This window comes from Muntiacus reevesi, chromosome 3, assembly GCF_963930625.1.
Source record: "Muntiacus reevesi chromosome 3, mMunRee1.1, whole genome shotgun sequence".
Classification (NCBI taxonomy): Eukaryota; Metazoa; Chordata; class Mammalia; order Artiodactyla; family Cervidae; genus Muntiacus; species Muntiacus reevesi.
In genome coordinates this window covers 266993407-267054354 of record NC_089251.1, presented here as the reverse complement: position 1 = coordinate 267054354, position 60948 = coordinate 266993407, and the positions used below count along the sequence as shown (strand labels likewise).

The following is a 60948-nucleotide window of genomic DNA, read 5'->3' as shown; positions in this document are numbered from 1 at the left end:
CCACCTGTTGCTTGGAAGATTCTCATTCCAGATTATGTGGGGTGTGGCAGGGAGATGACATTTTACTTCATGTCCTATTTTAAAATTTTTAAAAACTTATTTTTGGCCGTGCTGGGTTTTCGTTGCTGGCCTCTAGTTTCAGCGATTAGGGTCCACTCTTCTTTGTGGTGTGCGGGTTTCTCGTTCTGGTGGCTTCGCATGTTGACGAGGACCGGCTCTAGGCGCTCGGGTCTCAGGAGCTGCTGCCCTCTGGCTCTAGAGCGCAGGCTCTGCGGTTGTGGTGCATGGGCTTCATTGCCCTGCAGCATATATATTCTTCTCAGACGAGTGATCAAACCCGTGTCCCTTGCATTGGCAGGTGGATTCTTTACCACTGGACCACCAGGCAAGTCCCATGTCTTATCTAGATATTCTTTTTGAACCACAAGAACTTATCACTTTCAGTTTTTCAATATAAAGCAGTACTAGTAATTGGGAAGTAGGGCTAATCAGGTCATAGTTTGGTTTGCTTGATATGAGTACCACACAATGAATGGAGCCAAGGAGTCAGGTAACTGATGGAAACAGTTCCAGTGCGGTTGCCTGAAGCACACCTTTCAGTATTGGCCACATATTCAGTATTGGGAAATGTGTGATTTAGCTTTCTCTCTACTGAACTTTTCTTGTCAGCAAGCTTGGACAGAAAGCCAATTTTACTAAAGCAGAAAATTTACTAACAGGTGTACCTGCTCCAGTTCCCAGAACATCTATCTACCTACAACTGGACTCAAATACTACTTTTTCTTGTTAATTTGTTAAAGTAGTTTTTAAGTTGTTTCACTGATTCATTAAAGAAAATTTCAAAAGTACAGAAAAGTAAGAAGAAGAAATAAGTCATCCAGAGTCCTTTCACACAAAGACGATATGCCAGTGTATTTTTCAGTTCAGTTCAGTCATTCAGTCGTGTCTGACTCTCTGTGACCCCATGAACCGCAGCATGCCAGGCCTCCCTGTCCATTGCCAACTCCCGGAGTTCACCCAAACACATGTCCATTGAGTCGATGATGCCATCCAACTATCTCATCCTCCGTCGTCCCCTTCTCCTCGTGCCCTCAACCTTTCCCAGCATCAGGGTCTTTTCCAATGAGTCAGTTCTTCCCATCAGGTGGCCAAAGTATTGGAGTTTCAGTTTCAACATCACTCCTTCCAATGAACACCCAGGACTGATCTCCTTTAGGATGGAGTGGTTGGATCTCCTTGCAGTCCAAGGGACTCTCAAGAGTCTTCTCCAATACCACAGTTCAAAAGCATCACTTCTTCTGTGCTCAGCTTTCTTTATAGTCCAACTCTCACATCCATACATGACCACCGGAAAAACCATAGCCTTGAGTAGACGGACTTGTGTTGGCAAAGTAATGTCTCTGCTTTTTAAAATGCTGTCTAGGTTGGTCATAACTTTTCTTCCAAGGAGTAAGCATCTTTTAATTTCATTGTTGCAATCACCATTTGCAGTGATTTTGGAGCCCAGAAAAATAAAGTCAACCACTGTTTCCACATCTATCTGCCATGAAGTCATGGAACCGGATGCCATGATCTCAGTTTTCTGAATGTTGAGCTTTTTTTTTTTTTTTTTTGAATGTTGAGCTTTAAGCCAACTTTTTCACTCTCCTCTTTCACTTTCATGAAGAGGCTTTTTAGTTCCTCTTCACTTTCTGCCATAAGGGTGGTGTCATCTGCATATCTGAGGTTATTGATATTTCTCCCAGCAGTCTTGATTCCAGCTTGTGCTTCTTCCAGCCCAGCGTTTCTCATGATGTACTCTGCATATAAGTGAAATAAGCAGGGTAACAACATACAGCCTTGACGTACTCCTTTTCCTATTTGGAACCAGTCTGTTGTTCCATGTCCAGTTCTAACTGTTGCTTCCTTACCTGCATACAGGTTTCTCAAGAGGTGGGTCAGGTGGTCTGGTATTCCCATCTCTTTCAGAATTTTCCACAGTTTATTGTGATCCACACAGTCAAAGGCTTTGGCATAGTCAATAAAGCAGAAATAGATGCTTTTCTGGAACTCTCTTGCTTTTTTGACGATCCAGTGGATGTTGGCAATTTGATTTCTGGTTCCTCTGCCTTTTCTAAACCAGCTTGAACATCTGGAAGTTCACGGTTCACGTATTGCTGAAGCCTGGCTTGGACAATTTTGAGCATTACTTTACTAGAGTGTGAGATGAGTGCAATTGTGCAGTAGTTTGAGCATCCTTTGGCATTGGCTTTCTTTGGGATTGGAATGAAAACTGACCTTTTCCAGTCCTGTGGCCACTGCTGAGTTTTCCATAAATGCTGACATACTGAGTACAGCACTTTCACAGAGTCATCTTGCAGTGTATTTTTGAACCCTCCTAATCCAAGCTCTGAAAGATATCTAACACTGAAGGTAGTCAGAGTTAGACCTGTAGCTCTACTGAGAGAGTCAGCATCCCCCAAGCTACTGAAAGAGTATGTCTGTCACTCAGTTTCCCCTAATGTTAGCATCTTACATAACCGTGCTACTATTGTCAGAACTAAAAATGGCTAATAATTACTATTAACTAAAATAAGAATTTGGAATTCATGAATTCTTTCACTGACATCTTTTTTTTTCTTTTCTGTTACAGGATCCCATCCACGACACTACATTGCATGTGAATTTCTCAGTCTTTCTTTTTCACTACTTGAGTTTTGAGGAATACTGGAGAAGCATTTTGTGGAATATCCCTCAAGTGAGATTTGTCTGATGTTCTTCTCATAGTTAGAGTAGGGTTATGCTTTTTGCGGTAAGACTGTAGGAAAAGTGACCTTGTCATTATGTCATATCAAGGGTAAATACTATCAAAAAGACATTGCTGTTTATGTTAACCTTGGTCATGTGGTTGAGTAGTGTTTGACAGGTTTCTTCACCGTGAATTAATTTTTCTTTTTGCCAACACGTACCCTGGGAGGAAATGACTATGCACAGCTCATGCGCAGGGGTGGGTGAGTGGCGACTAATAAGTCCTCTGGATGGAGTGTGATTCATTAGAATTCTTCTATAAGGAAGAATTAGCTCCCTTCCCAAATAATACATTTATTTATTTACAGCAGAATAGACTCTAGTATACTTACTTTATATTCTAAATTATAACTGTGCCAGGTTTGGGCACTGGGAGCTCTGGCAGGTTGAGTCCTTTGTCCCTTGACAAACCTACACGTATTTTTGAGCATTCCCGACTTCAGGCGCTACGGGATGCTGCAGACTCAGTCTTTTTTTCCCTGCCCTAGTTCTAGAGTCATCGGTATCTCTCAAGAGCCCTGCCCAGCTCCTTTTCCGGGAAAGTGGTATTTACAAGCAATATCAGGGGAGTCTACTGTTCCTTTTCAGATGAAACTGAAGCCTGACCCTGCCGCCCAGCCCGCCCCCACTAGTCAGGCTCTTTCGAGCCCCGCCGCACCTCCGGCCTGCCTCGCGTGCCATGCGCATGCGCGCCGGGGAGGCGTGACGTCTGACGGCGGCCAGGACGCCAGCGAGACGCCGCCGGAGCCGCGGAACCCGGCGGTGTCCTTTCGCTTCGGACCTGTTTCTGTGCGCGGTGGTGGCCGGAGGCTTTGCAGGTGAATATTCCTGTCCGATTTCTCCGACCCAGACCCCCTCAGGCCGGGCCCACCCACCCCGCGCCCATCCGAGGAGACCCCAGGCCCGCGCCCTCCGTTCCCCACCCCGGCGGCGGTCCCTCCGGAGCCTCCTTTGGAGAGGCCCATCAGCGCCCCCCAGCCCCGCCCGAGCCCTTCCCCTCCCCCTCCTTTCTCCTTCGTCCCCCCCCCCCCCCCCTTCTCTGCTTCCCTTCTTCCCCCGGTCCCTCCCAAGCTTGTCCGAGAGCCGCCGCCCTCGCCTCCGCCAAGCGGATCCCCCTTGCAGACCGTCGCGCTCCGCCCCTGCGATCCCTCGGAGCCTCTTCAGTAGCCGTCCGCCCGTGTCTTCTCCAGAGGAAACCCCCCTCCTTTCGTCCCTTTTTTTCCTCCTTCTGGAGCCTCCCTTGGAGCTGCCCGCCCGCGCCCCATCCGGACTGACCCCCCAGCGGCTCCTTCCCTCCCTCTCTGGAACCTCCCCTGGAGCCGCCCGGCCAGCTGGAGAGCTCCCGCTGCTGCCCCGCTTCCTGCAGGTGCTCCCGCCGACCCGCTGCCCCTCTGCAGTCTGGGCGCAGAACTCCGCCCCTGCTGTCCGCCGGCCCTGGGGATTTGGACTCTTTGGTTCTCCTCCCACCCGGAGGTCTCATCCTCCTTAGGATTCTGGAATGGCATTGAAGCTTTGCGCTCGCGTGTGGGGCCCTTCTCCGCTTGGTTTCTTTCACCTACTCTCGGTTTTGCAGTGTCTTAAGTTTTAAGTGCTCCTAGTTGTAGTATGTCTTTTTTTGACATTTGATTGTCTCGCCTGCTAAGTACATTAGGAATCTCAGGGATCAGGGGTTTTCATTTCGCGTCGGAGTAGTGTTTTTTGTTCTTTTAACTCAAAAGTAGAGTGACTTAAAAAAAATATAAATTAAAAAAAAAAAAAGTAGAGTGACTTACACAGGAAAGTGTTTATAAATGACCGAATAGTAAAATTCCAAATTTCCAGGGTGAGCGGGGCAAAGGAATGAGGTGAGACGGTCACAGGATCAAAAAATCTAGGGGGACATGATTAATTCTGAACCATGTTGGAATTGACTGTTGACTGTGACTCCTGAGAAGCTTTCGTTTTTTTAAATGTCTTTTCTGAGTAGGACCGGGTAGTGCCACTGCCAGAGGGAGCAGCGCTTTTGTCTAAAGGAAAGGAAGTTCCTGGGTCTTGACGGACTTGGAGGAGACCAGTTCCAGTGCAGGAAGTGACTTGTCTCAGTCACGAAGGGATGGGGAATTAGGGCCCGGAGCTAATTACCTGTTAACTACCTGTTTGTTTACGACCCTTAATGTTTGTCTGACAAATAATGACCAAAGTACAATAGATGTGTTTATGTCCATGTGCAGCAAGACTGCTCCTTCAGCTGGTCCTCTTGTGCTCAGCTTGTCCCCTGGGCCCAGGAAGTTCTTAACCCTGGACTGGGTTGGACTGGTCTGATGGTTATTGATAGAAGGTGGTTGTTGGGGAGAGAGCTGGGCGGGTGCTTGTCTGGTCTTCCCTTGTGATTAGTGTTTACTCTTGTGTGGTAGTGATGAGTTAACTAATGCCCCGGCCCTTCCCCCCACTCCCCCCCAAATCTCTGAGAGCAGGAATCAAACATATGTTGCAGGATTATCCTGGCACTTGAGAGTGTCTGGCATATTATAGGTGGTCAGTAAATGCTTACTGAAGGAGGTTGCATAAAAGAACTCAGAACCTAATGCCGGTTTCTTTACTAGCATGTTTTTAATGGCGTTAGCACTGGATTTCTGAAATGTGTAGGTCAGTGGTGTAGAAAGAACAGATACCCTTCTTGAGGTAGTCATATTACTTCTTGGGAAAATAGAGGTTTTTCTTGATTCACTCTAGAAGGTTTGCTATACTTATCAGGTTGCTATCCTACATTAATATTTGGGTTCTTTCTCCTGTCCTCTTTTTTCTTTCTTACTGGATGTCTAAAGAAATTAAAGAATTACTTTATTAGTGTCAGTAACTACCAAAAACAGCTGAGTAAAATAAACTATTAAAAACGTTACCAAAGGACTTCCCTGGTGGTCCAGTGGCTAAGAACTCTACACTCCCAATGCAAGGGGTTGGGATTCAATCCCTGGTCAAGGAACTAGATTAGATCCACATGCTGCAACTAAAAACCCTGCATGCGGCAATAAAAATGAAGATGGAAGATCCTGCATGCCACAGCTAAGATCGGCGCAGCCAAATAAATATTCTTTAAAAAGTTAACAAAAAGTGGGCTAGTTGAATCAGTCATATTTTATTGGCTGTAAATTTGCTTCTGAATTTGATCCTGAGTACAGAGTGTTGAATTTTTTTGCCTCTTTGTTTTATTAGTCTGTCTGTCCTTTGATGAGTGCTTGTATTGGGTTTGTTATTAAAAATTGTTTGCTATGTGAAATGGCCAACACCAAATATGAACTGACCTCTGAATGATAATAGATTACCCAATCCTTGTCCCCTGTGTTGGAGTTCTTGAAGAACAAAGTTTTCCTCCCTTTTGATAAGGAAGTAATTTTACAACTGAAATACTAGTTCCTCTGAAAGTGAAAGTGTTAATCACTCAGTTGTCTCCAACTCTATGGGATCCCATGGATTGTCTCCTCTGTCCATGGGATTTTCCAGACAAGAATACTGGAGTGGGTTACCATTCCCTTCTCCAGGGGATCTTCCCCACCCAGGGTCTCCTGCCTTGCAGGCAGACTCTTTACCGTCTGAGCTACCAGGGAAGCCCCTAGTAAGTAACCCTAACCCCTCCAGTATTCTTTCCTGGAGAATCCACGGACAGGGGAGCCTGGCATGCTACAGTCCGTGAGGTCACAAAGAGTCGGACATGACTGAGCGATTAAGTGCTTGTGTGTGCACACACACACACAAACACACACGGAGAGTGAAATTCAGCAAGGTACATCAGAAAGCTGTTACTGTTTCTTCAGAGACTAATTTAGTTAGGTGTTGTGGGAAGGGTTTTTTGGTTTATGTTTTTTTCCCCCTTCCTTCTACTATGTGTTCAGATTTTGACAGCCAGGGGCATCTTAGTAAGTCTTCTAAGCCATTTGAGAAGCAGCCTGATGTGCTTCTGTCTTCTAGAAAGTTTTGGGCAAGTTTTAGGTGGATGGTGAGGAAATAATAGCAAAAATAGTAGTAATAATTGCTGTGGGAGCAGCTACCATTTGTTGGTTTTAGTAACTGTCACGCACTATGCAAGCACAAACTATTTTACCCAATTTTCCAAACATCTTATCCAAGTAGGTATAAGTATTCTCACTTTATAGATGAAGAAACTAAGGCTTGGAAAAGCTAAGTAACTTGCCCAAGGTGATTTATAAGTGATTGAGCCAGGATTTAAACGCTGTTCTTTTGACTTCAAAGCCTGTAGTCTGAAGCATTAGGTTCTATGAATTTTTAAAAGCATATTATCAGAATCATACTTTATGATTTTTGATTCCTAAAGATATACTTAATTTCTTCCTTGATTTTGAAAACAAAGAACTATTAAAAGGAAGGTTCAGGTAAATGTTGTTCATTTAAGGATTTAAAAAAAATATATTTAAGAATAATTAAAATTATTGCCTACATGTTCACATTTATCAAAATAATGCATATACATAAATTGAAAATCCAAATAGCACTTTAAACCTAAGAGTCAAAAACCCACTCCCTTTCCATTAACTTGAGACAACTGTTTCACCTTTTTTTAGCTGCCTTTTTTATATTTGAGATACAATAACATTGCTATTGATTTAGATGTAATCTTTGACTTCCTGCCATGGAAGATTTTGCCTCCTGTAAATGCACTTACTGAGTTTACCAGAGTCTCTTAAGATAATGTCAAGTTCTGTCCGTTTCCACTGTCCTTCAGTCTGGACTGGTTTCTTTTCTAGGCCTGTGGAACAGTTATCTTCCTGTGACCTTCCTTCACCTTCATCCTGGGCATTTTCTTTCCCTTTGCTCATTATTGGCTCCCTCGTTCCTCTCTCATTATGGTGGAATACATTCTTCACTAGGTTCTGGAAAGAGTTGAGTACGTGGAAGGTAAATCTTAAAGTCTTTGAGCATGTGTGTAAATGTCCTTATTTTATCTATTTGATTAATAATTTGGTATGGAATTCTGGCTTGAAAATAATTTTCTCTCAGTATTTTGAAGATACTGATCCATTGCCTTCCAGCTTCCAGTATTGTTGATTAAAATGCCCTTATGCTTTGCTTATCCTTTATGTGACTCCACTCCCCGCCACCCCCCGCCCCCGCCCCCCGCCCGCCCCGGAAGTTTTAAATTCTATTTTTTGTCTGTAGAGTCTGCAATTTCTTTCTTTCTTTTTTTTTTTTTTTGAGTCTGCAATTTCAATTTAAGCCTTACTGAGGATCTTTTAAAATTCTCTTGCTGGACACTCATTGAAGCTTTTGTGTCTAGAAATGCATTGTCATCTTCTGGAAAATGTTTGTATAGTATTTTTTCTTTACTTTTTTCCGGTGGTTTATTTATGAAACTCTCCTGTAAGCAGAATGCTGTATATCCAGGATTATCCTTTATTTATTTGTTTATTTCATTTCTTGGCCTTCCCCCCCCCCCCCCTTTCAGAGAGAGTTCTTCCATCATGATCTTTTATGCTCTTCTATTTTAGATTTGATTAATCATTTTAAACTGAGAGCTCTAAATGTTCCTATTTTAGAACATTTTGTTTCTTGGCTACAATATTGTGTATCATTTCTCTGATAACAATATTAGGTTGGTGCAAATGTAGTTGAGGTTTCAGACCATGAATTTTAAATCATTATAACTAGGCTTAAATACATCTTTTTTAATCAAAGTAGAAACCATTACAATCAGCACATTTTTGTCAATGAGAAATAAATTTGTTTATTCCTGTGGCATAAAAATCCATGCTTCAGGATTTGATGAACTCTTGGAAAGCATTTTCTGCCTCCTCCTGGTCGTGGAAGTGTTTTCCCTACAAAAAAACTGTCGAGATGCATGAAGAATGGTAGTTGGTTGGCATGAGGTCGGGTGAATATGACGCAAGGGGCAAAACTTTGTAGCCCAATTCATTCAACTTTTGAAGTGTTGATTGTGCAACATGCAGTTGGGTATTGTCGTGGAGAAAATTGGGCTCTTTCTGTTGACCACTGTGGGCTGCAGGTATAGCAGTTTTCAGTGTATCTCACTGATTTGCTGAGTATACTTCTCAGATGTCATGATTTCGCCAGAATTCAGAAAGTTATAGTGGATCATACTGGCAGCAGATTACCAAACAGCAACCATGACCTTTTTCTGGTGTAAGTTTGGCTTTGGGAAGTGCTTTGAAGCTGCTCCTCGGTCCACCAACTGAGCTGGTCTTCACCAGTTGTATAAAATCCACTTTTTGTCACATGTCACAATCAAGTTGCAAAATTGTTTGTTGTTGCTGTGTACAGTAAGAGAAGACGAACACTTCAGATCAACCATTTTTTTGATTCGAGGTCAGCTTATGAGGCACCCACTTATGGAACTTTTTTACCTTTCCATTTTGCTTCAAATGCCTAATGACTATAGAGTGGTCGATGTTGAGTTTTCTGGCTACTTATTCTGTAGTTTTAAGAGGATCAGCTCCAGTAATGGCTTGCAGTTGGTTATCAGCGTCTCTGGAATCCTAATCTTCAAGACTCTTATCTCTTTTGCAGAATTTCTTGAACCACCATTGCACTGTACATTCATTAGCAGTTCCTGGGCCAGGTGGGTTGTTGATGTTTCGAGTTGTCGCCACTGCTTTATGACCTGTTTTGAACTCGAGTAAGAAAATAGCTCGAATTTGCTTTTTGTCTAAATAATATCATTTCCATGGTCTAAAATAAATATAAAATAAACAGCAAGTAATGTCATTAGCCAAAAAACATAAATTGAGAAAGGCACATTAAGATAACATAACCATTTTTATCTAAGAATGTATTCCAGTATCAAATGGCAAAGTTCAACAGTGAAAAACTGCAGTTACTCTTTCACCAACCTAATAACTTTTTTTTAAAAGTTTTCTTTTGCTCCCTGCAATTTTTTCTAATTCCTGTGAAAGTTTCAGTTTTGTTTTTTTTTTAATCCTATATTTTTTAGTCTCTTATCTCGAGGCTTCCTCAGATGCTGGAACATACATGCTGTATTCAGACTCTCAGTCAAATCCTACTCTCTGTAGCCATATCGATGGTGGCCCACCAGGCACCTCTGTTCAAAAGATCCTCTTGGCAAGAATACTGGAGTGGGGTGCCGCTCCAGGGGATATTCCTACTCCAGGCCATCTTTCCGACCCAGGGATCAAACTCTTACATCTCCTGCGTTGATTGGCAGGCAGATTCTTTACCACTAGCGCTACCTTCGAAGCCTGAACATGCATGCTGTTTCTATTCAAGATGTTAAAAAAACTGACTGAAAGTTTATAGGTTTGTTTAAAGTTTACTACTTGGTGAGCTTTCTTCTAGGGTTTTAGGCAGAGGTCAGTTGTTTTATAGAAAACAAAAAGATCCGTATTAATGAGCCTTGGGCTGTGCCCTTTGCCCACACCTAAAGAGTCTGGGAGTTAAGTAAAGGAAGAGAACACGAAGTTCAAGATGTTCAGTTACTCTGTTACTCCACTAAGTGTGGCCTCTCACTCCCACTCTGAGCTATCCCTGACGTCACCAAGACTAGATAAACCCTCTGTGTTTCAGCCTTTCCAGAAAGGAAATCCTCAGGATTGGGGAGGATAGTAGCCTGGATGTGTTAGAGGGCCTAGTGACTCTTGTTAAAGATGTTCAGTAAATTCTGACCATCTCCCCCACCTTTAGAATTATCTCATGCTTCTAAATCCTTAATCTTCACAGTGTTCTGTGACTAGGGTTGGCTTGCTATGTTTTGATTGTTAGCACATGAAAAGCAGAGAAAGCTAAAATTTATATTTATTAGTTGTTACTTGTTCATTTGCTTTAGACCTTTCACAATGTTCTTAGCAGCTCATCTGCTTTTGTTTCTGCTGCCGTTCTTTTTGCCTTTGTGGATTTATGCAACTAAAGTTCATCTCATGAGAAAGCAGATTAGGTGTTTTAAGTTGTCATTAATGTTGATATGCAGTCACCAGGAGGGGTGATCTTCACATTATTAATAGGTCGTTTGTCATGGATTCTCATTTTAATGTCACTGTTGTGTTTTCTCTCTTTGAAAGTAACTCTCATGTGAATTGAAGTGTTTAGTGACAAGAAATTTGGATTTTCTAGAAATATGTAATATTTCTAAGTACTGTAGATGGAAAAATGGGAAGATGGATGTTTAAAGTCTGCCTTTTTTTCTTTTTCCCTTCTGAGCACTGAGTTATCACCTATCCTAGGTAACCTCAGGGCAGGACAGGCTAGCAGGATCCAGGACTAGGAATTGGTCTAGGCTGATGATAAACCTGTTTGGGGCAGTGACATGTGAATGCCCTACAAGACTGAGGGCAAGTAGGCTGAGTGATAGGCAGTATTCCCTCTTCCTCTGCTTTGTGATCAGGGTTCAGGGTATACTGGAGGGGCTTGGCAGGGGACAGACCTGATAAAAAGATGTAGCTGTGGTCGAGCATCGGTAAGGCGGATCATTCAGGAGCAGATGAGGCAGCTGTTCCTGTTTATGCCCTTGTTACCCTTGGTGTCTCTTATTTGTGCGGCCCGGTGTTGGGGTCTGTGTTGTGTTACGTCTCACTTACGGGTTGGTAGCCAGAGTTTGAGGATGCTCCTGGTGATGAGGCAGTATGCTCCAGGTAGTGGTGTGATATCCAGCATGGTACCTGACAGAGGTGGCTAGCCTCTTTAATGGAGATAAAGAGCTCGTTTTTTAAGTTTTTGGTTGGTTTGTAGCCTGTTCCTACAGTCTTCTCTGCTGCCTATGTTTCAGTACATTTGAGTCCTTAACTCAGAACTCTAGACTTTTTGTCTTAAAAAAGAAATTCTAACATCTTAGACTTTGTTATTTGTAGATAACAAATATCTCTTACTGTTGATGCTGTAACTTTGAGTGATTTAGTAAGGGGAAGGAATTACAAAAATCAGATTGTTTGACGTGTTTTTTTTTTAGCCACCATCCCCTTCACTGTGAAATTGAAGTCACAGTGTATGTTTTCTCAAGCACATTCTATAGTGATGAGGCTGTATGGTTTGAATCATTTTTATACTTAGGATGCCTTTTAGCCTCAGTTGGTTCTAATGAACTGTAATTATTGTGTTCACATTGGCACTTGTGTTGTCACAGTTTGGCCATTAAATACCCTTTAGCTGGTTGACTTTTTTCCTTGAGAGCACCTTTGTTTTTTTGACAATAAGTCATCTTAGGCATATCTTGAGGTATCTTGTCCCTAAATTGTAAGCAGCTCATTTTCAAGGAATACGGGTTCCTTTTAGAGGAGACCAGTATTAGAGATAAATATCTGGGCATGTAAGATTGTTCCATGTAATGACTAAGGGGAGACAGGATGATACCAGATAAGAAGATATCTGAGTCTGCAGAACAATTACCCTTTTTCAAAAAGTCATGAGTTTCTGTTGCTAATTTCAGTTCAAGTTTCTTTCTACCTTGTAATAATCTACTTTTCCCTTTCTTCATTAGTTTTGAACTATTTAGCCATGCAAGAGATACATTTATAATGTTGTCCTATCTATGTAGTTTTTTTTTTTTCTGTTTTATTCCTGTTTTAAATCTTGCCTCAAGTGGCCTGAAATTGATTTTCAAGTTGGGTTTTCAGTTTTCTCTTGTTGATATCCCCTTGAGTCACATCTACCTGAAAAGTGAAAGAAACCCAGCCTCACTCCCAAGCAAATGCCAGAGAAAACATAGGCACGATATCTGGCAACTCAAATGTTGATGCATGCAGTTAGTAAATAACTGGGAAGTTCTCGGTCCTTAAGGAGCCCTCTTCTTAAGTTTTCATCTTCCTGGATGCTAGTGGATCCAGGATGTTAATGTTCAGTTCTGAATTAATCTGGATGTTAATTATCAGTTCAGTTCAGTCACTCAGTCATGTCCAACTCTTTGCGATCCCGTGGACTGCAGCACGCCAGGCTTCCCTGTCCATCACCAACTCCTGGCATTTGCTCAAACTTGGGGTGTTAATCTTACAGGCACATAAAGTTGGCCTTGGATTCTTGAAGACCTGTGAATAAATGAAGCTGCTGTTAATTTCAGTGTTAGGCTGAGCTGCTATTTTGACTATTATGAATATCAACAAATATAGCCAAATGAATATCAATCATTAGAGATTTTAGAAAATTTACCGCAGAAGTTTGGGAAACTCCTTCCTGTTGTTCCACATTTTTACACTGTTCACTTGGTTCCACATCCACCAGCAAAGTTGTATGGCAGCATTTCAGTCAGGTTTTATGTTTGTATTGTAAACTAGGTGGCTCCCGATACCTACAGGTAATTTTTGGCCTAATCCCAACTGTTTTCTTTTTTCACGTGAAAAGGAAAATAAATGAGTTTCTATTAAGGATTGTAGAAAGTTTTAGTATAAATATCCAGGATTTGGCATGAGTGAATACCCTGCAGTTTTATGTTTTGGGGTAATAATATCACTGCAGAGATGTGATGCTATCTATGACATCCATCCCCTGTCTTTTTAACAACCAGGTTTGATCTTTTTCTTCCATTAGAGTATCAACTAACACGAAAGCAAGGCTTTTTGCTTGGCCACTGCTTTATCCTTAGTGTCTGCTGCAAGGCTGGGCACACATGACATGTTTAAAGAATATTTGTTGAATGAAACTATAATAGTGTTATTTCTCTGCCTCAACTCCTTTTGGAAGTAAATGATTGTTTTAGGGATGTTACAGGCCACCTGCCCTCAATTCTTTTGGCACCAGGGACTGTTTTCATGGAGTAAGGGCCAGCGGGCTATGGGTAGCAGGCTCTGCTTGTCCGCCACCCGCCTCCTGCTGTGTGGCCCCATGCCTAACAAGTCACAGACTACACCAGTCTGCTTCCTGGGGATTGGGGACCCTTATTACAGGCTGCAAACTGCAGAAAACTAGTTCAACTCAGTTTAAGTAATGACGAAACCCATCATTTTGTTTGATGGAAAGCCTTTCATTACCGGGAATTTTCCTGGTTGGGGGAGTCAGTGGCTCAGCAGTTAGCATTGCCTTCTCAACAGTCAGCTGCCTCAGGCATGTACCCTTACCATCAGCAGCAGTAAGCAGCACACACTCCCTCTGGGAAAAAGAAGAGACTGACTTTGTGCATCTGGTTCATCTGGGACTGGATGTTTGAGTGCCTAAATGTGAAAGAGGCAAACATCCTCTCTTTCCTGGTGAGGACGAACAGCGTGAATTGGCAAAAACTTCAGGGAGACGAAGAACATTCATTTTGAAGATGCTGAAATACAGGATGACTTGCAAGCCGTACTTAGACGTGGGAAACATGAAATGAGGGAGAACTCATTTGTTCTTTTGAGGTGGCTACTTGGGCTTCTGCTCTGTTTTGCCAACCTTCCAAAACGTTTGTGTCTTAAGAGAATACCTTAAAGATGCTAAAGTAGAAAACAAAAGTAGCTCATAATTTCAGCCTCCAAATAATATCTGTTGATTTGTTCAGTCCCTGGCCTGGGAAGATTCCACATGCCATGGGGCAACTTAAGCCTGTGTGCCACAACTACTGAGGTCATGCTCTGGAGCCCACAAACTGCAGCTACTGAGCCCGTGTGCCCGAAGTCCTGGAGCCCGCACACCCTAGAACCTGTGCTCCACGATAGGAGAACAGTCCCTGCTCACCACAATTAGAGAAGACCCGCAGGCAGCAGTGGACCCAGTGCAGCCCAGAAATAAATAAATAAATAAAATGATGCAATATTTGCAAATTGCAGAGAGTTGTAATAGGCCTGAGTATCGCCCCCTTTGCTGACGCTCAGCTTCGCCTTACTCCTCTCCTCAGAGGCGCACATCATTGGCAGTTTGCTGACACCTTCCAGAAAGCAGTTGTGCTGGTGGCTATCAGCTCTTTATGCTCATGAGCACAAACTGTTCTCCTTCAGTCCTTTCACATCTGTATGATGATCTGCCGTGTGTGGAGGGGCCTCAGGTTGGGGATAGTGTTATGCATGTGTGGATGAAATTGTGTGTGTATCAAGGAGGCATATTCCTAGTAATGGTGAGGTTGTTCATACATTCAGAGTGTATGAATATTTAAAATTTGGATGGATATCGTCAAATTCTCCTCCCAAAAGATTACAATAGTTTTCATTCCTGCCATTATGCTTTCTCCTTTTTGGGTATCATAGTTTTTTTCATTTGTGGCCCTGTAATAGGTAATGTTGTTAACTCGTGATTTGAATTTTGCTATTTGAATTGAGAGAGAAATGGAGAGCTTATGAGTTTTTGCCCATTCGTGTTTCTTTTTCTCTGAACTGCCAGATGAGTGCTGTTTCTGTTATAAGTCGGCTTTGTAAGTGAAGGAAATTAACTCTCTGCTGCCATGTATATGGTTGTAAAATGTATTTTTCTTTGTCTTTTATTGGTCTTCTTAACTTTTGCACTCAGATTTTTATTTTTATGGAGTTAAAGCTATTAGACTTTTTTTTTTTTTTTGGTGAGTTCTGCTCTTTGAGTTTTTTGTTCTGCTCTGACCTGGCCACTCCACCTGCTGACACCCGTGCACGGCCAACTGTAACTGGGCTATGTAAAGTCATTAGGGCACGCCTGGAGAAGGCAGTGGCAACCCACTCCGGTACTCTTGCCTAGAGATTCCCAGGGACAGAGGAGCCTGTCTGAAGCGATTTAGCAACAGCAGCAGGGCACACCCAGGGTAGAGCTTAGGCAGCTGGACCCCTGAACCCCACGATTCCAGGTACATTAGGAGAAGTCATAAGTTCTTGACAGAGCTGAATCTTTGTGTTCTGGGGCTGCTTTATGTCTATTAGACCTAAGTGGAGTTAGACTTAGTAAGGTGGGCAGGATTGTTGTTTTTCAGTTGCCAAGTTTGTCTGACTTTTTGCGACCCAATGGACTTCAGCATTCCAGGCCTCCCTGTCCCTCACCATCTTCCGGAATTTGCCCAAGTTCATGTCCATTGAATCGGTGATGTCATCCCACCATATCAGGCTCTGTCACCCTCTTCTCCGTCTGCCTTCAATCTTTCCCAGCTTCAGGTCTTTTCCAATGAGTTGGCTGTTTGCATCAGGTGGCCAAAGTATTGGCGTTTCAGCATCAGCCTTACTTTTAAAAAGGTGGGCAGGGTGCTGAGGCTAAAAACTAGATTGTTTGTGTCAGGGGTTATATTGGCCCCGTTAATGAGGTATTAGGTAAATTCCAGATGGCCAGTGAGATAAAATGACTTTGGTCCTTTACCCAGCTGAAAGGAGTAAGGACAGAGAGCCCAAAGGACTGTGATTTTGTGATATGATAAGAAACATATGAACTTCTAAAACGTTGGAATTTTCTGAGAGATTATAGGCATTAGGAGGGTTTTTTTTTTTTTAATTCATAATAAACTCCTTTCAACCATACTTGAGTTTATACTAATGAGATGACTCTTGGTGTGGGGGTGGGGTGGGGATGTGGGGGGCACCTAGGTCACTTCAGGATGGGGTTGGTTGCCAGAGGAACCAAGTTTGTGATGAGAAGGTTAGAGCTTTCAACCGCATTCCTGGATCTCTAGAGATGGCAGAGAGACTGCCATTTAATCACCAGTGTCCAGTGATGTAATCATGGATACCTAACGGAATCTCCTTCAGTTCAGTTCAGTTCAATTCAGTCGCTCAGTCATGTCCGACTCTTTGCAACCCCATGAATCGCAGCATACCAGGCGTCCCTGTCCATCACCAACTCCCGGAGTTTACCCAAACTCATGTTAATCGAGTCGGTGATGCCATCCAGCCATCTCATCCTCTGTCGTCCCCTTCTCCTCCTGCCCCTGATCCCTCCAAGCATCAGGGTCTTCTCCAGTGAGTCAGCTCTTCACATGAGGTGGTCAAAGTATTGGAGTTTCAGCTTCAATGTCAGTCCTTCCAATGAAAACCCAACACTGATCTCCTTTAGGATGGATTGGTTGGATCTCTTTGCAGTCCAAGGGACTCTCAAGAGTCTTCTCCAATACCACAGTTCAAAAGCATCAATTTTTTGGCACTCAGCTTTCTTCACAGTCCAACTCTCACATTCATACATGACCATTGGAAAAACCATAGCCTTGACTAGACGGACCTTTGTTGGCAAAGTAATGTCTCTGCTTTTTAATATGCTATCTAGCTTGGTCATAGCTTTCCTTCCAAGGAGTAAGTGTCTTTTAATTTCATGGCTGCAGTCACCATCTGCAGTGATTTTGTAGATAAAGTCTGACACTGCTTCCACTGTTTCCCCATCTATTTCCCATGAAGTGATGGGACCAGATGCCATGATCTCAGTTTTCTGAATGTTGAACTTTAAGCCAATTTTTTCACTCTCCTCTTTCACTTTCATCAAGAAGCTTTTCAGTTCCTCTTCACTTTCTGCTATAAGGGTGGTGTCATCTGCATATCTGATGTTCCTGATATTTCTCCCAGCAATCTTGATTCCAGCTTGTGTTTCTTCCAGACCAGCGTTTCTCATGATGTACTCTGTATATAAGTGAAATAAGCAGGGTGACAACATACAGCCTTGACGTACTCCTTTTCCTATTTGGAACCAGTCTGTTGTTTCATGTCCAGTTCTAACTATTGCTTTCTGACCTGCGTATACGTTTCTCAAGAGGCAGGTCAGGTGGTCTGGTGTTCCCATCTCTTTCAGAATTTTCCAGTTTATTGTGATCCACACAAAGACTTTGGCATAGTCAATAAAGCATCTCCTTGGGAACCCATAAATGAGAGAGTTCCACTGGTCACATGGAGATCCTGTGACGTGGTGCCTGGAGAGGCAATGGAAGCTCTGCTTGCACACTTTGTGCTTTTCATCTCATCCATTTGACTGTTCCTGAGTTGAATCCTTTTATAATAAACAGAATATTGTAAAGTGCTTTCCTGAGTTCTGTGAGCCATAGCAGATTATTGAATCTCAGGAGGGAGTCAATATATATTTATATGAATTTATATGTATAAATAAATCAATTTATATGTATAAATCTCCCAATTTGTACATCAGAAATACAGTAGGCCTAGGACTTTTCTTTAAAGTGGGAGCACTCTTGTGGAACTGAACCTTTAACTGGTGAGGTCTGATGCTAACTCCATATAGTTAGTGTTGGAATCCACCTGAATCAGTAGACATCAAGTTGGTGTCCTGAGAACTGGAGAATTGGTTACTGGTATGGAAAAACCACACACATTTGGTGTCAAAAGTGAGTAAAAACAGCTCATATGGGTCATTCTCTTTTCTGAATATGATTTTGAACCTGCCTGTTTTTTTTTCTGTAGGTGAGAAAATGGCATTTGTGAAGAGTGGATGGTTGCTGCGACAGAGTAAGTATAGGACATGAGCCCTTTGTGGTTTAGAGTTGCCTTAGGACTCATCTTTTATTTCTGTGGCTGATACTGCTGACATTTACAAATAAATAACAAAGTCTTTTATTTTAAATCTTTTAAATGCTGCTGCTCTGGATTTCCTCTTGCAGATTTTTAGATTTCTGTGAACTGTTTTTCTGCACACATGAAGCTTCTTTGTTGCTGCCTTGACAGAAACCAGGGGATAGTAGTCCCTGCTGATTTTTCTTACTAGCATTCTGTATTATTAATGGCTGACCTGAGGTTCTTAAGTCTATCCAAGCTGAGCTGGTATATTACTATGGAGGTACTGCTTACTGTAGGAAATAGCTGTTTCATCTAGGAATTGAATAGTGATGAGATTCTGAAATACTGGAGTCTTCAATTATAGATTAAGATTTGACCTGAGGGAGTGCATTTACCTAAAACCAAATCTTTTTTATCTCCAAAAGGACTCTGGGGAAGAGACTCAGTTCTTTTCCTATGAGATTGAGTTCATTTTCTTAGACTCATCTCTTTGGGCCTGACAGTCTAGTTTAGGATTCTGCAGTCAGGGCTTTGATGGCAGGTGTGATGCTTGGCTGGCACTCCCCGGCCTAGTGATTACACCTGTCTTGTATTTGGGTGACTCTCTTCAGTAGTTTTTGCACAGCTCAGGTGCTGCCAGTCAAATAGATACTGGATGCCAGTTATTTATCAATTTGGGCAAGTGCTGTGGTTGCCCCTCTCAGCAAGGTGGGTGCTTGATAGTGGTCAAAGAAATGTGGAAGGCAGCTGTGATGAATATTTTTTTGATACCTGCAGTGGACATGGGAGATATGGAGAGGCACATGCAATGGAATTTGTGCACATTGGCCAAGAATTGGGATCTATAGAAACAAAAGATTAGGTATAGATAGGTATAGATATGGTGCAGGGATGACCTTTAGTTTTCCTTTTTGGCTGACAGGAAATTAGAGTTTTATAAAGTTAAATGCCTAGTCCAAGATGACAGATGAAGGGATGCATTCTCGCAAACTGATAGACTGTGATGGATGCATGCTGGATGGGAGCCAGGCCCTGGGAGTGGGTGTGTCCAGCATCTGAGCCTGCCTCTGCATAGCCTCAGGCAGGGAGACTGTCCTGCACTGCGGGCTGTAAGGGAAGGTGAATGTTAGAGAAAAGTATACATGAAGGCCTTTCAAGAAAAAGAGAAAGATATTTTCCAGAAGAGGAAGGTATTACTGTTATTTCTAAGTAGAGAGTTTATAGTCCAACATTTTCTAATCAATCTAGCAGTTAGATACTGCTCAGAAGGTTTAGATATACCACATGGAGAGTTAAATGCTAGACATGTTTCATTAGCTCAAAATTTATTCAGCTTTTTTTTTCTTCTTTTATGTTTTGAAACTTAAGTTGGCAGCGTTCTCAGTAGTAGTGAAATTCTCATCTTAGAGTATGCTGCCTGCAGCCCCAGTGCAGCACGAGTGTTTGTGCAGTCCGGGTCTGCTTTCACTTCCATTTTCACAGACTGCCCTGGGCAGGCATATGCAGGTATACTTTTGGAGCAAGAGGAAAGTTTCTTTCGTTTCTGTTACCTGTGAGTCAGAGGACAAAGTCCTTGCTTTTCCACTCAAAGCCAACATTTCCACTTTTTTTCAGGTACTATTTTGAAGCGCTGGAAGAAGAATTGGTTTGACCTGTGGTCAGATGGTCACCTGATCTATTATGATGACCAGACTCGGCAGAGTGTAGAAGATAAGGTCCACATGCCAGTGGACTGCATCAACATCCGCATGGGACATGAATGTCGGGGTAGGTGGTTTGCAGTGTCCAACTTCTGTCACCTACCTGTCCCCATTCTTGGTGGGAGTGATTACTCTTCCTTAGCCATTTTGCTTTCATTTGCATATCAGAGAAGGGTTTCATGTAGGCAGAGGTAACCAGATGAAACCAGACACCTGGATTATAACCCATATGGGCCGGCAGATTAATTTTCTCCTCTGAATAGACCCATCAGTCCACATTTCTGTTCTCTCTCATGAAGAAAGTAGTGGAGAACTAAGGAATCAGAGTGCTGAGAACCCCAAGAAGGATGGAGCTACTCTAGGTAGTTAGATTTTGTGACTCAGAAACTGGCTTATTGATAACAGCTCCAGTTTTTTAGAATCTGATGTCTTTCCCAGAGTTACCTCTTATATAAATTTTGAAGGAATAGTTTTTTAATAAGCACAGACTTTTCTGTTTCTAGTTAATGGCATATGTGGACTTCCCTGTTTGTTTTATTACCTCTGGAGTACAGAGTTTACTGTAGTAACCATTGGTGTTATAGCATCCTGCCCATATAAGTTCTTGAAACACAAGTTTCTATGGACTGCTTGTTGAAATTCTTACTTGAACCAGGCTCAGATATCATAGGTCTTATATTTCTTGGTGTACATAGATATATTTTATTTCTTTTTATGAGTTTGTTTGTTTTTAAAAAATATTTATTTATTTTGGTTGTGTCGAGTCTTAGCTGCCACACGTGGATCTTTGTTGCCGGGTGTTTTGTTGCAGTTTGCAGACTTCTCTCTAGTTGTGGTGCATGAGCTGTAGAGTGTGTGGGCTTAGCAGTTGTGGCGTACAGTCTCTCTGGTGCCACAAGGGCTTTTGCTCCGGCTTAGTTGCCCTGTGGCATGTGGGATCTTAGTTCCCTAACCAGGAATCAAACCCCCATTCCCTGCATTGGAAGACAGATTCTTAACCACTGGACCACCAGAGAAGTCCCAGAGATACTTTGGACATCTGATTTTCACTTCTAAAGCAGCGATGTAGTTTGATGCTTCCTGTGAATAAAGGAAGTAAGTATTCTAGTAACTGATGGTTTGCAACACTTTTCATTGTGCTTATTCTTCTAATGTCTGGGCTGTTCTGTGTATTACCATATGTGGATGCCCTCTTGGAGAGGCTTTCTTGTTTCTCCTGTAGGAAGTTTAGTTAGTACGGAGTAATGATTCATGTGTTTGGTTCTGTAGGGCAGAACAAAGATGTTTTATAATTACAATGTTCTGAAGTACTGGTCCTTTGCTTATCTGAGCTATTAAGAAGAAATCCTTGGGAAAAAAAGTGGTGTTAATATTTCTCTATATTTTTTATAGATATTCAGCCACCAGATGGGAAGTCAAAAGACTGTATGCTGCAGATTGTTTGCCGAGATGGAAAAACCATCAGTCTTTGTGCAGAAAGCACAGATGATTGTTTGTAAGTTTTTTCTGATGTGTTTAACTTAAAAAGTACTTTCTGTTTTAATTTCCAGTTGCAGGAAAGGAAAAGAATGGCAGTTAAGTTTTCCTTTAGGCAGCAGAATAAGTGACTTAGAGGTGTGTGAGATAAATGTTAACAGTGTCTTAGTCCATGTCTGATGCCTAGCTTCTGCCTCTGCGGTGTCCTGATATAGTGAGTATGGCAGAAAGTATTAGATATAGTCACTTTGCGTTCTTTTCTCATTACTAGATGTGAATTGGATGATGGGCATGGCCAGGTGGGTTCTTTTTTTTTTTTTTAAGTGGGTTCTTAAATCTTGTGATTTTTTTGGCTGTGCTGCCTGGCTTGTGGGATATTAGTTCCCTAACCAGTAATCAGACCTGGGCCCACAGCAGTGAGAATGCAGAATCCTAACCTGTGGACTAGCAAGGGATTACCGTTAAATCTTGTTATTGTAATGTAAATGTCTTTTTAAATAGCACTGACATCTGTATTATATAGCCTTTTCTGTCTTTTAATGGTTCTTACTCCCATTTGCTCTCTCTGAAGAAAGAGTATAGAAATACAAGAAGGAAAGCCCAACTTTATTAGTTCTCATCCCTTAACATCTCATAACATCCCATTAATGTAGGACGAGAATCTTGAAAACTCTGATTTTTTTTTTTTCTGTCCACAATTTACCACTACCATAGGTTAACTCTGGACATTTTGAGAAGTCATTAACAGAGATTATAATAATATTCCTGTATATTAAAATGTTCATATGTATATGACATTTTTATAAAATCCAGGTGGCCAGTTTGTTAGAGTGCCTGACCCTGCATTTTACATATATGCTTACCCTCAATATAGGCATGCTAAACTCTAGGGTTTATTTTAAATGCCAGATGTAGTTTCTTTTTTACATTCTTATTTAGTGAATGATAAATGTCATTTTCTGGAAGAGGTGTAGCTTTCATAAAGACGAATGGAGAAATGAACACATCTAGCCAGTTTGCTACCTTTTTATAAATTGGATCTATATATATTTTTACTAGTTAATCATTTAAGCTTATGTATATTGAACACTTACTTTGGTCTGGGCTCTGTGCTGACTGCCTTATATATGTTGTTTAATCCTCACTTTATAAAGTGGATTGTTGTTCAGTCGCTCAGTTGTGTCCGACTCTTTGTGACTCCATGGACTGCAGCACACCAGGCTTCCCTGTCCTTCACTGTCACCCAGAGTTTGCTCAGACTCATGTCCATGGAGTCGATGATGCCATCCAGCCATCTCATCCTCTGTCGTCCCCTTTTACTCCTGCCTTGTCTTTCCCAGCTTCAGAGTCTGTTCCAGGAGTCGCCTCTTTGCATCAAGTGGCCAAAGTATTAGAGCTTCAGCATCAGTGCTTCCAATGAATATTCCATGAATATTGATTTCCTTTAGGATTAACTGGTTTGATCTCCATGCTATCCAAGACACTCTCAAGAGTCTTCTCCAGCACCACAGTTTGAAGCAACAGTTCTTTGGGCTCAGCTTTCTTTATGGTCCAACTCTCGTGTCTGTACATGACTACTGGAAAAGCCATAGCTTTGACTAGATGGAACTTTGTTGACGAAGTGAGGTCTCTGCTTTTTAGTACACTGTCTAGATTTGTCATAGCTTTCCTTCCAGAGACCAGGCATCTTTTAATTTCATGGCTGCAGTCACTGCAGTGATTTTGGAGCATGTGGGATCTTTGTGGAGCAGGAATTGAACCCATATCCCCTGCATTGGCAGACATATTCTCAACCTCTGGACCACCAGGGAAGCCCCCTCCCAGCAATCTTGATTCCAGTTTTGGATTCACCCACAGCAGCATTTTGCATGATGTACTCTGCGTATGAGTTAAACAAGCATGGGTGACAACATACAGCCTTGATGTACTCCTTTCCCAATTTTAAACCAGTTCATTGTTCCATGTCCAGTTCTAACCATTGCTTCTTGGTCTGCCTGCAGGTTTCTCAGGAGACAAATAAGGTGGTCTAGTAGTCCCCTCTCTTTAAAAATTTTCCACAGTTTGCTGTGATTGACACAAAGGTTTTAGTGTAGTCAATGAAGCAGAAGTAGATGTTTTTCTGAAATACCTTTGCTTTTTATGATCCAGTGGCTATTGGCAGTTTGATCACTGATTCCTCTGCTTTTTCTAAATCCAGCTTGTACATCTGGAAGGTCTTAGTTCATGTACTGTTGAAGCCTAGCGTGAAAGATTTAGAGCATTATCTTGCTAGCATATGAAATGACTGCAATTGTATGGCTACCTTAGAATGGCTGTTACCAAAAAGACAAAACATAAGTTGTTGGGTGAGAATGTGGAGAAAAGGGAGTCCTGTGCACTTTTGGTGGGAATGTAAATTTGTGAAGCCACTATGGAAAACAGTATGGAGGTTCCTCAAAAAAACCAAAATATAACTAACATATGATTCTAAAATGCCACTTTTCAACATATATTTGAAGGGGATTAAATGGTTGCATTGATGAGATAGCTGCACCCTTGTGTTTCTTGCCTTATTCATAGTAGCCAACACATGGAAGCAACTTAAGTGTCTGAAGAATGAATGAATTGGTAAATAAAATGATACATATACAAACACACACAGACTTGCACATGTGTGGGCAACGAACTATTAATCAACTATAAAAAAAAAGAAACCCTGCTTTCACAAGTATATAAATGGATCCTGAGGGCCTTATGCTAAGTGAAGTAAGTTAGACAGAAAGAAAAATGACTGTATTTCTCACTTATATGAAGAAACTAAAAAAGCCAGACATGACTGAACAACTAACACTTTCATTTTCATAGAAGTGGAGAGTGGAATGGTGTTTACCTGTGGTTGAGGGAAATGGTGAGATGTTGGACAGAGGGTATAAGCTTCCAGCTGTAAGATGAGTAAGTTCTCGGCATCTCTTGTGTAGCAGTGATTATAATTAATAGTTCTGTCTCATATACTTGAAAGTTAAGATAGTAGATCTTAAATGTTATCACCAAAGAAGTAAAAAATTAATCAGGTGTGTAGGGGTAGAGGTACCTTACTGTAGCAATCAATTTATGTTATATGTGATTCAGGTCATCATATTGTACACCTTAAACTTAATTTGTTATATATCAGTTTCTTAAATACCAGCATTATTTTTAAGAGCAAACTACTGCTGACCTTCTAAATCTCACATGTGGAACTTTATGTAGCCATTTAAAAAAATCAAATATTAATAGATCTGTGTGTATATCATGACCTGATAAAGTATAGGTTTAGTATAGTTAATTAAGCATGGTGCATTTTACATTTATTAAAAAGTGAAGGACTTCCCTGGTGGTCCAGTGGTTAAGACTCAGTGCCTCCACTATATGGAGCGTGGGTTCGATCCCTGGTCAGGGAACTAAGATCCCACATGACCGTGACTCAGCAAAAATTAAAAAGAAAAAAAAGGAAAAACTTTCATATAGGTTATAGTTTAAATATTACATATGTATCAATACTGTAGATTTTTTTTCTTTACATATTATATATTCCTAGTGCATGTCTTAAGTGAGGTGACTGAGTGAGTCTTGAGGCAAGGCTAAGTTCAGTCGCTCAGTTGTGTCTGACTCTTTGTGACCCCATGGACTGCAGCGCGCCAGGCTTCCCTGTCCATTACCAACCCTTGGAGCCTACTCAAACTTACGTCCATTGAGTCAGTGATGCCATCTAACCATCTCATCCTCTGTTGTCCCCTTTTCCTCCCGCCTTCAATCTTTCCCAGCAACAGGGTTTTTTCAGATGAGTCAGTTCTTTGCATCAGGTGGCCAAAATATTGGAGTTTCAGCTTCAGCATCGGTCCTTTCAATGAATATTCAGGACTGATTTCCTTTAGGATTGACTGGTTGGATCTCCTTGCAGTCCAAGGGACTCTCAAGAGTCTTCTCCAACACCACAGTTCAAAAGCTTTGGTGCTCAACTTTCTTTATAGTACAACTCCTACATCCATACATGACTACTGGAAAAATCATAGCTTTGACAGGACAGACCTTTGTTGGCAAAGTAACATCTCTGTTTTTTAATATGCTGTCTAGGTTGGTCATAACTTTTCTTCGAAGGAGCAAGTGTCTTTTAATTTCATGGTTGCAGTCATCATCTGCAGTGATTTTGGACCCCCCAAAAATAAAGTCTGTCACTGTTTCCATTGTTTTCCCATCTATTTGCCATGAATTGATGGGATCAGATGCCATGATTTTCGTTTTCTGAATGTTAAGTTTTAAGCCAACTTTTTCACTCTCCTCTTTCGCTTTCATCAAGAGACCCTTTAGTTCTTCTTCACTTTCTGCCATAAGGGTGGTGTCATCTGCGTATCTGAGGTTATTTATATTTCTCCTGGCAATCTTGATTCCAGCTTGTGCTTCATCCAGTGCAGCCTTTCACATGATGTACTCTGCATATAAGTTAAATAAGCAGGGTGACAGTAAACAGCCTTGAAGTATTCCTTTCCTGATTTGGAACCAGTCTGTTGTTCCATGTCTAGTTCTTACTGTTGCTTCTTGACCTGCATACAGATTTCTCACGAGGCAGGTCAGGTGACTGAGAACCCCACGAACAGCTAAAAGTCTATTATTAAAACAAGGTTTTTGAAAAATTCCGATGCCACTACAGGTTTGAGAACCATTGAGGTAGATGTTGGGTTGCTGCAAATAAACTACCTCTTTCTTTTTCTTTTCTTCAGGGCCTGGAAGTTTACACTCCAGGATTCCAGGACAAACACAGTAAGTTGCTAATGGCAGTCACTTACAATGTTTTCTCATAGTCTTGCTGTAAAAAACAGGAGAATAGGAGGGTAAGAGGAAAATGGGGGAAGAGGGCTTTTTTTTTTTTTGTCACTCAGCCCTGAATGAGCAAGCAGAGATAGACAGGCTGTGTTTCACTGACAGTGAGGAAGCTGGATTTTGGAAAACATTTTGGCAGGAGCCAATGTAACACAGGCGCATTGATCCCAGTGTTATTTTTTAGAAATGTCTGTATCTCACAAAGATTTACAGCACTTTGAATTCTGCTGTAGTTTGCAGAGAAGACACAAAAGGGATTACAGGGCCCTTTTCATGTATAGCATCTCAGCCTGTGAAATAGACATTTTTGAGTCTTTTACTTGTCTCTAGTTTCTTTTGACTTTAGGAGGTAACAGACAGAAAACCCCATTTGTAAAGGCTAGTGGTACCATCTTTGTGTCTGTCAGGGAGTCCCTCTGTGGTCAACATTTTCTTTCATTCTTCAGATAGGATTTTATTTTTTCCTTTATTTCTCTAGGAGGAAAAGAAACAGATAGATGGAGCTTTTTAAATGATTTGTACAGGTGGTAAAAGAAAGTAAAAAGACTTAATATTCAAATGCTATTTTTTACTGCTTTTGTTATCTCAAGACTATTTTTCCTCCTAAGCTTACTCTAAAACTCCCATTACCTTTTCTTTGACGAAAATCCTCTACTCAAATGAAGTTATTTAGTATTGATGATTCATAGGGACAAGAGCCAAGGTGATTCTCTATGTGGATTGTTTTTAAAGGAGCGCATATATTTTTGTTTTCCACTGGGGGGTAATTTAATGAAAGATTTAAAAAGTTTTCAATGTAGAAACCAGATTGTGAGTGCAGGACATATCCCTGCCTGCTACATTTTAGACTGTAGGACTTTCATTTGTGAACAGAAGGCTAGTTGAGAGTGGGTAACATCTGAAAGGGCCTGGGTGGCCCTGGAGGCTCTGTGGCTGTCTTGGGCAGGGAGCACTTTTTTACCCCCTGCTGGTGACTGGGGAGGACCAACCCTCTGTAACTCAGAGGGCGCTGAATGCAGGGTGGCGGCAAGGAGAAGCCCATCTTGCTAGTCAGTGCTTCTCAGAGAGTTGTTATATTTCCTCTTCATAGATCAACTTTTTGGCCTTTAATTTTTCTTTTTTCCCCCCACAATTTCTCTCCTCTCAAGGCTTATGTTGGCTCAGAAGTCATGTATGATGAGACAGCTGTGGCTTCCTCTCCACCTCCTTACACAGCGTATGCTGCACCAACCCCTGAGGTAGGGAGCAGATCTTCACTTTACAGAATCCACCTGAGGGAAACTTGGGGTCTCTGTGCTACCATCCTTTTAAAACTGAAAGAAAGATAAAAAAAAAAAACCTGAAAGAAAACTTTGAGAAATCAGAGAAGTTAGAAATGTACTTGAAATCCTTTTCTTCTTTAGGCTTTTTTCTATCTTTAACAGGTTATCTATTGTTGTCTTTTGCTTTCATAAAACAACTGCTTTATATAATCTTCACGTTCATATTTTCAAGATAGACCCAAAAGTGAATCATGGTATTAATAATATGATTCTGATGATATAAGTTTATATTTCATTTTTTTACTTGAATACTCTTTATAATCAGAAAAAATGCTTTTTTAATTTGAAGAAACAAAACCAGAACCTTAAAATCACATGCCAGATCCCTTTAGTTGTGTTCCCTAATAAGAGGTGGCAGGTGTTCAGTGCTGCATATAGAAGTCTCAGTTGTGGGAGGCACTTTTGCTTTTTTTTTTTTTCATTTTTTCACTTTTAATTTGGAAATAATTGTAGACTTACAAGAAGTTGCAAAGATAATATGGAAAAATCTCATGTACTTTTTACCCTGTTCCCCTAGCTGTTACATGGTAAATAAAATCAAAACCAGAAGTTTGAAATTGGTATAGTGTTTATGTCTGGTTCTGTCATTTTATCATGCGTGTAGATATGTATATCTACTACCTCATTCAAGATGTAAAACTGTTTATAATATCCTCTTTCTACTGCTGCTGCTAAGTCGCTTCAGTCGTGTCCGACTCTGTGCATCCCCATAGATGGCAACTCACCAGGCTCCGCCATCCCTGGGGTTCTCCAGGCAAGAACACTGGAGTGGGGTGCCATTGCCTTCTCCAGTGCATGAAAGTGAAAGTGAAGTTGCTCAGTCTTGTCCGACTCTTAGCGACCCCATGGACTGCAGCCTACCAGGCTCCTCCAGCCATGGGATTTTCCAGGCAAGAGTACTGGAGTGGGTTGCCATTTCCTTCTCCAATGCGTGAAAGTGAAGTCGCTCAGTCTTGTCTGACTCTTAGCGACTTCATGGACTGCAGCCTACCAGGCTCCTCCGTCCATGGGATTCTCCAGGCAAGAGAACTGGAGTAGGGTGCCATCGCCTTCTCCGCCTCTTCCTACTACACCATCTTACAGTCACACCCTCCTTCCCCTTCCTTAACTGCTGTCAATCACTGATTTGTTGGCCATCTATATAATTTTGTCTTTTCCACAGTGTGTGTAAATAGAATCATATAGCGTGTGATCTTTTGAGTTTCATGTTTTTACTCAGCACAGTGCCCTTGATTCATTTTTAAATTGCAACATTCAAATTGTTGCATGTGTCAGTAGTCTGTTCCTTTTTATTGCTGAGTGGTATGCCATGATATGAGTGTACCACATTTTGTATTGAGAGACATTTACCTGTTGGGGGACATTTTGGTTCTAGATTTTGGCTGTTACCAGTAAACTTACTGTGAACACTCACATACAGGTTGTTGTGCAGACATAAAGTTTTATTTCTCTGGAATAAATGCCCAAAAATGCAGTTGCTAAGTTCAATATATTAAAGTATATGATTAGTTTTTTAAAAAGCTGGCAAACTACTTTCCAGAATTTTTCTACCATTTCACTTTTCCATCAGTAGTGTGTGAGCGAGTCATTTTTTCTGTATCCCACCAGCTTTTGGTATTGTCACTGTTTTTTATTTTAACTGTTCAATAGGTGTGTAGTGATATTTCTTTGTGATCTTAATTGCGTTTCCCTAGTAGCCTGTGATGCTGAGCATCTTTTTGTGCTTATTTGCCATATGTATATGCTGTCCAAGTAAACTGTGTCTTCATGTCTTTTGCTCAGTTGCTAATTGTTTTAATTTTTTTACTGTTGAGTTTTGAGAGTGCTTATATATATGTTTGAGATTTGAATAATCCTGTCAGATATGTGATCTGTAACATATCTTTTTATTCTCTTACAGTGCCTTTCACAGTTTTTAATACAGTGTAATTTATTAGTCTCTCCTTGTATGGACTGTGCTTTGTTGTCACATTTAATGCTTCACCTAGACCATGTTTCCCGAGGTTTTCTCCTGTGTTATCTTCTGATAGTTCATAGTCCCCGGGTTTACATACAAGTCATTTCCAGTAGCAGTGAAGTTTTTTTTTAAATTTATGTACTTATATTTGTTTTTGGCTGTGCTGGGTCTTCATTGCTGGGTGTGGGCTTCTCTCTGTGGCAGGGGAAGTACACTCTAACTGCAGTGCGTGGGCTCCTCATCGCGGTGACCTCTCTTGCTGTGGAGCGTGGGCTCCAGGGTACGCTGGCTTCAGCAGTCGGGGCACGTGGGCTCAGCAGTTGCAGCTGCCAGGCTCTAGCACGCACACACACACAGCACGCACGCAAGTAAAGCTTGCGCTCATGTGCTCAGTCGTGTCCGACTGTCCTGCAGCCCGTGGACTGGAACCCTCCAGGCTCCTCCGTCCATGGGACTTGCCAGGCAGGAACACTGGGGTGGATGGCCATTTCCTTCTCCAGGGGATCTTCCTGACCCGGGGATGGAATCTGTGTCTCCCGTGTCTCCGGCGTGGCAGGTGGAATCTTTACAGCTCAGTAGTTGTGGCACATGGGCTTATTAGTCTTTTTTTCTTTCAATGTACATATTACTGTGAAGTGTGTTTCTCACAGACAGCATGTAGTTTCTTGTAGGCAACATGTAGTCGGGTCACCCCTCATCTGACAAATTTTATCTTGTAGTTGGTATAGTTAGGACATTTACGTTTTTATTGTGTGAGTTTAAGGTGTACTGTGTTACTCTGAGGCCTTTATATAGTGTAAATGAGTGCCAGTGTGGCAATGTTTATTACTTTTCATAATACAATATGATATTGTTGTCTCTAGTCATTATATGGTGAATTGGATCTCAAAGTTTATATAATACTTGCTTCCAAGTTTGTATCAAAACACATCAGTCATCCTTTCCTGTAGATCATTTATATATAGTGTGATTTTGATACATTAAGCATGCTGTTTTATTGTTTGTGTTTTTGGTTCTATTTTTCATGTCTCTGTTCTTTGATTTAAGCCTTTTGTGAGTTATTGGAACATGTCTTATTTTGTTTTACTTATTTTTATTTTTTTCGGTTGTACCACATGGCTTGTGGGACCTTAGTTCCTAGACCGGGGATGTAACTTGGGCCCTTAGCAGTCAAAGCATGGAGTCCTAACCACTGGATCATCAGGGAATTCCCATAGAACATGTTTTAGAATTATTTTGATTTATCTGTAATGTTTTGAGTTTCTCTTTGTATTTCTATTAATATTTTAGTGGTTGTTCTAGTTATTATACATATATACATGTTTTTCAGTCAAATGATCACATTTTATCAAGTGCAGTGAAGTGTTAAACCATCGCGTCTGTAATTGTATTTATTTATTTTTGGCTGTGCTGGGTCTTCGTAGCTGTACAGGCTTTTCTCTAGTGGCAAGTGGGGGCTACTCTATAGCTGTGATGCGCAGGCCTCTCACTGCGGTGGCTTCTCTTGTTGCAGAGCAATACCTCTAGGGTGAGGGGCATCTTTAGCTGCGGCACACGGGCTCAGTAATTGAGGCTTCTGGGCTCTAGAGCACAGGCTCAGTAGTTGCGGCTCATAGGCTTGATTGCTCTGTGGCATGTGGGACCTTCCCAGATCAGGTATTGAACCTGTCTCTCCTACATTGGCAGATGGATTCTTTACCACTAAGCCACCAGGGGAGCCCAAACCGTTACTTCTAAATTCCCTTTTTCTCTCTCGTTTTATGGTATCATTGTTTTAAGTATTTCTTTTACATGTATTGAGAATCAGATGGTGTATAAAAAAATATGGCTGTCAAACTTAGAAAAATAAAGATGTGGTTTTTATTATATTTACACGTATCCCTGTGTGACCATCCTTTCTTACCTCCTGATGTTTCCAGATTTCTTTTTTTTTTTATCATTTACTGTCTGTTTAGTGAACTTCCTCTGGTTATTTTCTTAGGGCAGATCTGCTAGCAACAAATTCTCCATTTTCCTTCATTTGAGAATGTCTCAATTTCATCTTTTTCTCTGAAGAATGTTTTTACTAGTATAGAATTCTGAGTTGACATTTCTTTCATCACTGGGGAAATGTGTGCTTTATCCTTTGGCCCTCCTGATTTCTGATGAGAAATTTGCTGTCATTTGAAATCTTACCCTTAAAGGCAGTGTATGGTTTCTGCTTGCTCTCTTTGTCTTTGGTTTTCAGAAGTCTGCCTGTGAAGTGTATATTTGGGGGTTAATCTTATTTGGTGTTCATTCAGTTTCACACAGGTTTATGTTTCTTGCTAAATTTGGGAAATTTTAAGCTATTATTTCTGAATTTTTTTTTAGCCCCACCCTCTTTTGTCTTCTTAAACTAATGACACAGATGTTAGATGTCCTACATGTTTAAAAGTTTTTGATCATTTTTTTTTCTTTAATCTGTTTTTTCTCTGTTATAACTGGGTAATTTTTACTCTTTATATTCATGTTCATTGATTATTCATCATCTCTATTTGTTGTTGAGTCTCTTCATTGAACAATGTATTATTTTTTTATTTCTAAAATTTTTATTTGGTTATTTTTGATATATATCTTTATATAGCTTTTGCAGAGACTTTTCTGGTTCTGTGAAGACTTCCTGTGTTTGTTTTAAATGTATTTCAGATGTGTCCTTAATCACTTACTGAAATGTTTTAATGGCGCATGCTTGCTCAGTCTCTCAGTCATGTCTGGCTCTTTGTGACCCCATGGACGATAGCCCGCCAGGCTTTTCTGTCCATTGAGTTTTCCAGACAAGAATACTGGAATGGGTTGCTATCTTCTATTCCAGGGAGTCTTCCCGACCCAGAGATTGAACCTGCATCTCCTGCAATGGCAGGTGGATTCTTTACCACTGTGTCACCTGGAAAGCCAAGGTCATTACTACCTGTCTGTAATTTCTCTTAATGGTAGCTGGTTTAAAGTCCTTCCTAGGTAATTCCAACATCTTTGTTATCTTGGTGTTGGTCTCTTTTGTCTTTTCTCATTTCAGTTTGAGATCTTCCTGGTTCTTGGTATGACAAATTACTTTTTATTAAAACCTGGAAAATTTAAATAGTATAAGACTGAATCTATTAAAGTCCTGCATTTTAGCAGAGTTCCTTCTAATGCTTCTCTGGTGGGTGAGGCTTGCTTTGTCTCTTCCACATAAGGGGTGGAAGTCCAGGTTTTCCGCTGGATCCCAGTTGACTGTGGTTCCTTGTCACTGCCAGCAGGGCTGGGGATTCAGGCCCTTCTCTAGGTCTCTGCTGACACTAGCCTGTCTGGGAGTTGGAGGGACTTTTTCTGCGGTTTCCCATAAGCCTCTGTGTAACTGCGTAGCCATGGTTACTGGTAAGAGGTTGTGAGCGTACTTGTTCTCCCTTCTGTCTCTGTTGGTTCTACTCCAGCAGGATGGGAAGGGGCACCTTGCTTCCGCTGGGCAAAGATGGGGGTTCTGGCTTCCCACATGGTCTCCACTGGCACTGGCATGGGACTGGGGCTGTCTCTGTCTGACAGGGGTGATATTTCCAGCTTCCCACGTGCTCTTCTTTGACGCTGTTCACGACGGGTTGGGCGAGAGCCTTTCTCCAAACTTGACTTCGCTGGTGGAAATAACAGCTGTTTTTGTGTTGTTTGGCTGGAGTGGAGCAGTTATTGCCTAAAAATGGTCTCTCTCACTAGATTACCCTTTTCCTTCCCAGGTTCTTTGGGTAGACACAGCAGTCTTTCTTCAAGGCAGACAAAGAAGGTCTGCACATACTGACATTTCTATGTTGCCACTTCTACATTATCCAGTCTTGGATGTAGGAGGCGGAAAGAAAACCCGGGGGACTCACTGCATGTCCTTCTTAGGGTCATGAAGTCCGCAGACAGTTGACCGCCTTCCCTCCACCTTTCAGAGTCTCCTTACGTTTGTTGTATTTGTAGTGTCCAGGGTTTTCAGTTGTATGTAGCAGGAAGAATAGGGAAAACATCTGCATCTATTTTATCTTCCAAAAGCATAAATCCTGTCTCCTACTTTTGTAAGATAACAGACTCGGATCTGCATATGTATTTGCCAGGCTGCAGCTGCTCCCCGTGCCATAGCCTTTGTCACATAGGAACAGTAATTGTAACTGTCTGTAAGGGCATCTACCTTACCACCAGCTGTGAGCTCCTGAGGGAGGCCAGGCCTCTCATCTCCATGCTTTCCGGTCCTTTACTTGGTCAGTGGAAGCAGTCCACTGCTCATTTCTGGCTGTGTGCTTTCATAGGCATGTCCTGTTGGAAAACTGCCAGTCACCTGTCCAGGCCTCAGTCTCCAGACTCCCCAGTAGCCTCAGTCTTTTATACTCTCCTCGCAGGGACCTCTGGAAACTGGACTGGGGAGGATTTTGTGGGAAGGGTTTTGCCACTAGGTTGGCTTCACCAAGAGAAAACTGACGTTGGATGAATCTCATTTATTACTTAGTCCAAACTGATCATTTTCAACATGAACAAAATAAGGCCTACAGTAGTTAGATAGATAACTTACTGAAGGTCAGGTTAATGGTAGAGCTGAATTGAAATTGGAGTCATTCGCAAGTCCAGTTCTCTTTTTTGTTGTATTTTTCTGCCTTCTTTATTTTACAGCCTGAAAGTAGATTTCAGTTATGGGTTTTTATTTTTAGAACCTTAAAGTATATAAGCACACTGTCTCATATTCTTTACTTTTTTAATAGACTGTCATACTTTATAGACTGGAACTTGGAGAACCAATTTTAATACATTGCCGGTGGTTTCAAATTGTGTTTAAAAAAATTGAGGTATAATTGACATGCAACATTATGTTAGTTTCCAGTGTACAACATAATCTGTATTTGTATATATTGCAAAATAATCACTGCACTAGATCTGGTTAACATCTGTCACCATATGTAAAGAATTGTTTTCTTAAATGTTGAGAACTTTTAAGATCTACTCTCTTAGCAACTTTCAAATATGCAATATAGTAGTATAGACTGTAGCCACTATGGTGTGTATTATATCCCCATGGCTTATTTATTTCATGACTGAAAGTTTGTGCGTTTTGATTCCCTTACCCAATTTATTCATCCCCTGTCCACCCTGCAACCCCACCTCTCTGGTTCTCCCTCCTCTTTGCCAGCTACCAGTCTGTTCTCTGTATCTGTGAACTCTTTTTGTTGTTGTTGTTTTAAATATAGATTCCACATACAGATGAGATTGTATGGTATTTGTCTTTGACTTCTTTCAAAAACTCAGGGTCTATCCATGCAGGCAAAAAAGACAAGATGTCCTTTTTTAATGGTAGAATAATATTCCATTGTATATTTGGACCACATTTTCTTTATATGTTTGTAAATTGATGGACACTTTACATTGTTTCCATATCTTAGCTATTGTAAATAATGCTGCAGTGAACATGGGGATACAGATACCTTTTTGTGTTAGTGTTTTTTTTTTCTTTTGAATAAATACTCCTAAGTGGAATTGCTGGATCAACTGGTAATTCTATTCTTAATTTTTTGAGGAACTCCCTTCCATTATTGTTTTAGATACAGGAGGCGCCAGACAAGATAAAATCTTATCATGATTGTGTATGAGGGTTCCCTTTTCTTCACATCCTTGTCAGCAGTTGTTGTTTTTTGTCTTTTTAATAATAGTCATTCTAACAAGTGTGAGGTGATACTCGTTGTGGTTTTGATATGCATTTTCCTGGTGACTAGTGACGTTGAATATCTTTTCATGTGCTTGTTGGCCATCTGTATTTCTTCTTTGGGAAGATGTCTATTTAGCTCTTTGGTCTGGTTTTTAATCAAGATTGTTTTTTGCCTTTGAGTTGTATGTGTTCCTTATATATTGATACTTTAGATATTAACTTTTTATCAGATAACATGATTTATGAATATTTTCTCCCATTTGATAGCTTGCCTTTTCATTTTGTTGACGATTTCCTTTGTTTGTTTAGGAGCTTTTTAGTTTGATGTAGTCTCACACTTATTTTTGCTTTTGTTGCCTTTGATTTTGGAATCAGATCCAAAAAAATCATCACTGTAACCAGTGTTGAGGAGCTTATCACCTATGATTTTTTCTAGGTGTTTTAGGGTTTCAGATCTTACATCTTTAATCTATTTTGAGTCAAGTTTTGTGTATGGTGTAAGATACCATGTATGGTCAAGTTTCATTCTTTTGTATATGGCTGTCTTAACTTTCTCAGCACCATTTATTGAAGAAACTCTCCTTTCCCCATTGTTTTGTATATTCTTGGCTTCTCTGCAGTAAGTTAATTTACCATATATATGTGAGTTTGTATCTGGGCTCTCCTGTTCCGTTGATTCTGTGTCTGTTTTTATGCCAATACCATACTGTTGTGATTACTTTGTGGGTTAGTTTGAAATCCGGAAGCATGATACCTTCAGCTATATTCTTCTTTCTTTGGCTATGTTTGGGATTTTCCAGGCAAGAATACTGGAGTGGGTTGCCATTTCCTTCTCCATGGGTCTTTTGTAGTTTCATACAAATTATAGAATTATTCTATTGCTACAGAAAATGCCATTGGAAATTTGATAGGAATTGCATTGAAGCTGTAGATTATTTTGGATAGTATGGGCATTTTAATAATTCTTCCAATCCATTAGCTTGGAATGTATTTTCATTTATTTGTATTTTCAATATCTTTCATCACTGTTGTATAGCTTTCAGTGTATAGGCCCTTCACCTCCTTGGTTAAATTTATCCTAGGCATTTTATTGCTTTTTTGTTTTGTTTTATAATTTTCATTTTATATTAGAGTATACTTGATATACTTAGATATCAAGTGTACTTATATTAGCATATACTTTACTATAATCCTACCACCTCTAGAATGAAAACGGCAGTCACAGAAAACTAACCAAAATGATCACAGGGATCACAGCCTTGTGTAACTTGGTGAAATTGTGAGCCATGCTGTGATGGATAGATGGGTCATGGTGGTGAGTTCTGATAAAATGTGATCTACTGGAGAAGGGAATGGCAAACCCCTGAAGTATTCTTGTCTTGAGAACCCCATGAACAGAATGAAAAGGCAAAAAGATATGACACCAGAAGATGAGCCTCCCAGGTCAGTAGGTGTCCAATATGGTACTGGGGAAGAGTGGAGAAGTAGGTCCAGAGAGAATGAAGTAGCTTGGCCGAAGAGGGAATGAGGCTCACCTGTGGGTGTGTCTGGTGGTGAAAGTAAAGTCAAATACTTTAAAGAGCAGTGTTTCATAGGAGCCTGGAATGTTAGGTCCTTGCATCAATGTAAATTGGACATGGTCAAGAAGGAGATACCAAGAGTAAAGATCAATATTTTAGGAATCAGTGAACTAAAATAGATGGAAATGCGTGAATTTAATTCAGATGACCATTGTATCTACTACTGTGGTCAAGAATCCCTTAGAAGAAGTGGACTAGTTTGAAACAAAAGAGTTCAGAATGAAATACTTGGTTGCAGTCTCAAAAATGACCGAATGATCGCCGTCTGTTTCCAAAGCAAACCATTCGACATTACAGTAATCCAATCTGTGCCCCAGCCACTTCAGCCAAAGAAGCTGAGGTTGACTGGTTTTATGAAGACCTACAAGACCTTCTAGAACTAACAACTGAAAAGTGTTATTTTCATCATAGAGGATTGGAATGCAAAGGTGGGAAGTCAAGAGATGCCTGGAGTAACAGGAAAGTTTGGCTTGGAGTACAAAAAGAAGCAGGGCAGAGGTTGAGTTTTGCCAAGAGAACGCACTAATCATAGCAAACACCCTCTTCCAACAACACAAGAGATAACTCTACATGTGGACATCACCAGATGGTCAATACTGAAATTAGATTGATAATGTTCTTGGCAGCCAAAGATGGAGAAGTTCTTACAGTCAGCAACAACAAGACCTGGAACTGACTGTGGCTCAGATTTTAAGTTCCTTACTGAAGAATTCAGACTTAAATTGAAGAAAGTAGGGAAAACCACTAGACCATTCAAGTATGACCTAAATCAAAACCCTAATGATTATATAGTGGAAGTGATGAATAGATTCAAGGGATTAGATCTGGTAAACAGGGTGCCTGAAGAACTGTGGATGGAAGTTTGTAACATTGAATAGGAGGTGGTGACCAAAACTATCCCAAAGAAGAAGAAATGCAAGAAGGCAAAGTGGTTGTCTGAGGATGCCTTACAAACAGCTGGGAAAGAAGACAAGCAAAAGGCAAATGAGAAAGGGAAAGATATTCCCAACTGAATGTAGAGTTCCAGAGAACAGCAAGGAGAGATAAAAAGGCCTTCTTAAGTAAACAGTGTGAAGAAATAGAGGAAAACAACAGAATGGGAAAGACTAGCGATTTCTTCAAGAAAATTGGGAGATACCAATTTCAATGAGAGATGGGCACAATAAAGGACAGAAACAGCAAGAACCTCACAGAAGCAGAAGAAATTAAGACGGTGGCAAGAATACACAGAGCTATACAAATAAGATCTTAATGACCCGGATAACTACAGTGGTGTGGTCATTCACCTAGAGCCAAACATCCTGGAGTGTGAAGTCAAGTGGGTCTTAGGAAGAATTAATTACTACAAACAAAGCTAGTGGAGCTGATGGAATTCCAGCTGAGCTATTTCAAATCATTAAAGATGATGCTGTTAAAGTGCTGCACACAATATGTCAGCAAATTGGGAAAACTCGGCCTTGGCCACAGGACTGGAAAAGGTGTTTTCATTACAATCCCTAAGAAAGGCAGCACTAAAGAATGTTAAGACTACTGTACAATTGTGCTCATTTCACATGCCAGCAAGGTTATGCTCAAAATCCTTCAAGCTAGGCTTTAGGAGTACATGAATCAAGAACTTCCATATAAACAAGTTGGGTTTCGAAGAGGCAGAGGTACCGGAGATCAAATTGCCAACATCTGTTGGATCACAGAAAAAGCAAGGGAATTCCAGAAAAATATGTACTTTTGCTTCATTGACTATGTTAAAGCCTTCGACTGTGTGGATCACAGCAAACTCTGGAAAATTCTTAAAAGAGATGGGAATACCAGACCGCTCTACCTGTCTCCTAAGAAACCTGTAAATAGCTTAAGAAGGAAATTAGAACCAGACATGGAATAGTGGATTGGTTCAGAATTGGCAAAAGGAGTATGTCAAGGTTGTATAGTGTCACCCTGCTTATTTAACTTATGTGCACAGTATATCATGCAAAATGTAGTCTGGATGAATCCCAAGCTGGAGTTAAGATTGCTGTGAGAAATATCAACAACCTCAGATATACAGATAATACCACTCTCATGGCAGAAAGCAAAGAGGAACTAAAGAGCCTCTTTGTGAAAGAGGAAAGTGAAAAAACTGGCTTAAAACTCAACATTCAAAACATTCAAAAGATTATGGCGTTTGGTCCCATCACTTCATGGGAAACAGAAGGGGAAAAAGTGGAAACAGTTACAGGTTTTATTTTCTTATGCTCCAAAATCACTGTGGATGGTGACAGCAGCCACAAAAGATGCTTGCTCCTTGGAAGAAAAGCTATGACAAACCTAGACAGTGTATTAAAAAGCAGAGACATCACTTTGCAGACAAAGGTCTGTATAGTCAAAGCTATGGTTTTTCAAGTAGTTATGTAGGGTGTGAGAGTTGGACCATAAAGAAGGCTGAGTGCTGAAGAATTGATGCTTTTGCACTGTGGTGTTGGAGAAGACTCTTGAGAGTGTCTTGGGACAGCAAGGAGATCAAACCAGTCAATCCTAAAGGAAATTAACCCTGAATATTCATTGGAAGGACAGAAGCTGAAGTTCCAATACTTTAGCCACCTGATGAGAAGAGCTGACTCATTGGAATAACACTCTGATGCTGGGAAAGGTTGAGGGCAGGAGGAGAAGGAGGCAACAAAGGATGAGCTGATTGGACCACATCACTGACTCCAGTGGGCATGAATCTGGGCAAACTCCGGGAGATAGGACAGGGAAGCCTGGCATGCTGCAGTCCATGCGATGGCAAAGAGTTGGACATGACTGAGCAACTGAACAACAACATACTTGATTTACAATATTGTATTAGTTTCAAGTGTACAACAAACTGATTCATCTGTACATATATGTATGTCTATTATTTTTCAGGTTCTTCTCCCTTATAGGTTATTACAGAGTTTTGGGTAGAGTTCCCAGTGCTATACAGTAGGTCCTTGTTGATTATCTGTTTTATATATAGTAGTATGTTTATCATGGGCTTCCATGGTGTGTTAGATGGTAAAGAATCTGCTTGCAGTGCAGGAGACCCTGATTTGATCCCTGGGTTGGGAATATCATAATTTGTTTTGATGCAATTGTACATAGTATCATTTTCTTAATTTCTCTTTCTGAAAGTTTGCTCCTAGTGTATTGAAATTGATTTCTGTTTATTAATTTTGTATCCTGGAACTTTACTGAATTCATTTTATTCTTATAGTTTTTTTATAGAGTCTTTAGGGTTTTCTGTATTGACAGTTTTATTGGGTTGGCCAAAAAGTTCATTTGGTTTTTTTCCATACCATCTTACAGAAAAGCCCCAGCAAACTTTTTGGCTAACTCAGTACTTTTTCCTTTCTAGTTTGGATGCCTTTTATTTCCTTTTCTTGTCTAAATGGCTCTGACTTGGCTTTCTGATAGTATGTTGAATAAAAGTGGGTACAGTAGGCATCATTGTCTTATTCCTGATCATAGAGAAATTGTTTAGCGTTTCACCATCCATTTTGTGTTGATGCTAGCTATGGGCTTATCATATATAGCTTTTCTTATGTTGAGGTATGTTCTCTTTATAACCATTTGGTTGAGAGTTTTTATTGTAAATGGATGTTGAATTTTAAAATTGTATTTCTAATGGGCTTATATCTTTTTCAGCAGGCATATGGCTATGGTCCATACAGTGGTGCATACCCACCAGGAACTCAAGTTGTCTATGCTGCAAATGGACAGGCTTATGCTGTTCCCTATCAGTACCCATACGCAGGTAACTCATGCCAGCCTTTCATTCCTGGTTTCTCGTCATTTAGTGTGTAGATCACTGAAGCCTGAGGAATTTTTATTTCTCAGTTTAGGGGTAAGTGAACTGTAATTTTTCTGGTTATAGATGACAAGTCACTAAAAAAAAAGAAAAAGAAAAAAAAAGAAAGCATTATATCTTTTCACACTACTTTACAAAGTTAGAGTAGGCTTGATTTTTAAAACTTCACTGTTGTATTCAGATTCATCCCCAAGATGAGGATTTGTACTTATTGAAATACACTTTCGTTAAGAAATAACCTAAGAGTACCACTTTAAGGAATAGGAGGTAATCTTTCTCCTGTTTTTTTCCTTCTGGTTTTATCTTTCAAAAATGATCACTACGGAGATGATGTTTCATTTTGCGGATGAAGTAGAGGCATGGAAAGGCTTATATTTACTCCTTTCATTTTCATCTCAACCTGAAACAAAGTGTTAGGTGTGAGTGACTGACCTGTGTAGATAGCGTCAGAGGAAATCAGTCCTGAATATTCATCGGAAGGACTGATACTGAATCTGAAGCTCTAATACTTTAGCCAACTGATGCGAAGAACTGATTCATTGAAAAAGACCCTGAGGCTGGGAAAGATTGAGGGCAGGAGGAGAAGGGGACTACAGAGGATGAGATGGTTGGATGGCATCACCGATTTGATAGACATGAGTTTGAGCAAGCTCTAGGAGTTGGTGATGGGCAGGGAAGCCTGGCTGCTGCAGTCCATGGGGTCTCAAAGAGTCGGACACGACTGAGCGTCTGAACTGAACTGAGATAGCGTCAAGTCCTGGGTGCCGCCTGGGCAGGGGGACGTCTGTAGGGTGGAGGTCAGGAATATGCTGGCAATGGTGCTGGAGCCTACAGCCAGGGCAAGGGTGACCTGAGCTGTGTGACTGATGGCCTGAAGAGTGAGACCATACCCAGACCCCCGTGAGCAGGTGAAGTCAGGCAGGTGCAGTTCTCAGTGAGTATGGCATGTCACAGCGACACACAGGAGAGTGAATTGATGAATGGATTGGAATGGGAGCCCAGAGGGTGCTGCGAGATCAGGAATATAGCACAGTGCCTTTTCACAGAAGCAGTGGAAGGATAGTGTTACCAGAAAAGTGAGTGGTCACTGATATCAATGCCACAAAGAAGCCAGTGGGGTTGCCACAGAGTCTGGATTTGACTGGTCCTAGACTCACAGTTAGTGGTGGTTAGTGGTGCATTAGCACCTAATAGAGAGTTTCTCCAGTTACCTGTTTTGGGAATCTGATACTGATCATTAAGGTAGTATAGACTCTGAAGAATTTTGCCTTGGTTGATTTTTTGTGTGTGTCGAGTTGAAAATCATGAAATAATGATACTAAAAAATGAGCTATTTGTCTATCCTCTGATCCTAGCACAGCTATTTTTGTTTAATTATTTTCTTCTTGTTAAATAATAGTTTCATCTTTGTTATCTTATACTTTTTTGGAGCATGTTTGCTTTATTATGTTTTGTTTTGTTAATGGCGTTATGTTACTTTTTACATTTCATTCTCATTTAAAAATTTTATATCTTTTGTCCAGAGTGCTACATAATCTTCGTAAGTATTTTTAATGATTGCATCCTATCATATGGGGTAATATTAAGTCTTCTAGTACTTATTGGCTGTTTACTTTTTCTTTTCAATTTTTCTGTCATAGATATTGCTTTGATTGTTTCTAATCAGTTTTTTTTAATTCCTGTTAAATATGTCTTAGAATACGTTTCTGTATGTTAATATGTCAAAGGGCATAAGCATTTTGTTTTTGATACATTTTAAAATTATAAAAGTTTACAGTAAGGACAGTAAATGAGCTGTTAAATTTACCTGTTACCAGCTTCAGCAGGTACAGCATCTTGTTTCATCTGTACCTTTTTTCCCCAGCTCTGGATTGTTTCGAGGGAAGTTAACACTTTATTTCATTTCACCTGACAGTATTGCAGTAGCTCTTGACACTATGCGTTTACTAAGGTGTTTCCCAGAGTAGTTCACCAGCTTATAATGCCCCTTGGGATTGCTGATGTGCTGGTTCCTCTGCAGTTGCATCAAGATTGCTTGCTGTTTCTGTTGTGCTCTGAAAGTTCTGATAACCTCCTTAGGTCTTAACATGGAGCCAGGTTGCCTCAGTTTACATTTCTGATGACTGGCAAAGATAAGGATTGTATAATTGTTTATGAATTAAATTTTCCCTTGTATTAATTATTTTTTTCCCATTTATTTTGGGGTTTGTGTTCAGTTTTTAAGTCCTGGCCTATTCGTCTGATGAGAGCCAGACTTTTATTCACCTCCCTAGGCCATAGGTTGGGATAATCCTAGCTGTTTCTTACTCTGTAGAAGAGCAGAAGTTTTGTGCTTGTGGAGGGAATTTCTATACATAGGATACCATTCCTGCCTTTGACTTTCGTCATGAACGACGAGACGGCATTCTTGGTGCAACCTCAGACAACTTGCTGCTGAGGGCCGAGTGCAGTTGGTAGGCATTTGGCATTTGCCTCATGACAGCCAGATGCCTACCAACCAATTTTAAAAGTGCTGTGTGCACACTGCCCGTGTGCTTGCTGTGGATGGCTGCCCCGCTGTGGTCGTCCGCCCCGCTGTGGTCGTCCCACGGCAGCATCGTGCTGTAGCCAGTCAGGAGCCCTTCATCAGCCTTTCCGGGACCCTGGTGCTTTGCCAGCTTCATGACACTCTGCCGGGCAGTGTCCACAGGGGCCCTTGTTGCGCAGAGAAGGTTACAGGCCTTCTCTTTAATATTACTGGAACTGGTGTCAGTCAGCCAATCTAAAAAGTGCTGTGTACACACTGCAAGTATTCCGTTTTAATTTTCCCACACTAGCAGACATTTGTTCAGTTGTCTCTTAATCTAGGCTTGAGGTCTTTGGTTTGAGTGGGCTCCTTTGGTTGCAGTCCTCTGTTTCTGTCTTGTCCAGGTGGTACTCATGACACCTAATTGCTCTGTAGTTTCCAGGGCCAAGTCTGAGAGAACACCTCTAGATTTTGTAATTCTCAGTTTCTTGGTTTGATAGTAATTTATAAAAGTTATCTGGCTTTCCAGGATCTTCCCAACCCAGGAATCGAATCCAGGTCTCCTGCATTGCAGGCGGATTCTTTACCGTCTGAGCCTCCAGGGAAGCCCAAAAGTATCTGACTTAATTGTTCTTAAAATATCTAACAGTATCTTCCTTTTCTACATTCATGTTTGGATCATTTATGAAAGATTAAATTAGGTAATTAAAATAAGTACAGTTTGGAAATGTTCCCCAGCTGACTTTGGTAAAGACTTAGCTTTTGGTAGGAACAGAAGTGAGCTGCAGGAGAAGTTGGCTCCTGGTCATGCAGTAAGGGGGTCCTTCTGTGGAGCTAAAGCTGGAATGCAGATTTAGATTTTCCAGGGGTCTTTAAATTAGGTCAGCTACAGGGTCCTACTGTATTACATTTTACTGGTTGATGAGATTTTTAAAATTTTAAGGCTGTGATTATGAATACTACAGTTTACCAATTATGTAGTTTAAATATTACATAAAAAAAACTTTGCTTCTAATGCTGTTGCCTGTACTTGATAAGCCTTTAGATTTATAATGGTCTCATTTTCCTACTTTGTGACTTTGATGCTTCTCTTTCCTTCATATTAGGGGCACTGGTGTCTGAGTGCACACTGTGGCCGGAGCACCTGGGTTGGCGTGCACTCACTGCGCTCAGGCCCCATGTTCCTCCCTCTTTGCCTGTTTATAGAACACGGGTGACAGCAAGCTCAACTCCTAGGGTGGTTGTGAGGATTAAGTGAGTCTGTACATAGAAATGCTTGTAATACTGTAAGTGCTTAGACTGGTAAGCACTTATCCTTTAGTATCTTCATTCTTCATGGACATACCACTATTGGATCAATTTCTCATTTTCCTAGGGTTGAACTGTTAAGAGCATAGTGGGTCAAGGAGGAAAGTTAACACTGTATGTGAGGAAATTTATTTATAGTTGTGCTGGGTCTTTGTGGTTGCATGTGGGCTTTTTCTGGTTGCAGAGACTGGGGGGCTCTTCTCTTGTTGCAGAGCGCAGGTTCTAGGGCATGCGGGCTCAGTGGTTGTGGCTCGTGGGCTCTGGAGAGCGGGCTCAGTGGTTGTGGCACACGGGCTTAGCTGCTTTGCAGTATGTGGAGTCCTCCTGGTCCAGGGATCGAACCTGTGTCCCCTGCATTGGCAAATAGATTCTTATCCTCTTCACCACCAGGGAAGTTCTGTGGGAACAATTTTAAAGCTAACTAGCTTTTGGACAACATATTGTGAAATATGGAAGAAAACAAGCATTTCCAATTGAGAACTTTAATTGTGCAAATAATTTTAAACTTGTTTAAAGTTCGTTTTTTAGATGTTTTCTCTCTGACAAATATTTTTCTCCATAAAGGCATAACATTAAAAATAAAGAGCAGATTATGTTAGCTGATTTAAGGTTTCATTTAAAAACAGCTTCCATGAATACCAAGAAGCTCTTTAACTTCTCGATGAGGCTTCGTGGCTCTCCCGCAGTCTCCAGGCTGTGTGTGTCCTGGTCTGCCTGCCGTCCGGATGAGCACAGTGCGGGGGCTGAAGCGGACAGTGTAGGCTGGGGCTTGCAGCTTCATTAGGATTCTGCTCTCTGTAGTGTCTGGGGCTGCAGACCTTGGGAGACTGAGCATCTTGATTTTCTCTTAGTCGCATCTTAGATATGGGGTGTCTGCCTCACTCGGCCAAGCCGAGTCCCCATCACCTGTGGTGAAGGAGAGCTCGGGAGCACTCACTGAGGTCACCCCCATCCCCAGCTCTCTGAGGGAGATGAGTCTGTGGGAGGAGTGCTGTGCATGGAGAAACCTCACGCAAGTGAGCTGTCTTTCTGAGTGAGTGTTGAACTTCACAAACTGCTCCTCAGGAGTCTGTTCTTTCCTTCTTTCTAGGACTTTATGGACAGCAGCCTGCCAACCAAGTCATCATCCGTGAGCGGTATCGAGACAACGACAGTGACCTGGCGCTGGGCATGCTGGCTGGGGCGGCCACGGGCATGGCCCTGGGGTCTCTGTTCTGGGTCTTCTAGAGTCCTCGGAACCTCGACGTGCATAGCTTCTGATACCCCGTGTGCAATAATATGATTTGCAGGGCATTTCTGTTTGTTACAAATATTTTTAGTAATAGGTTTAATAGTTCTTTTGAAAGTAGTGACAAATGCTTATAAGTACATAGAAGTACCGCAGAGAAAGCTTTAGACTGCTGTTTAGCTAACGTGGGCTATTTGGGGGCACTGGCTCATTTGAGGAGTTTCCTTATAAAACTCTCGCAATACTTTATTTAAACACAACTGTTTTGAAAGGCCATTTTGTTTTTAGAGTTAGGTCTTAGTTCTTAAGAGATAATTTATTTTAGTGTTTTGCTGGTAACATGGTGATGTATGAGTGAATGAATGACCATAGCGAGAAAAACTGCAGGGTCTTTGGTTTAATGTTGGACTTCCAAACGTCAGACCAGAACTGGCTGCATGTAACTTCAGGAGTTACAGGCTGGAACCTTCTTTAGGCAGCGGGGTGATATCCCACAGCCTCTGGGACTGGCTAGCAAAGCTGACTGTTCAGGATGATGGACGGCATGGCAGTTTCCCCCCTTGAAAATGATGCTTTTTCATTTTATTCTTACTTGTTTGTTTTTGGTAGTGATAACTTGGAAAACGTCCCAAATTAGGAGTAGACTTGAGTGTCAGCATTTTAGGGCTTTATCATTTAACACTTGAAGAAGGCACAACAACTGCAAAAAAGTGTGTGGAGGTAGATTTATTTTTTTCAGAGGCATCATGGTTTTAGTGTTAGCTTTGAGCATTTTTTATTGCCACTTCAGCCTACTTATAGCTTATTTTTCTACTTGTTGAGAAAATAATATGAAGAGAATGGTGAGGAAAGTGAAATGAGAGCCATAGTTGTGGTGGTCCTGTTCCAGGGGACTGGGCTGCACTGAGGGTGTGTGTGATGTCCTTCTGAAGGCTGGTGATGGGCCCATCTCGTGTCCTGTGTGGGTCTGGGCACTGCTGCTGCCCCGAGCTCTGTGCTGCATGGTGGGGGAGCTCAGGTTATAGACGGGAGCTTCGGCCCAGAGACATGAACGGCCTGCTCAAGGTACTCTCCACCTGACCAGGACACTGGCCTGGTTTTTATTTCTGACTTTAGTGTCACAGAGAAGCTTGAACCATTTAATTTTGAGCCCCAACTTAAATGTGAAGCTCTGAAAAACCAAGGGCCCTGCATTTCTGTAATTTTCTTATTTCTTTATCTATGTAAATTTGAAAACTTCAGTTATTCCAGTTTTCTGTCCCGCATGTTTTAAAAAATGTACATTTACAAAGGTACTTCGAAGGTCTCTGCTGCTATACTCCATGTGGCCATGTTTCCATAAAATACACTCCTGGTAGCCCAAATTCTATTTTTATTTCGTGTGGCCAGTTACAGACACAGTGTTTCGTTTCATTTATCAGTCCACTCCACCTCTAAGGCAGGCTTGAATAGATCTATCTCCATCTGAAAACTAGATGCCAAATGAACTTTGTGGTGACCATAGGTCTGTTTGCCCAGCCAATTCTACTGTACCTGTTGACACTGAGAACTGTTTCCAGCTGCAAAGGAGTATACTTGGCTGTCATTTCTTTGAATGTGTCATGTGGTGGAAAGTTGCCAGATGCGATGTGTGACAACACTGGTTTTGATGGTTAAAAATGTTACTTAGTTTACATCATATGTAATAAGAATAGCTTTGGTCAGATGGTAATCATTATTCAGGCTGTATCCTTTACAAGCAAAATATTAAACTCAGTTAATTTTGAACTAGGAATTACTGTAACGACAGATACTGAGTTATGTCCCTGAAATCCCTTGAAGCAGATGGTCTCCCTGAGTTCCGCCCCCTGACAGAGTGGGGGAGCCGTGGACTGAAGTCCTGACATACGTGTGCTCCCGCATCTCCAGTCCCTGTCCCTAGCCGGGCAAGCCACGTTGGGCGACTGTAGTTGAGTCTGGAAGTTCACTGCCCTAGTGACTTGATCCTGAGAGGAAATGTGTGCTCAGCATAAAGATAGGCTGAGATGCTTCATTCCCCTGGCTCTAATTCTCATAGATGTCAATCTTTTGGTCACCTCGATTAGGAAGTCCTAAATCAAGAAGTTAGGTGAGTTGGAAGGAACTTGTTCACTTTAACGAAAGTGAAATATTTAGTCAGCATTTTACTTCCATGTGTAATTTTAAATATTTGGCCGTTGATATTGCACACATGCCAGTCTGCTTGTTTCTTTGCTCTGTTCGTTTAATTTCTTGAGTTAACTTCAGGGTTAGATTTAAAGAGAAGGGAGGCATGAGTGACTGTGTTTCAGATCAACATTCATGAAATGGGCCAGACTGGGATGCAAGATCTGGATCATGGGAGGAGTTCCTGCCATTGAAACAGAATGATCCATGTTTGTTTTCTACATTAATTGTGATTCTGTGCGATCTTTTCCTCCTTCCCAAGTTTATAGACAACGGCATGGAATGCAGTTCCATTTTTTTTCCCCCTTGGGTTGATCTTTTCTTTTCTCTTCTGATTGCTTGCCTGTTTCTAGTATTCTGTGGTGTCCTCTGAACCAGTTTTTCCCTGTATATGCAAATTGTATGTTTATAAGTGAAAATGTTAATACATTAAATGATTGTTAACCTTACAGCATATTTCACTGACTTCTGTTGTTTTTTTTTAATTCAGTTCATTTAAACTATAAAGATTAAAAACAGTTCATGCGTTTCTCCCGTCCCCCACTATCTCCTCTGGCAAACATCAATCTGTTTTTTTTATTTAATTATTTTGTAGTGACACAGTGTTTTCTGCTGCTTCACAGGCAATAAGAATGCCATTTATTGAGCTTTCCCTAAGTGCTAGGGAATGTGTTGTCACATCAGAAAACAATAACTCATTAAATTCCTGTCTTAACTCTGTCAGTTCAGTTCAGTCGCTCAGTCATGTCTGACTCTTTGTGACCCCATGAATCGCAGCACGGCAGGACTCCCTGTCCATCACAAACTCCCGGAGTTTACCCAAAGTCATGCCCATTGAGTCAGTGATGCCATCCAGCCATCTCATCCTCTGTCGTCCCCTTCTCCTCCTGCCCCCAATCCCTCCCAGCATCAGGGTCTTTTCCAATGAGTCAACTCTTCGCCTGAGGTGGCCAAAGTATTGGAGTTTCAGCTTCAGCATCAGTCCTTCCAATGAACACCCAGGACTGATCTCCTTTAGGATGGACTGGTTGGATCTCCTTGCAGTCCAAGGGACTCTCAAGAGTCTTCTCCAACACCACAGTTCAAAAGCATCAATTTTTTGGCACTCAGCTTTCTTCACAGTCCAACTCTCACATCCATACATGACCACTGGAAAAACCATAGCCTTGACCAGATGGACCTTTGTTGGCAAAGTAAGTCTTTGCTTTTTAATATGCTATCTAGGTTGGTCATAACTTTCCTTCCAAGGAGTAAGTGTCTTTTAATTTCATGGCTGCAATCACCATCTGCAGTCATTTTGGAGCCCCCCAAAATAAAGTCTGACACTGTTTCCACTGTCTCCCCATCTATTTCCCATGAGGTGATGGGACCAGCTGCCATGATCTTAGTTTTCTGAAATTTGAGCTTTAAGCCAACTTTTTCACTCTCCTCTTTCATTTTCATCAAGAGGCTTTTTAGTTCCTCTTCATTTTCTGCCATAAGGGTGGTGTCATCTACATATATGAGGTTATTGATATTTCTCCCGGCAATCTTGATTCCAGCTTGTACTTCTTCCAGACCAGCGTTTCTCATGATGTACTCTGCATATAAGTGAAATAAGCAGGGTGACAATATACAGCCTTGCCCTACTCCTTTTCCTATTTGGAACCAGTCTGTTGTTCCATGTCCAGTTCTAACTGTTGCTTCCTGACCTGCATACAGGTTTCTCAAGAGGCAGGTCAGGTGGTCTGGTATTCCCATCTCCTTCAGAATTTTCCACAGTTTATTGTGATCCACAGAGTTGAAGGTGTTGGCGTAGTCAGTAAAGCAGAAATAGATGTTTTTCTGGAACTCTCTTGCTTTTTAAATGATCAGCGGATATTGGCAATTTGATCTCTGGTTCCTCTGCCTTTTCTAAAACCAGCTTGAACATCTGGAAGTTCTCAGTTCACATATTGCTGAAGCCTGACTTGGGTAATTTTGAGCGTTACTTTACTGGTGTGTGAGATGAGTGCAATTGTGCGGTAGTTTGAGTATTCTTTGGGATTGCCTTTCTTAGGGATTGGAATGAAAACTGACCTTTTCCAGTCCTGTGGCCACTGCTGAGTTTTCCAAATTTACTGGCATATTGAGTGCAGCACTTTCACAGCATCATCTTTCAGGATTTGAAATAGCTCAACTGGAATTCCATCACATCCACTAGCTTTGTTTGTAGTGATACTTTCTAAGGCCCACTTGACTTCACATTCCAGGATGTCTGGCTCTAGGTGAGTGATCACACCATTGTGATTATCTGGGTCGTGAAGATCTTTTTTGTACAGTTCTGTGTATTCTTGCCACCTCTTCTTAATATCTTCTGCTTCTGTTATGTCCATACCATTTCTGTCCTTTATTGAGCCCATCTTTGCATGAAATGTTCCCTTGGTATCTCTAATTTTCTTGAAGAGATCTCTAGTCTTTCCCAGTCTGTTGCTTTCCTCTATTTCATTGCATTGATTGCTGAGAAGGGCTTTCTTATCTCTCCTGGCTATTCTTTGGAACTCTGCGTTCCAATGGGAATATCTTTCCTTTTCTCCTTTGCTTTTTGCTTCTGTTCTTTTCACAGCTCTTTGTAAGGCCTCCTCCGACAACCATTTTGCCTTTTTGCATTTCTTTTCCATGGGGATGGTCTTGATCCCTGTCTCCTGTACACTGTCACCAACCTCCATCCATATCAGGCTCTCTGTCTTATCAGATCTAGTCCCTTAAATCTATTTCTCACTTCCACTGTATATTCATAAGGGATTTGTTTTAGGTCATACCTGAATCCCTACTCTCTTCAGTTTAAGTCTGAATTTGGCAATAAGGAGTTCATGATCTGAGCCACATTCAGCTCCAGGTCTTGTTTTTACTGACTCTGTAGAGCTTCTCCATCTTTGGCTGCAAAGAATATAATCAATCTGATTTTGGTGTTGGCCATCTGGTGATGTCCATGTGTAGAGTCTTCTCTTGTGTTGTTGGAAGAGGGTGTTTGCTATGACCAGTGCGTTCTCTTGGCAAAACTCTATTAGCCTTTGCCCTGCTTCATTCCATACTCCAAGGCCAAATTTGCCTGTTACTCCAGGTGTTTCTTGACTTCCTACTTTTGCATTCCACATGGAGGAGCTACTCCACGTTCAAGGTCAGGAAGGGTGGCCGTGAGAAGATACCCCTTGTCCAATGTAAGGAGCAGCGACTGCGCTTTGCTGGAGCAGCCGTGAAGAGATACCCCACGTCCAAGGTAAGAGAAACCCAAGTAAGATGGTAGGTGTTGTGAGAGGGCATCAGAGGGCAGACACACTAAAACCACAATCACAGAAAACTAGCCAACTTGATCACAGGACCACAGTCTTGTCTAACTCAATGAAACTAAGCCATGCCGTGTGGGACCACCCAAGACGGTCGGGTCATGGTGGAGAGGTCTGGCAGAATGTGGTCCACTGGAGAAGGGAATGGCAAACCACTTCAGTATTCTTGCCTTGAGAACCCCATGAACAATATGAGGAAGCAAAATGATAGGATACTGAAAGAGGAACTCCTGAGGTCGATAGGTGCCCAATATGCTACTGGAGATCAGTGGAGAAATAACTCCAGAAAGAATGAAGGGATGGAGCCAAAGCAAAAACAGTACCCAGTTGTGGATGTGACTGGTGATAGAAGCAAGGTCCGATGCTGTAAAGAGCAATATTGTATAGGAACCTGGAATGTTAGATCCATGAATCAAGGCAAATTGGAAGTGGTCAAACAGGAGATGGCAAGAGTGAATGTCGACATCCTAGGAATCAGCGAACTAAAATGGACTGGAATGGGTGAATTTAACTCAGATGACCATTATATCTACTACTATGGGCAGGAATCCCTTAGAAGAAATGGAGTAGCCATCATAGTCAACAAAAGAGTCCGAAATGCAGTACTTGGATGTGATCTCACAAACAACAGAATGATCGCTGTTCGTTTCTAAGACAAACCATTCAATGTCTCCGTAATCCAAGCCTATACCCCAACCAGTAACTCTGTAAAGGAGGTATTTATCTGGGTTACACTGAATGAAACTGACACTCAGAAGTTAAAATTCTTTTCTTGAGAGCACACAGTTAGCTTCCTGAGCTTGGCAGTGTGGGTTCAGTAACTTTTCAGATATCTTTGGGTACGACTTTGTGTTTTTGTTGTTTTTTTGGTTTTTTTTAGAAAAGGATTTTTTTTTTTTTTTTTTTTAATTAGTAATCCATAGCAATTGCTAGAAGTCTGGAGGAAAGATCACCTGAAGACCCAAACTCTGATACCTTTGTTGTTTTGTTTTAAAAAATTATTTAAAATTTTCTTTCATTTCTGAACTACTCTCCTCTGGGCTTTTATGTTTATCTCATCTGTTGCAGACTTCGATTAAATTGTGATGTGTGGTTGCCTGTCATAGTTTAAGATGAGGAATCTTCATACTAAGTCTCTTAGTTTCATTTCTTCAGAGAAGAATTCTCTCGTATTTTGCCTGGGGACAGTTATTTCTGGATATGGGGGAGGGGGTGACACTCCACACAGACTTTGTAAGCTGTTTTACTTCTCAGCTGGACTTAATTCTCATCTTCTGTCATGCTGTCTCTGACTCTTTTTTTTTTTTTTTTAATGTTTTAGTTGTTTTTGAATAGGTGATATGTATACACACACATACATATACATACACACATACATACATACATAGATTCAAAATGAAAAAAAGATTCACTAAAGGGTCTTCTATCTGCCCATTTCCTACCTTCTTTTTGCTTAACCACTCATACTGGTTTATTTATCCTTCGTGAGTTTTTCTTCATGCATATATAAACTAGTACAAAGATAAATTCTTATTTTTCTGCTTTTTTTTTTTTTAATGAAAACAGATAGTATATACCCCAGTGGTAGTCAGACTTTTTAGTCTCAGGATCCTTCTATAGGATTAAAGTTTTGAGGCCTCCCAAGAACTCTTTAAGGTGAGTTATATCTATCATTATTTACCATATTAGAAAATAAAGTTGGGAAATTTAAAAACTTTACAAAATGGTAAACCCATTGTATTTGAAAAATAGACTTTATAAAAAATATTTTCCAATACAAAATCAGTGAGGCCAAGTGTTTTCTTTTTTCCCATTTATTTTTATTAGTTGGAGGCTAATTACTTTACAGTATTGTAGTGGTTTTTGCCATACATTGACATGAATCAGCCATGGATTTACATTTGTTCCCCATCCCGATCCCCCCTTCCACCTCCCTCTCCATCCTATCCCTCTGGGTCTTCCCAGTGCACCAGCCCTGAGCACTTGTCTCGTGCATCCAACCTGGGCTGGTGATGTGTTTCACCCTTGATAGTATACTTGTTTCAATGCTGTTCTCTCAGAACATCCCACCCTTGCCTTCTCCCACAGAGTCTAAAAGTCAGAGAAATGCAAATCAAAACCTCAATGAGGTACCATTACACACCAGTCAGAATGGCTGCTATCCAAAAGTCTACAAGCAATAAATGCTGGAGAGGGTGTGGAGAAAAGGGAACCCTCTTACACTGTTGGTGGGAATGCAAACTAGCACAGCCGCTATGGAGAACAGTGTGGAGATTCCTTAAAAAACTGGAAATAGAACTGCCATATGACCCAGCAATCCCACTTCTGGGCATACACAGTGAGGAAACCAGATCTGAAAGACACGTGCACCCCAATGTTCATCGCAGCACTGTTTATAATAGCCGGGACATGGAAGCAACCTAGATGCCCATCAGCAGACGAATGGATAAGGAAGCTGTGGTACATATACACCATGGAATATTACTCAGCCATTAAAAAGAATTCATTTGAATCAGTTCTAATGAGATGGATGAAACTGGAGCCCGTTATACAGAGTGAATTAAGCCAGAGAGATAAAGGCCAATACAGTATACTAACACATATATATGGAATTTAGAAAGATGGTAACGATAACCCTATATGCAAAACAGAAAAAGAGACACAGATGTCCAAGTGTTTTTATGTTTGAAAAATTTTAGCATCTGGTTTAATAGCTGGATTTGTCTGCTTATGCATTCAGTCTGTTTTTTTGTTTGTTTTTTTGATTGAAGGATAGAAGGAAATAAGGCCTCATGTAGACACAGAGCTGGAGAACCTTGCAGATCCTCTGAAAGGGTCTTTTGCACCCTCAGAGATCATTGGATCATATCTTGAAAACTGCTGATATATCCTGTTTTATCCTTTTTTCTTCACAACATATCTGAGGTATTTCTGTATCAGTACGTAAGGAATTTGCCCTTTCATACCCTTTTATTGGGTTGGCCAAAAAGTTTGGGTTTTTCCCTAAAATGCTACGAAAAATCTGAACAAAGTTTTTGACCAGCCCAGTACTTCCACTAACAAGGAATGAAGTATATTGTTCAAAAGTAACTCATCTCAGTGTGGGGCTCGTGGAGGTATTGTGATTTTTTTTTACCATGTGGAACTAGTGGATGACAAAGTTATTTGGAGCATATCTGGAGCTTCTCCATTGGTTGGTGCCTCCAGGATCACACGAACATCTGAGACTGGGAGTTAGAGAATGGTATGCACAGAGGCTGACTGCTGTGATAAGCCAGCTCGGAGGCTGAAGGCCAAAACCTATTGCTCAAGTCTGCATCCATGAGACCTGTGTGGGAGCGACTTTTGCTCCTGGTAGTCATGTGGAGATAAGGGCTGCTTCCGTCTGGTACCTTGCAGTCCTCAGGGAGCATCTGCATCCTGCTGGAGGAGGATAGAGAGGAGCCCTTCTCGGCTTGGCAGTGGCACTCAATCTTCTCCTGTTCCGGTGGTGAGAGCTAGTCAGGTGGCCCTGGTGCCATGCGAGGGGTCTGGGGAGCTGTGAATCCGAGCTCAGGAAGAAGTTGCCCTGGCTGCAGCTCCTGATGAGCCAGAGTAAATGGTAACTACTGATGGTCAACTATCCTTAACACTCAGTGGAAGTCCTATTAACCCTCACTTGTACAGCATTTACTGGTTAATTAAGTGGCTAGTTGCAAATTACATGTAAATTGTTGGTTCATGTAATACAAATGTCGTTTGGTCACAATTTTTTTGCTGCTCCATTATTTCTTTCCCTTCTTACCAACTGATTGGCAGGTTTGCATGTAGAGAAAGACATTCACCCTTTCCAACAAGGGATATATTCATTACCTCCATTCTTTAATACATTAAATTCATTCAGTCTATCAAGTATTCACTGAGCATCATGGCAGATTACATCCTGACTCCTCACTATTTCTGCTCCCCTGATTCTCTGTGAGTTACATATTCTTGCCTGTTGCTCTGTTATTTCTGGGATCTCTTCTTGGACTGGGAAGAATAGGCCTCCCTACCTCACTTGAGATGTGGGGTGTGGTGATCTTTGGCTCAGAAACATTGAGGTCCAGACTCTGGTGCCCAGGGGCTGATGAGAAGTGCATGTCTCTGGAACTCGAGCACAAAGTCCTGAGGGGTCCAGGGTGGACTGGAGTCTGCACTTCCACTGGCTCCCAGGGGGTTCTGTCCAGCCTTGACTTTTTCCTGGTCTTAGCTTCCCAGTGCCCTTCTTGACCAGAACACTTCTGCCTTCCTCTCACCTCTCCAAGGAGCATCTTCCCTCCTGCACTCTTGAGTGCCTGCTGACAACCTAGGAAGCCTTTCTCCCCCTTCCAGCTAAGCACTCTGATGAGAGGAGTGACCCAGTGGGACACAGTGAGGGATGGGTGCCTGGCACTGATTTGCATGTCTGTCTGGCCTTTTCTCTGCCTGGCTGATGGGAAATTAAATCAGAAGTGCTTCCCTGTGGGGCCCAGGAGGGCTGGTGATGCTGTACCATCCAGGTGACCTTCCACTGCCCAATGGCAGTGTGCTATTTAGCCTCTCAGGCAGAGCCTGCCTGGTTCTTTCAGTTACCCATCAGAGGCCAGGTGAGCACCTCCTGGGCAGGGAATACATCCTGGGTGCAATGGGTGACTGAGGCCTAGAGTTTCTGCAGGGAGGTGTCCTGGGCAATGTGCCATGGAGGCTGTTTATCCCACTTTCAGCCACCTCGCCTGTCCAAATAGGTACGGCAGGTACAAGAGCAGTCTATAACCACCCCACAGACATGCAGTAGGGACCAGGACTTGGGGCTAGCACTGTGGGAACATAGATAGCATGGGCTCTGCAAGTCTCAGTTACTGCTTCCATACTGAAAGTTGCTCAGTCTTGTCCGACTCTTTGCGACCCCATAGACTGTACAGTCCATGGAATTCTCCAGGCCAGAATACTGGAGTGGGTAGTCGTTCCCTTCTCTGGAGGATCTTCCCAGGTATCGAACCCAGGCCTCCTGCATTGCAGGCAGATTCTTTACCAGTTGAGCCACCAGAGAAGCCCATTTCTACTATAAGTAGAAGTAAGGGTAATAGTGGAAATTCCACCCCAGAGGACACAGTATTAACACACCCATCCCTTCTCTTCCATTCCACTTCTAAACAGTGGTTCTTTAGTGGCCGATGGGAACCTATTAGAAACACACATTCACAGGCTCGGCTCAGAAACTTGAGTCACCTACTGACCCTTAAATTGATTCCACTGCAAGTTCAAATCTTGAGAACCACTAGTCTGGAATAGACTTGTTCACATCCTTTCTTCCGTCTCCCCCATGCTCTTCCTGTCCACCTTGGGAGCAGCTGCACTTCTTCCTTGCCACAGCTGGTTCTGAGAGTCACCACTGGGTGTCAGAGCAGCCTCAGGAACGTCCCTGCTGTCTCACCTGCTCTCAGGTCCTTTCACTGTCTGCTGTGTCTCCTGGGGCTTCCCAGACAGCCCAGAAGAAGAGGAAGTGCTTGGATCAGGGCATGGGTTTGATTGCAATGTCTCAAAGCCCTGTACCCATGCTTTGCTTCCTTGTCACAGGCTTGGGCTGAAGCACCTGCTCCACGGCTCTACCTCCAATGTTTCTGGGCTGAGAAGGGGCCTCGGAGGTCCTGAGAGGCCAAGGGGCCTGCCTGAGATCACCGCTGAGCCTTGTCAGGGTGAGGGCTTTGTCCCATCCTTTCCTCTGTGTGAATTGGCTCAATCCCACTCAGAGCCTACCCTCCAATGTGCTCAACAAACACTTGCACCCTGCTCAGTGCCAGGCACAGTCCTGGGCCAGACAGATAAGGTGGCCACCTTATGGAGCCAGTGAGGACTCAGCAACCACCCTGCCACAGTGATGCTCAGCCGAGCATCAGCAGGGCCTGCAAGGGACAGTTGGGGTTTTGCTGGGTTTCCAGAAAAGGGCAAGGCAGTGCCCAGGCCCACAGGCAGGACAGGCTGGGAGAGAGTGGGACCAGACACTGGGCAGAGGCACGGTAGCCCTTCGGGATAGAGACCTTGGAGAAGCGCATGGGGGCCATGGCAGCTCTTGAGTGGGACGTGGGTACCCAAGCCTTGGGGTAACGGCACGTGTTGCAAAGGAGCCTTGACAGGACTTGCTGAGGGTCAGCTGGAGAGCAGAGGGAAATGGTTTCTGACTGAGATCCTGGGTTCCTGTTCCTGGAGACGAGGTGGGGCTGGGGCAGAGATCCTGAAGAGTGGCACAGAGCAGGGAGCAGAGGTCGTCTCAGGAACGACCGAGTGACCAGCCAGGCAGCCAGGATGAGCGAGAAGGAGGATGATGGTGTGGGGGGTACATGTAGAGGGTAACTAGGCTATAGAAGGGGTGGACACAGTGTGGTCAGGGGAGGTGGCTGTAGAGGTTTGGCAAGTGGAGGTCATCAGCATCTTGACATGCTTCAGTGGGAAATGGAGAGGGCAGGAGTGTTGGTTTGGGACAAGGCCTGCACACAGACCCCCCACCCCCACCCCAGCTTTCCATCCCCAAGCCCCTATCTCAGGGGTCCAGCCTCAGGCATTAGGGCTATCAGCCAGCTCTGAAGCTGCTCTTTCTCTGGACATGAAGCCTCTGAGCACACCCAGTGATGTAAGCTGAGCATCTTTGAGAGTGCAGGGCACGTGGGCTTCATCTCCTTGGAGACCCTCGCCAAGGGGGCACGTGAGGAGGATGAGAGGTCCAGGGGCCAGGAGCCACAAGAAGACGCTCAGTCGTGCACACAGTTTGTGTGTGTGTGCTCTCCAGGTGGCCCCCTCAAGGCGCATGCACATCTGAAGTTGGAGGTGGGCGTCACCATTATTGTCGTTTGCTGCCAGGTTGAGGTCTGGCCTGAGTTGTACCCACCCTGAGTGTCCGGGCCAGACTGTCTCTGGTGTCTGTGTGCCCCATGCCGCAAGGTCTGTACGAAAACCGTGATCAGCAGTGCAGGGAGGCAAGTGCCTGCTCAGTGGGGACCAGGGAGCAGAGCCCTGGGGAGAGATGTGCCCAGCTGCTTCCTTTCCTGCCCTCCGCCCCTCTGAAGCCTCAGCAGTCTCATTTGTAACAGCGGGACTGGCAGCAGCTGCCCCAGAGCTAATATGTAGGAGACTCTTAAAGAGTGTCCAGCATAGCTGAGCACCCTGTGTGCAGCTCTTAGGGCTGTTTTCACAGGTGAGGACACCGAAGCCCAGGAAGGCAACCCAGTCAGGGCTCCTGTGACTGTCCCCTCTGCTAGAACTGGGCTCCAGCATGTACTTGTGGCTGACACGGAGCTAGGTGCTTAGCATTGGTGGAATTCACTAACATTTGTTGAATATTCAGGGATGAAAAGTAGCATCTTACTAGACCAACACTTGGGCCAACAAGTGACCATGCTGATGAAGGAGTGACGTCAGCTTGTCTTGGACTGAAGCGGCCAGTGTAGACAAAGCATAGACAGTGTAGACTGACTGGTCAGTTTTTCCAGACTACATCATGAAGCAGCAGGAGCCCTGGTACCAAGTAATGGGAAAGGCCTCTGGTCCCATAGCTGTGGAGTCCTCGGCACTGTAGACTTCCCATTTCCCCCAGGATTCGGGCTGCACACCTTCCCAGCACTGGACTGTCCCAAGCCTCCCTTCTTTTCAGCCACAAGGGGCTTCTGGCCTCGGATCCTTTGCATTCACTATTATCCCTGCATGGACACTGTTCCCTGCCCCAGTGTCATCCCTCTTCACTCTTTGCACTTGCTCTTCCTATCCCCGGATGTTCCCGGCCCCAATGCACTCCCCCCACCCTTCTTCACTCACTGTCTTCCCAGTGTGGACCTTGCTCCCTACCCAATGTCTTCCCGCTCCCCACCCTATTCTGCCTCCCTCACAGCACGCATTTGCTCCCCGGGTAGTTGCAGCTCATCTTTCAACTCTCAACCAAAAGAGCACTTTCTCAGGGAACCCCACCTCCTGCCCTGACATTGGAGACAGGCGTCTTATTTCTCTCATGTGCTTTCCTTTTCTTCTCCACTCCTGGGTCTCCTCCTTCAATACATGTACATTTTTGTAATTATCCAGTCAAGACTCTCGGTCACTGAGAGGAATTTGTCTCTGTTCCTTTTCTAGCTTCAGCCTCCTGTGGCAGCTGGGGGACTGGAGATACTGAATGAATGAACTCCCATTTGTTTATATCTCAACTTTCTTCCTATCACTTGCAAGCAGAAGCCACCAGAGACAAGAGCCCACAGTGGCATTGAGGCACTCTGAGGAAATTTGAAGAAGCCTGCTTGAAAGGGGATCTTTGGGATCTCCATTCATGAGGACTGCCCACGTGGGGGGCTTAGTCCCCACGATGCCAAATGTGTGTGGTCCAACTTTCTTCCATGCCCACTGCATGCCCTGCTTCCAGTCTGTAAGTAGCTGGCACTGACCCTATGGGGAGGCCAAATTTTGCCTTCTAAAAGGAGAGTTTACTTATATTTAAAGAAATTTACTTCAATGAAGGATTTACTTCTGCCATTTGCCTATTTGTTTTACATAATTTTGTTCCTCCCTTATTTTTTTGTGCGTGTTTAGTTGATTTTTTTGTGGTGGGCATTTTGATTCCTTTCTTTTTTTACTTTTCTGTGTAATTTTTAGTTATTTTAAAGTGGTTACCTTTAACAATTAACAACCATAGAGATACCAAGTAAATATTTCATGCAAAAATGGGCTCATTAAGGACAGAAATGGTATGGACATAACAGAAGCAGAAGATATTAAGAAGAGGTGGCAAGAATACACAGAAGAGCTGTACAAAAAAGATCTTCATGACCCAGATAATCACAATGGTGTGATCACTCACCTACAGCCAAACATCCTGGAATGTGAAGTCAAAGTATCACTACAAACAAAGCTAGTGGATGTGATGAAATTCCAGTTGAGCTACTTCAAATCCTAAAAGATGATGCTGTGAAAGTGCTGCACTCAATATGCCAGTAAATTTGGAAAACTCAGCAGTGGTCACAGGACTGGAAAAGGTCCATTTTCATTCCAATCCCTAAGAAAGGCAATCCCAAAGAATGCTCAAACTACTGCACAATTGCACTCATCTCACACGCTAGTAAAGTAACGTTCAAAATTCTACAAGTCAGGCTTCAGCAATATGTGAACCGAGAACTTCCAGATGTTCAAGCTGGTTTTGAAAAGGCAGAGGAACCAGAGATCAAATTGCCAATATCTGCTGGATCATCGAAAAAGCAAGAAAGTTACAGAAAAACATCTATTTCTGCTTTATTGACTACGCCAACACCTTTGACTGTGTGGATCACAATAAACTGTGGAAAATTCTGAAGGAGATGGGAATACCAGATCACCTGACCTGCCTCTTGAGAAACCTGTATGCAGGTCAGGAAGCAACAGTTAGAACTGGACATGGAACAACAGACTGGTTCCAAACAGGAAAAGGAGTAGGGCAAGGCTGTATATTGTCACCCTGCTTATTTCACTTATATGCAGAGTACATCATGAGAAACGCTGGTCTGGAAGAAGCACAAGCTGGAATTAAGATTGCCGGGAGAAATATCAAAAACCTCATATATGCAGATGACACCTCCCTTATGGCAGAAAGCAAAGAGGAACTAAAGAACCTCTTGTTGAAGGTCAAAGAAGAGAGTGAAAAAGTTGACTTAAAGCTTTTTTTTTTTTATCACTTTAAAACAGTGATAGAGTTTATTTTCTTGGGCTCCAAATCACTGCAGACAGTGACTGCAGTCATGAGAAGGGAATGGATACCCATTACAGTGTTCTTGCCTGCAAAATGCCATGAACAGAGAAACCTGGTAGACTATAGTCCACAGGGGTCACAAAAAGCTGGATATGCCTCAGTGACTAAGCAAAAAAAAAAAAAAAAGACATGATAGGTTTTGGGTCATTGTGTTTTCATTGTCTTCTGTTGCCATGTATTGTTTTAATTTCCCCTTATTTTCTGCAAAGATCACTTGGTTATTTAGTGGCATATTTTTAGCCTCCATG

General features: G+C 42.1%; 1 protein-coding gene across 4 annotated transcripts; it reads left to right on the top strand.

Moving 5' to 3' along the window:
• The first annotated feature begins 3484 nt into the window (after window positions 1-3484).
• On the top strand, window positions 3485-48097 carry PLEKHB2 (pleckstrin homology domain containing B2). Of its 4 annotated transcripts, XM_065931992.1 has the most exons (9): window positions 7663-7677; window positions 9304-9355; window positions 17988-18032; window positions 19695-19847; window positions 21173-21275; window positions 25993-26032; window positions 27241-27330; window positions 40256-40361; window positions 45320-48097. In XM_065931992.1, the coding sequence occupies exons 3-9, from the start codon at window positions 17996-17998 to the stop codon at window positions 45454-45456; spliced, it is 666 nt and encodes a 221-aa protein (XP_065788064.1). In that variant the 5' UTR covers window positions 7663-7677; window positions 9304-9355; window positions 17988-17995; the 3' UTR covers window positions 45457-48097. The 4 variants fall into 4 exon arrangements, with proteins under 4 accessions (XP_065788066.1, XP_065788064.1, XP_065788065.1 ...); XM_065931994.1 differs by lacking the exons at window positions 7663-7677; window positions 9304-9355 and adding an exon at window positions 3485-3605 and having other exon boundaries at window positions 40253-40361; XM_065931996.1 differs by lacking the exon at window positions 7663-7677 and having other exon boundaries at window positions 9330-9355; window positions 40253-40361.
• The last annotated feature ends 12851 nt before the right edge of the window (window positions 48098-60948 follow it).

Bases quoted from the DNA above. Each gene is read 5' to 3' on its own strand.
- PLEKHB2 (XM_065931994.1), top strand. From the start codon at position 17,996: ATGGCATTTGTGAAGAGTGGATGGTTGCTGCGACAGA. The intron at 19,848-21,172 runs GTAGGTGGTTTG...TATTTTTTATAG, and splicing joins CATGGGACATGAATGTCGGG to ATATTCAGCCACCAGATGGG. The intron at 40,362-45,319 runs GTAACTCATGCC...CCTTCTTTCTAG, and splicing joins CTATCAGTACCCATACGCAG to GACTTTATGGACAGCAGCCT.